General features: G+C 42.3%; 2 protein-coding genes, 1 non-coding gene and 1 pseudogene across 3 annotated transcripts; 2 read left to right on the top strand and 2 right to left on the bottom strand.

Annotated features, from left to right (window-relative positions):
• Positions 1 to 9,252: 9,252 nt before the first annotated feature.
• Positions 9,253 to 18,822, bottom strand: LOC114023606 (annotated as a pseudogene).
• Positions 13,161 to 38,790, top strand: SLC25A14 (solute carrier family 25 member 14). Its single transcript, XM_027836246.1, has 10 exons — positions 13,161 to 13,249; positions 22,442 to 22,532; positions 26,028 to 26,175; positions 29,840 to 29,934; positions 31,006 to 31,091; positions 33,365 to 33,460; positions 34,636 to 34,760; positions 35,548 to 35,683; positions 37,376 to 37,456; positions 38,344 to 38,790. The coding sequence occupies exons 2-10, from the start codon at positions 22,469 to 22,471 to the stop codon at positions 38,383 to 38,385; spliced, it is 873 nt and encodes a 290-aa protein (XP_027692047.1). The 5' UTR covers positions 13,161 to 13,249; positions 22,442 to 22,468; the 3' UTR covers positions 38,386 to 38,790.
• A 13,354-nt stretch (positions 38,791 to 52,144) lies between these two features.
• GPR119 (G protein-coupled receptor 119) lies at positions 52,145 to 54,138 on the bottom strand. The gene has a single exon (XM_027836281.1). The coding sequence runs from the start codon at positions 53,938 to 53,940 to the stop codon at positions 52,951 to 52,953; it is 990 nt and encodes a 329-aa protein (XP_027692082.1). The 5' UTR covers positions 53,941 to 54,138; the 3' UTR covers positions 52,145 to 52,950.
• Positions 54,139 to 68,751: 14,613 nt separating this feature from the next.
• On the top strand, positions 68,752 to 68,877 carry LOC114023643. The gene has a single exon (XR_003566821.1). It is a non-coding gene; the product is annotated as a U6atac minor spliceosomal RNA (small nuclear RNA).
• The last annotated feature ends 932 nt before the right edge of the window (positions 68,878 to 69,809 follow it).

Raw genomic sequence — 69,809 nt, 5'->3', positions numbered from 1 at the left:
ATCTATCTATCTATCTATCTATCTATCTATCTATCTATCTATCTATCTATCTATCTATCTATCTATCTGTCTGTCCATCCATTCATCTCTCTATCTAATAAAATCCCCAAGTATAAGGGCAGGAGTTTGAGTGGAGAGATGTACTGTGAACCAAATACTGAACCACTTGAAAAAGGAAGAAGAAGGACTTGGGGGCTGGTAGCTAATTGTCACTGGGATCTGGATAAAGGATGAGACATCTGGATGGAGTGGATTTCAAAGGAAAAGAGGGTACAGCCTGGTACATGGGAAAGAGAATTGGCACCTGGGTTTGACTCCTGTCTCTAATATATTACTTGTGTGACCTTGGGCAAGTCACTCAGCCTTCTAGGCCCCAGTTTCCTCCCCTGTAAAATGAGGGCATTGGAGGGCCTCTCCAGCTCTACATCTATGAGCTTATGACATTGTGATAGCAGTAGAGAAGGGATCTGGAAGTGGCATGGAGAGTATATTCACATATTTCTCTTCCTGGTCTAATGTGTCAAGGGACATGAGATAGAAGTTGCCTGCAGTACTGGAGAGAGTAATCAGGGAGATAGTGTCTTCTGATGTGTGTGTATGGGAGGGCGAAGGTGAAGAGTGAGCCAGGTCATCAGGAGTGCCAGAAGATGGAAGGTATATAGGAAGAAAGGGTCTAGTTGGTTCACAATAGAACAGGAGCATCCGAGGGCACATGGAAGGGGGAGGCATGGCTGGAGAGGGCTTGGGAGGGCATGGCTGGGGGGGGGTTGGGAGGGCAGAGCTGGATGGGCACTTGGGAGGGTGAGGAATGGTAGCAGGGGAGTTGGGTTTTTTTTTAAAATTTTTTGCTTAGGCAGTCAGTTTTAGCTCTATATCCCCAGGAGTAGGAGAGGAGGAAGTGTCCCATTCCACTCTTCCCCCGTTGATTTCCATGATGTTCACAGGTATCCCTCCTCCCCTGGCTCTCTTCAAATGTCACTCAGTCATCTTCCCTTAGTTTCTATTGATCCTCATTCTGCTCTCATTACTGAGCGCCAGGGTGACCTCTGCCCCTATCTCTGGACAAAAGTTAAGTTTCTTGCACATATTGTTCTTCTTCGTGTTTCGGTCTAGGTCCAGCTGTGCTTTTTGGCAGTAGCCATAATTCTTCCTTATTATCTCTCTTTTCTCCTCCTCCCTTTGCTAATCTAAGCCAGATAACCAGTCATCAGTTGTCAGGATGTAGACACATCTCCTAACAATCAAGATTTAGAGAAGGAACAGAACAGGTCTCTTGGCTTCCCTTAAGCTACCAGGTGCATTATCACACGTTGTGTCTTTGGACCTAAGCCAGTTCTGGTCCAGATTGCTCCAGTCCTCAGTCACTTTAACTCCTTGGTTGCTATAACAATCCAGGATATGTATGATCAGTAAAGGACTTGGGCTGTTCATGTTGTGAGAGGAAGAAATTAAAGATGGGTATGATGGTATCCAGAGAATGTTTGGTTTATATATATATAATATATATACATATACATATATATAAATTTTAACTACCATTGACAAGCAAAGAGATTCAAATATATAAAAAAGAGCTTGAGAAAAGAAAAGGCAGTGTTGTATAGTGGATAAAGTCAGTTAGAGAATCTACTATCTATCTATCTATCTATCTATCTATCTATCTATCTATCTATCTATCTGTCTGTCTGTCTATCTATCCGTCCATCCATCCATCCCTCTCTCTATCTAATAAATAAATATTTAATCAATTTATTAATACCTGGATTCAAATCCTGCTTCGATACTTACTCCCTATGTAATCATGGACAAGTCACTTTTTCTCTGGGCCTCAGTTTTCTCATATGTAAAATAAATAGGTTGGATTATATGGCCTCTGTGGTTCCTTCTTATGAATTTATGATCTGACACTTACTAGCTGTATGAACCTAGGATGGAAATCTCTGATCCTCCCTAAGATACCTCATCTCTCTGAGCCTCAGGAAATTCCTTTGGATTTATTTGCTAAGTCATAGGCCAGTTGGGATCTGCATTGGTGGAAGGATTTTCCACATGAAGAATTCCCTACCCTGACAGAATCACAGCTCTTTATAGCAGCTTCCTGTATAAGAGAATAGAAAAAGGAGCAGACAAGATGAAGCAAAGACTGAGAGATTGCACATGTGTCTGTAAACTTGTTTACTCATCAGCGTGGTACTGTGGAGTCAGAGAGCCCAGCTTCAAATCCTGTTGCTGTCTCTTCTTTCTTGTGAGAGTTTGGGCAAGTGACCAAACCTCTCTGAGGCCCAGTTCCTTCTGCAGATGACCCTTGGGGTCCCTCCCACCTCAAAGTCTATGATTCTTTGAACCTCATCCCAAAACATGTGCAGATATTCATTCTCCTTTGTCACTTTCTTTCCTGTGTCCGTAATGTGGTTTTGTTGCTGTAGTTTTGTTGCAGTTAGTATGTGTACATTGTTTTTCTGCCTCTGCTTTCCTTACTCTGCATTACTTCATGTCTTTAATATTTCTTTGAATTGTCCAAATTTATATTTTCTTGTAGTCAGTCGATGAGTGTCTGTTAAGCATTTACTCTGTGCCAGGCACTGCATTAAATGTTTGGGATACACAGGAAGACAAAAACAGTCCCTGTCCTCAAGGAGCTCCCAGTCTATAGGGGAGACAACATGCAAACAATTATGTCCGAACAAGATAGAGATATAGGATAAATAGAAGGTAATCAACAGAGGGAAGGCACTGGCATTAAGGGAGATGGCGAAAGATTTCTTGCAGAAAATGGAATTTTAGCTGAGACTTAAAGCAAGTCAGGGAAGCCAGGAGGAGGAGGAGCAGGCATGGGGGACAGCCAATGCAAAGGCTTGGAGATGGGAGATGGAGTGTTCGTGGAAATGCAACTAGGCCAATGTAGCTAATTCAAAGTGTCTTTATTGTTCATTTGTTTCAGTCATGTCCAACTCTTTGTGACCCCATTTGAGGTTTTCTTGGCAAAGATACTGGAGTGGTTTGCCATTTCCTTCTCCAGCTCATTTTACAGATGAGGAAACTGAGGCAAACAGGGTGAAGTGACTTGCCCAGGGTCACACAGCTAGTAAATGTCTGAGGCCAGATTTGAACTCAGGAAGATGAGTCTTCCCAATTCCCAGCCCAGGGCTCTATCTACTGTGCCACCTAGCTAGAGGGTATGGAGGAGAGTAAAGTAAAGAATACTGGAAAGGTAGAAAGGAGTCAGGTTCTCAAGGGCTTTGAATGCTAAACAGAGGATTTCATATTTGATCTGGGAAGCAATAGGGAGCCACTGTAGTTTGTTGAATAGGGAGGTGACATGATCAGACCTGTGATTTAGGAAGATCACTTTGGCAGCTTAGTAGAAGATAGATTGGAATTGAGAGAGAAAGCCATTGTAATAATCCTGGTATGAAGTGAGGAGGGCTTGTACCAGGGTAAGGGCAGTGTTAAAGGAGAGAAGGGGATATATATGAGATATTTGGAAGGCAGGATTAACTGGACTTGGCAAGAGATTGGATATGAGGGGTCAAAGTGACAATTTGAGGACGGCACTTAAATTACGTGCTAAAATTGTATCTTGTTCTGGTCCCCCTGACACCCCCTTCCTTCTAGTCTGTATAGTAAGCTTGTAAGTAGCAATAGCAGCAAGTGAGATTGCAAAGGGGAACCTAGAAGTCATGTACAAATTGTCCCAAAGATCAAAGGGGAATAATTTAACTTTTGTTAACTTTAAAGTTTTGCCAACAATTTTGAGATGATCGGATATGTTGATGAACTAACCTTAAGGAGGCACAGATAAGAGTCAGTCTGTTCCCTCCAAAACTCCCATAAAAATGAGACTTCAAACTCCTGCCCCCTGAACCCTCTTCTCTCTCTCCATCAGTTCCATTCTGCTAAGTACTTCCAACTCCAATTTGTGGTTACTTGAGTGATGATTTGTACCTCTCCCCCTCCTCATCCTCTTCCCACACTGTCCCCCTTTACCCATCTCCTGTTCCCACATAGTCCGCCTCTATACCCCCTTTCACTGTTTGTTCTGGACTTTCTCTGCTTGTTTGCCTCTGTACCCTCTGTGCCTTATCAAAGTGTAATTGCGGTCTCACTTCCGGCTGCCATTGTGATCTTTCCTGGCAAGTACCCAAAGAATTGGGTGTGCCTGCCCTATTTCATAATTTCATAAATTAATTATAAATTTAGGTTGTGAGCCTTGGTGACTGGGAGGATGGTGGTGCCCTGGACAAAACAATAGTGCTCCATTATATGCATACATCTTAAGTTGTTCATCCATTCACCAATCAGTGGGTACCTAGCTATTTTCTAAGTTTTTGCTATTATAAGTTGTGCTACTAAAAATATTATTGTACAGATAGATCCTTTTTCCTCTCTCAAGAACTTCCTTGGGTGATACAGTCCCAAGACCAATGGGTTTAAGGGTATATACATCTTTGTAACTTACTTAATGATTATTCCATATTGTTTTCCAAAAAGGTTGGACCAGCTCAAAACTCTATCAGCAGCATGGTAGTGTGTCTGTGTTTACCATAGCCATGGTAAATGGGAATTTTTTTTGTATTTTATTTTACCATTATTAAGGTGACAAGTATTAGGTATAATCTCAGAATTGTTTCAATTTGCATTTCTCTGATTTTCTATCAAACAGCAAACTCCTACTACATGCCAGACATTGTTTTGGGCACTAAGATACAAATACAAAGAATGAAAGAATCTGTACTTCAAGGAACTTATATTCTAATGGGGGAGACAAATATATATGACTATAGATAGAATAAATCTACAGAGAATAAATGCAAATGAATACAAGGTAGTTTGGGAAGGAGAAAAGAGAGAACTAGCTGATGAGTGGATCATGAAAGGCTTCATTTAGAAGACGGGGCTTGAACTTTATGTTGAAGGAAGAGAGGGATTCTATGAAATCTAGTTGAGGAAATGCATTCCAGGTATAGCAAATAGCCAGTGTAAAGGTTGGTGATGAGAGATGGAGTTCTGTGTGTGTGGAACAGAGAAAATTCCAATTTGGCTTGGTTGCAGAGTTCAGGAGCAGGAGTAATGTATGATGAGGCTGTAAATATAGTTTAGGGCCAGGTTTTGAAGGGCTTTAAAAGCTAAACAGAAGAGTTTGGATTTTATAAGAGAGGCAATAGTGAGCTACTTGAAGTTACTAACTAGAGGAATGAAGTGATTAGATCAGAGATGATATAGTTATTAGATATTTTGAAAAATTTTGTGTGGTTGGTGACAATTTTTTCTTCTTAGAAGTGTCTGTTTATATCATCTGTTTTCTTATGTAGTAGAGAAGGGCTTTTACTCTTACACATTTGTGTCAGTTTCTCATAAATTTTTGGATGTCAGACTTCTCAAAGGTGTTCGATGCAAAGGTTTTCCCCTCTAGTTTGTTTCTTGTGTGGTATGTGATGCTGGCCTGCTTCCATTTTTTACCCAACTGCTATCCAGTTTTCCCAATAATTTTTGTTTTCTTCCTTTTTTTTGTTTTTTTTTTTTTTGTTTTGTTTTAGGCAATTGAGGTTAAGTGACTTGCCCAGGGTCACACAGCTAGTAAGTGTCAAACATTTGGTCTGAGGCTGGATTTGAAGTCAGGTCCTCCTGACTTCAGGGCTGGTGAACTATCCACTGCACCACCTAGCTGCCCCTTCCCAATAATTTTTGTTGAATAATGAATATTTTCTCAGTGTTTTGTGATCCTATATTTATTAAAACTAGACTATTATATGCATGTGGTTCTAGCTCATGAAAATCTTTTTCTTTGACCAATTTTTCTATTTTGTATCCGGTTTTGATAAGTATTGCTTCAGAGTGTAATTTGTAATATGGGAGCACAAATCTCCCATTTTAGTTTTTTCCTTTAAATTATTACTTATTTATTTTTAACATTTAAAAAAATTTTGAGTTCCAAATTCTCTCCCTCCCTCCTGCCCCCAACCCACTGAGAAGGCAAGCAGTATGATTTCAATTCTACATATGAAATCATTCAAAACATTTCCATATTAGCTATATCAAAAAAAGAAAAATAGATAAAATTATACTTCAATTTGCACTCTGAGTTCATCAGTTCTCTCTCTGGAAATAGATAACATTTTTTCATCATGGATCCTTTGGAATTGTCTTGGATCATTGTATTGATCAGAGTAGCTTAGTCTTTTAGAGTTGATTATCATTACAACATTGTTGTATAACTGTATACAATGAACTCCTGGTTCTGCTCAATTCACTTTGAATCAGTTCATAAAGGTCTCCCATGTTTTTCTGAAACTATCCCGCTCATTATTTCTTATAGCACAATAATATTCCATCAAATCGTATACCACAACTTGTTCAGCCATTCCCCAATTGATGAACATCCCCTCCATTTCCAATTCTTTGCCACCACAAAAAGAATTGCTATAAATACTTTTGTACACATAAGTCCTTTTTCTTTTCCTTTGATCTTTTTGGGGTATGGATCTAGTAGTGGTATTGTTGGGTCAAAGGGTATGCACAGTTTTATAGCCCTTTGGGCATAGTTCCAAATTAATCTCAGGAATGGTTGAACCAGTTCACAATTTCACCCACAGTTTATTAGCATATTTATTTTCCCCTGTCCCCTCTAGCATTTGTCATTTCTGATAGGTATGAAGTTCAAGTGTTGCCTGCCATCTCCACCCTTATTTTCCCCTCCACTATAAAAGCTCTTCCTTATATACCTCTTTTATGAGAGATAATTTACCCCATTCTACCTCCCCCTTTCCCCTTCTCCCAGGGCATCCCTATTTTTCACCCCTTCATTTTTTTTTTCTGAGATCATCTCAATTAATAATAGACTCACACCCATGCCCTCTGTATATGCAGACTCCTTCTAACTCCCCTAATAATAATAAAGTTCTTAGGAGTTACATATATCATTGTCCCATGTAGGAATATAAAGAGTTTAACTTAATTAAGTTCCTTATGATTTCTCTTTCATATTTACCTTTTTATACTTCTCTTGAGTCTTGTGTTTGAATGTCATATTTTCTATTCAGCTCTGGTCTTTTCATCAGGAATACTTGAAAGTTTTCTATTTCATTAAATGTCCATTTTCCCCTGAAGGATTATACTCAGTTTTGCGGGGTAGTTGATTCTTGGTTGTAATACTGGCTACTATGCCTTCTGGAATATCATATTCCAAGCCCTTTGCTTCTTTAGTGTGGAAGCCATTAAATCTTGTGTGATCTTGATTGTGACTCCATGATATTTGAATTGTTTCTTTCTGGCTGTTTACAATATTTTTTCCTTTATTTGAGAGCTCTGGAATTTGGCTATGATATTCCTGGGAGTTTTCATTCTGAGATCTCTTTCAGGAGGTGATTGGTGGATTCTTTCAATTTCTATTTTAACCTCTGAATCTAAGATATTGGGACAGTTTTCCCTCATAATTTCTTGAAATATGATGTCTAAACTCTTTTTTTTGATCATGGCTTTCAGGCAGTCCAGTAATTCTTAAATTATCTCTATTTTCCAGGTCAATTGTTTTTCCAATGAGATAGTTTGTATTTTCTTCTGTTTTTTTTCATTCTTTTGATTTTGTTTCATTTTTTTTTCTCATAGAGTCATTAGCTTCCAGTTGCCTGATTCTAATTTTTAAGGATTTTCTTCAGTGAGTTTTTGCACCTCTTTTTCCATTTGGTCAATTCTGCTTTTTGAGGAGTTCTTTTCTTCAGCGAATTTTTGTTCCTCCTTTTCCATTAGGCCTATTCTGCTTTTTAAAGAGTTGTTTTCTTCAGTGAATTTTTGCATTTTTTTTTTTACCATTAGGCCAACAGTTTTTTAAGGTATTATTTTCATCACTATTTTTTGTGTGCCTCTTTTACCAAGCTGTTAATTCTCTTTTCATAATTTTTTTGCATTACTCTCATTTCTTTTCCCACTTTCCCGTCTACCACTCTTATCTCTTTCTTTAACTCTTCCAAGAATTCTTGTTGGGCTTGGGTCCAGTTGACATTTTTCTTTGAGACTTTGCTTGTAGATGTTTTCACATTGTCGTCTTCTCCAAATTTTATGTCTTGGTCTTCCCTGCCAAGCTAGTAGCTTTTTATGATCAAGTTCTTTTTTGTTGTTGTTTGCTCATTTTTCTAACCTATTTCTTGACTTTGAACTTTATGTTAAAGTTAGACTCTGCTCACCTGGGAGTGGGAAAGCAGTATGCCAAGCTTCAGCCTTTTTCATCCTGCTGTTTTCAGGGCTAGTTTTGGAAGTTTGCAAAGTTTCAGTGCTTCCAAGGTGATGTGATCTGGGGAGAGGTGCGGTCACACTATGGTCTGGGCTCTGGTCTTTACCCAAGAAGGGCCCCTGCTCCCCTGTGGCTATAAGCAATAATATGCCTCTTGACCCTGGAACTATGACCAGGTCCCCTTCTTCCTTGTGATGGACCACAAGTGTTCCTTTCTACCCTGGAAGTGTGACCCAGAACTGTATATGGGTAATAGAGTTGCCATCCAGCACCAGCTGCACCCAATGCCAGCAAAGGATCTCCTGCAATATCTTTCTAACCAGTTGTCTAATGCTTTTACTATCTCTGGGCTGAGAGCTCCTAAAGCTCCTGCTGCTGTCTCGGATGTCTCCAAGGCCCCCTGCTGATGCTGTTGCTGCATCCATTCTTGGCTGGCCCCCACCCCAGTGTCACAGACCTCTCCTGCTGACCTCCTAAGTTGTTTTAAGGTAGAAGAATGTTTCACCCTGATCTTTTGTTGGCTCTGCCACTCCAAGATTTGAGTTGAGGTGTTACTTTAAAATAGTTTAGAGGAGGGGCAGCTAGGTGGCACAGTGGAGAGAGCACCAGCCCTGGAGTCAGGAGGACCTGAGTTCAAATCTGCTCTCAGACCAGACACTTGACAGTTACTAGCTGTGTGACCCTGGGCAAGTCACGTAACCCTAATTGCCTCGCAAAAAAAAAAGTTGTTTGGAGGAACATATTGGGAGAAGTCATCTGGGTTCCTGCTTCTATTCTACCGTCTTGGCTCTGCTCCCAAGCTTCCCTTTTAAAAAAAATACATAATAGCTTGGGTTTATTTGGGATTGGGGCATTATGTTATTTTTCCTAGGAAAAGAGAGAAACATTCTCCATTTTAAACTCTAGGCATGGCCCAAATCTCCCTACTTTCCTTGTATACACAGTCTGGTTCTTCTTTTCCATTTCCAAATCTCTTCTTCTTTTTTTTTTTTTACCAGCTGGTAGATGTGATGTGAGTCCCATGCTCACTCTTGAATAACAAAGAGGTGCTAGTTGTATGTGTCTGGGTCTTGCTGGTGCTCCAAGAAAGCATAGAACTCCAACGTCCAGAGCTTGGAGCTGGCCATACTTTGGCCCTGCCATGGAAGGGTTGATGGAAACAGGATGGGCCTAGGAGACTCAAACCCTGGCAGAGGGAGAAAAGGCAGAGCCCTAGGTTTGTTGAAAGTTTTCACAACGTAGGAAGCTCTGGCTTGGCCTGGCATAGCTCCTTGACAAAAGCCTGAGATGCTGGGCAGACCAGTTCTGGGCAAAGACCATTTTATTGCGGAAAGTTGTAGCAAAGCTGATCTGAACAGATGACCTGATAGCCATATTTTGCAGGACTTTGTCCTTATTCCTCATCTGCCTGCTCCTTTAACTCGGTTTGGATTTCTTGGGTTTTGTGATAGACCAGCACCTAGATATGGCTAGATACCTGCTTCCTGGCTTGCATTTTCCCAGTCTGGAGCTTAGTGTAGCAAGCAATCAACTCACTCTGGCTATATATCTTGTCCTCATTGGATAAGATGATCTCGAGCCTACCACAGAGTGAGTAGATGTCAAGGGCCTCTTGGAAGCTCTGCTCAATGTCAGGGGTTCACCTGTCTGCTCCATCATTGTGGATGGGTTTGTACAAATCCTCATTGCCCTTGGGAAGGTGGGAGAGCTCCGCTTATTGGAAGTAATTGTGCCAACTAGGCTTTCCAAAAGTCTGCTTGGAGGACTATCAGATCTATCTCAGCACTGGGGGGGGGGCAGGGAAAGGAGTGGTGTGCTAAATTGATTCTGGGGGTCATTCTCAGATGTGCCAACTCTGCTCCAGCTCTCCAGAAAGGCTGTAGAGAATTGACAAGGGAAACCAAATTGAGATGCCAGAACTGCCAGATCTCCACTCTTGATGCAATATTCTCTGCTAAAGGGAGACTTGGCCTTGGGAAAAGTAGGCTGGGGGCAGCAAAGCTCGTCTCCTAAGGGTATAGTGATGGGGAGACTGGATTCTCAGAATATAGCTCACGATTTGCCATGCACATGGGCCCCAGTTTGGGGGTGGGGGAAAAAGCAGGAGGCTGGGAGGGACAGAGGAAAGAATTTTCCCAGGACCAAATTGACATGAAAACACAAGATTAATATTCTTAGAGGGATAAGTCAACTGGAAAAGAGGAAGGGGAACTCAGAGAAATGAAAGAGGAAGAAAAGAGCGTTCAAGGAATAGAAATGGGAAGAAGAAAGGGGAAAGAGAAGAGAGAAGGAAAGTATGAAGTAGGGAAAAGGGAAGGACAGGGTGAAGGAGGCAAAGGAAAGAGATAAAAGGAAAAGAAAGGGTAAAGAAGGGAAGAGGAGAGAAAAGGGAAAGATGGAATCAAGAAGGGAAAGAGAGAAAAAGAGAAAAGACCAAGAAAGGAAGAGGGAAGGGCAGGATAAAAGGAAAAAGAGGAGAAGAAAAAGGAAGAAGAAAGAAAAAAGAAAAAAGAAAAAGTAAAATGAAGGGTGAGGAGTAAGAAGAGGAAAAGAGCTAGAATGAGCTAAGGAGGGTGAGGAACCGAAGGAGAGGGAAAAGAGAGGGGAAAAGGAGGGAGAAATAAGGAGAGGGAAGAGGGAGAGGGGAAGTACACCTTCCTTCTTTGTTTTTCATAATTTCCCCTGATAGTCTTGACCTTTTGTACTTCCATATTAACATTATTGCAATTCAATACAACATGCTGGGGTTTTTTTTTTTTTTTCGTATTGAGGAAAGCAGTTGGCTGCTTTAATTTATTTAAAAAATTTTTTTTGTTACATTTTGAGTTCCGAACAGTCTCCCTCCCTCCCCACACCAAACTAGAGAAGGCCACCATTTGACACAGATAAACACACACATGTGTGTGTATATACATATGCATATATGTAAAACTATACTATGCATACTTCTATTTATCATTTCTTTCTCTGGAGGTGGATAGCATCTTCTTTTATAGGTCCTTTGTAGTTTATTTGAGTATTTATAATACTCAGAATAACTTAGTCATTCACAGTTATTCTCCAAACAATATTGCTGTTAGTGTATACAACATTTTCTTGGTTCTGCTCATTTCTCTCTTCATTATTTCATGCAAGTTTTTCCATGTTTTTCTAAAATCAACCTGCTCATCATTTCTTACAGCACAGTAGTATTCCATCACAATCATAGAACACAACTTGTTTAGCCATTCCCCAATTGATGGGCATCCCCTCAATTTCCAGTTCTTTGCCAACAATATGCTGGTAGTCATCTGATGATAGTTTCTAGAGGTAGAAGGGACAACAGAGAATGTCTAGTCCAACCTCTCCATTTTTTTTAGATGGTGCAACTCAGGTTCAGACTGGATCTCTTCACCATGGTATAGTGTCTTGTACATTTCTGTTACATTATTGGTTTTGTTGGCATATAATTGTATGTATTATTTTCCAATAATTTCCTTTGTTCCTTTGTTCATTGTGATTTTCTCTTTCCCATTTTTTATTTTGGTAATTTTGTTTTCTTTTCTTTCCTTTTTGATTGTTAGCTAATGGTTTATTCATTTTATTGGTCATTTGGAAGAAAGGCACATAGAAATGAAAAGATGGAGAGAAGGGGCCACTGGAACTATTGGTGGGCTCCTCATTTATTCATTCACTGAACGAATATTTACTAAGCCAATGTTCTCAATGCTGAAGGAGATACAAAGATAAAATCATGGTTCCTTTCCCTCAAGACACTCCCAATCTAGTAAGGGTGGAAGACCCTAATTTTTTAAAAGGTACATAATTGCATGAGAGAAGAACAAATAAATTCTTCAGAGAGCTCTGAGGAAGGTGAGATAGATAATCATTCACTGTGCCCAGAGACTGCAGGGCCATTATTTCTTTGCATATCATTTTTGAAAAATGGGGCTTAAGGATGAATCTGGTTTTCCTCCAATGTCTTTTCCTCTTCATTCCCTAACCTTTCAATCCCCTAATCCTTTGTGCCTACCTAGAGTGGAAATTCCCAGAGAACAAAACCTGGGATGTGGTGTTGGGGGAGTTTCTGTGTGTAATGCTACATGGTAAGACAATGGGATAAGTGTAGAGTTGCCAGGACATTTTACAGATGAGGAAACTGAAGCCTAGGGAGGTGAGATGACAGAATTATAAGATAAATAGATCTGGAGGGCAGGGCGGGGAAAGGACCTTAGAGGTTGTCCAGTCCAGTCTCCTCATTTTACAAAGGAGGAAGCTGAGGCCCTGAGAGGGGAAATGATATGTCCAAGGGTAACTGAGGGGTGGCAGTAGTCAGTATTTGAACCCAAGTCTTCGGATGCTGCTTCTCAGTTCCCACAATTCCCAGCTGTTGCATCACCTGGGCTAAATGCCCTCCCCTTTGTGAGCCCCAGTTTTCTCCTGCGCAAAATAGGGATGACCATGTTTGTCCCCTGTCACTCTCAGGTGGTTGTGACGAAACGGTAAACCTCCGAGGACGACAGAAATAGGAATGAGTTCTATGATTTCATTCCGCTTGGAACCAGTCCACTGGGGCCTCCCCGGCAGGTACACAAGCTCCACCTGGGCTCCTTCCCGCACCCCTCCCCCAAACGCCCACCCCCTTTTTCTGGCCCCCTCCCTTGCCGACTCAGGTTCAGCAACCCCCGGGGTCGGCAGATGCACAGGGACGTGACGTCAAGTGACGTAATATGATTTGACGTGACGTTACCCTCTTCCTCGCTGAAGTGAGCCCCTCCCTCCGTAGAAGCCAGGCTGCTCCGCCTCCGTCCCGCCTTTCCTTGCTCGGCTTCGGCGGCTCACGGGATTTTGGGTGAACCAGTCACTGATGGGGGACCCCCCCCCCCCCGGCCACCGTTGCCTCGGCAACAGCTTGGCCACTTCCGTCGGGTGCTCCACTCCGCTTCCGGGTCGGCGTTGCGGTGTCTTCGCCGCCCGTAAGAATCGAGCGTCCCGTCACCCGCCCCGTCTCCGGTCCCGTCGTGGACTGACAAACCCGAGCCGGTGAGTGGCCGCCCCCCGCGGGCCCGGGCCGTCCGCGCATCCGTCCGCCCTGGGCTCGGTCCCGTTTCTGCTCCCACCAGCACTTCACTCCGCGGGGCCTGGCCGCCAGCTGGGCGCCTCCCCTCCCCGCCCGGTCCCTCCCCCTCCCTGCCGGCCCGTCGGGCCCTTGCACGTGTCCGCGGAGCTGGCCAGCACGGCTGCTCCTGCTGCCCGTCCTGGGGGTAGTGCCCTTTCTTCCCGGCCCCAGTCCACGTGCCGGTCTGGGCTGACACGGAGGCCGAGGGCGAAGCGAGCGAGCGAGCAGGCGCCTGCCTAGTGGGGACGCGGCTAGGATGAGCTCACATCTCACCTACCCTTTCCTTGAAACAAGGCTTCGAGGAAGCCAGTGCGGGGATTATTCTGCTCGTTTGGTAGAGGAAACTGAGGCTCCAAGAGAGGGAGTGACAAGTGCCCAAGGTCACCAAAGCTAGGCCATAGCATAGCCACGACTAGAACTCAGGTCTTTTGCCTTCCATTTCAATGACCGTCACTGGTATGATTTAGACAGCACTGCTGTCTAAAGCTTCCCCCAGCCCCCGAATCTCGAATTCATTAATCTGTCACCAATATTGAAATTCCCACATTAGCCATTCCTTTGGATTAACGCATTCAAGAGTCCCATTACTGTGAACATGTTACCCGAGAGGGGTAATATATTCTAAAAAAAACTATCCTTTAAGATGATTCTGCTCTCCTCCAACAGAGCCCTCCTTTGTAACAAAGGAAGAGGGGAAGGGAACAAGCATTTTTAAAGCTCATACTGTATGCCAAGCCCTTTACAGATATTCTCATTTGATCCTCACAGCAACCCTGTGAAGTAGGTGCTATTAGGATCCCCATTTTTACAGTTGGGGAAACAAGGCTGGGAAACGTAAGTGCCTTGCCCAGGGTCATGGAGATTGTAAATGTCTGAGGCTGGATTTGAACTCAGGTCTTCCTGACTCCAGGCCCAGTACTCTATCCACAGTGCCACCTACCTTCCTAATTCAGCTAGGATGCTATTCACCTCCTGATGGAGAGATGATGGATTCAGACTGCACATTGAGATGTATTTTTTTTTTGGAAATGGCCAATATGGGAGTTTGCTCAACCAAATATGTTTGTAACAAGGGCTTTATTTCTTACTTTCTCAATTGAGGGTGGGTGAGAGAGAAAGAAAGCTGATTTCTGTTAATTTAATAAAAAAAATTCAGTTAAGCAAAACAGTGTAATTAACATTGACTGTATTTAATAATGGCTAGCATTTCTATAGGGCCCACTATATGCCAGGCACTGTGCTGAGCACTTTAGAATCATCTCATTTGATCCTCAGAACAACCCTGGGAGGTGCTATTGTTATCCTCATTTTACAGGTAAGAAAATTGAGGCAGACAGGTTAGGTAACTTGCTCAGGATCACACAACTAGTGTCAAATTCCACTGCATCGCCCAGTTGCCAGCATATGCCTCATACCATTCCAGTAGCCCATTTCCTCTCTCTCAGGAAGGCATGCTTCTCCTGTAAAGTCATGAGAGGTCATTGCATGGATCAGAGGTCTCATGTCTTTCAATGTTGTTCTTCACATTATTGTGGTCATTGTGTAAATTGTTCTCCTGGATCTGCTTACTACTTTGTATCATTTTCATAGAAGTTGTGCAAAATTTCCCTGAATTCTTCATATTTGTCATTTTTTACAGCACAGAAATCCTTGACTGTCACACATCGTTTAGCCTTTCACCGATTAATGGGCATCCATTTTGCTCCCAGATCTTAGCTACCACTGAAAATCACGCAGTGCTTATTTGGAGGGAACCTTTCACTCTTTCTCTTTGACCCCTTTGGAGTATATTCCTGGTAGTTTATTCTTGTTGATAATAATTTATCAGGTTAGGTAACAATTGAAATGTGATCATAAGTACCCTTTTCTGTTAGTGGCACCCTTGCTGTTCCTTCTTCCTCATCCTAGGATTATAGATTTCAAGGTGGCAGATTAGAGATCTTCTAATCCAATCACTTCACTTTACTCAGAAACTCAGGCCCAGGGAAGTAGTGACTTGTCCAAGGTCATACAAGTAGTAAATGGCAGAATCAGAACCTCCATGGTTAGGGATTAGGTCCTGAAGTTGAGGAAGGATATTGATAAGAATGGTTTTCTGGGAAATTTTCCTGAGCAGGTGCTTATAGCCATTGTTTTGGCCATTGTTAACTACAGGTAGCCTGAAAATCTGTGCAGTTTTAAGCTTTAATAACTTTTAAGAAACCCTGTATTTATCTATAACAAAATATCTTTCAAGGGTATTTCTCCATCGCTGTCCTTTGATAAGTTCTTCAAAAAGAATAAAGACAGACGTTACTTTGGCTTGAGTTCAGATTTTCATTTGCGTGAAGGACAAAGGCAATTGGTTTAATTTGGTTAGCCAAGTTTTGCCTACTGTTTGGTTCAGATTTACTGTCTTCCCCCACCTACCGTTACCATTAACATGCTTCCAATCTGGGAGACTTTGTGTTTTCCTTTGAGCACGATGCCTCAGGAGCTTCAGTAGCCTAAGCCTTCAAGGTTAGGCCTTCGCAGTTCTGGATTTCTCAAAGAATTCAGAGATTAGGATATGTAGGATCTGAGGTCTTCCATTCTACAAGGTTAGTCAGCCCAAGGGGAAGTCTCAAGGATGAAATAATAATAGCCAAAAAGACACTCCAATGAGGAAGAAAGGTAGGGAGTTGTCTAAAGAGACCAATGTAGATGTAGGGAGAATATTTTTACTCCTTTGGATGAATAGAAGATGAATACAAAAGGGTTGAATTATGCTGAAAGAGTACCGTCAGGAATGCTCCAGCTCAGGAGTGGTCCAGTCAGTGGGACGAGCACTGGATTTTAGTCAGAGGATCTCCATTGGAATCCTGTTGCTGTCACTTGGGCAAGTCACTTAACCTTTCTCAGGGCATCTGTTTCTTTGTCTATGAAATGAAGGGGTTGGAATACATTATCTCTAAAGTTCTTTTCAACTCTAAATGAATTGAAATGAAGTTTGGATTCAGTTAAAGGGCTGCACTCGAGAACCTAGAGGGTCACATGTGGCCTTGAGGCTGCAGGTTCCCCACCCCTGAGTTTATGCTCTGTGCCTTTGTTTTTTCATGTCCTACTTTCTTTGAAATGCTTCACAATGTCTTACAACCCCACTGTTTGATTATTCTCTTCAAGGTTAACAACAGTCTCTCTTACCTGCTGAATTTAAAGGTCTTCTCAGTTGTCGTGTTTCCTCACCTCTCTGCAGCTTTTAACACTGTTTCCTCCCCCAACTCTCCCCAGTGGTACTATCCTCTCTTGGCTTGGGTGGCACCACTTTCTCTTGGTTCTCTTCCTGCCTGTCTTACTGTTCCTTCACAGTCTCCTTTGCTTGATCATCATTTGTCTTCTGTCCACTAAGTGTATGTATTCCCCAGTGTTCTCTTCTGGGCTCACTTCTCTTCTCTCTACATTTTCTTTTCTTGATTTCATCCGTTCCCATGAGATCAATAAACATTTCTATGCAGGTGAATCCCAAATTTCTATATCTAGCCTTATTTCTCTCCTGAACTCAGTCTTGTATCAATAACTGCCTGCCAGACATCTCCACCTAGATATCCTATCGGTACCTCAAACTCAGCATATCCAGAACACACCTCATCTCCCTGCCCCGCCCCCTTAAACTTGCCTTCCTTCCACACTATTCTTTAGAAGGTACCAGTATCCTAGTCACTCAGGTTCAGAACCTTGGAATCATCCTTGACTCTTCCTTCTCTCTCACTTTCCTCCTCCCCCATATCCATTTGTTTGCCAGGTCATGTCAATTCTACCTCCACAGCACGTCCTACACTGGTCTTATCTCTGTTCCCATGACCACTACTCAAATTCAGATCCTCATTGCATTTTACCTGGATTACTGCCTTTTAATTAGTATCTCTGCTTCTAGCCTTTCCCCTCTTTGATCCACCCTCCTCAAGCTGCTAAATTATTATTCCTAAAACACAGATCTAATTGTGTTATTCCCCAGCTCAGAAATTTTCAGTGGCTTCCTCTTGCCTCTGGGATAAAACACAACCTCCTCAGCCTTTTACAATCTGGCTCCCACCTACCTTTCCAAACCTATTTTCTGTACTTTCTTTTGTTCTTTGTAAACGTTTTGTTGATAGTCTTTTTCAAAAACAAAAAAAATGCTGCCTGATGACTCCTTCTCTCTTATGGCAGTCGAGCAAAACAAATCAATTAATTAGTCATGTCTAAAGACGTATGCCTTATTCTAGACTCATTGTTCCCCATCTCTCAACTGAGAGGTGGGAGGCTTGCTTTACTGACTGGCAGTTTTCTGAAGTCCTGATTGGTTGGTAATTGCAGTGATTACTGTTCTGAAGTCTTTTGTTGTTGTTTTTCTTCATTTTATTACATATGATTGTAGTCATTGTGTAAGTGGTTCTCCTGGTCCTTTGTACTTCACTTCCCAGCCAAACTGGCCTACTAACTATTCCCCTAACAACTCCATAGCCTAGGCTTTACCCAATGCCTGAAATATACTCCCTCCTTGCTGCCATGTTTTAAAGTCCCTATCTTCCTTCAAGGCTCAGCTTAAGTGCCACCTCCTAACCATTCCTGATCTCCCCCTCTCCAGATGTTGTGACTCTTCCCCTCATTAAATTATCTTTTATTTACTTAGCTGTGTACATGTTGTATCTCCCAAACAGAATTGTAAGCTCTTTGAGATGAGGGACAGTTTTCTTTTTGCCTTTATCCCTAGTGCCTTTCACAGGGCCTTACACATTAAAAAAATTAAATTAATTAAAATTTAAAAGCATTAATTTTAAAATTAATTTTAAAATTGATTGAAAAAATGTTTAGGTTGAATTGAATGGCTCCTTTAGTCTAGGAACCCCAGAGTCATCTTTGACTCTTCCCTTTTCTTTATCCTTATATGTATGGTTTGCCAAGTCTTGTTTATTTTCCTTTAAAATGGCTGTTGGGTTTGGCCCTTCCTTTCTCTTTTTGTTGCCATAAACCAAGTCCAAATTCTCGTCAATTCAAGCCTTGATTACTATAACAATAGGAGGAAGTGTGTCTTGTTATTGCTGTTTTTTTGTCTGGACTTGGGTTTATGTTAGCATAGAAAATCCCTAATCCCTGGTCAGGAAGCTGCTGTACTAGTGCAGATCTGCAACTGTTCTTAGTTTCTTGAGACCCAGAGATGTTGTGACTGTCACAGTCACACAATCAGTATATGTCTGAGGCAAGTCTTGAATCCAGGGCTCTCTGACTCTGAGGTTGATCCTCTATCCACTATGCCATGCTGCCCCTCTTTTATTACTGTATGGTGTCTATACAACTATATCTATATCTATATCTATATCTATATACTATCTATATAACTATGACATATATAATAACTATGTCTAAGCCATTCTCCATTCTCTCTTGAATGCTGGTCTATCATTTTTACACGCTACAGCTAAACTCTTCCGGAAGCCCCACTTTGTTTCATTCTTCTGCTATAGACCCTGTGTTATCTTCCTAATGCTTACCACATCATGGTCAAGTTATTCTGCTGGGTATTCCAGGAGGACAAGGCCCCCACCTTACCTGTTCAGCTCTATTTACCCTTATGCCCTGTCAGATTGCTCCAGGCAGTTTCATCTCCTTATTGTATTAGGCATTTACTGTGCTCATTCCCGTGCTCTGGACTTTTGCTCAGAAACTCTAGATCCTCCCCAGTTAGATTTTTAAAATAGGTGTGGTAGACTTCTATTAAAAGAGCATTCAATTCAACAATCCTTAAGCACCTCCTGTGTATAGGGTGCCATGCCAGGTGCTTGGGCTACAAAGGCAAAAATGAAATGATCTCTTGGGGGGGGGGGATTACATTCTACAAAAGGTACACAAGTAAGTAAATTAAGGTACTGAAAAATTGAGGGCCTCTGGGAAAAATAAGATAGCTGTCTCAAGCATTTTCTGAAGGAGATTGTCTGGTGGGATTTCTTTCACTGTCCCCTGTGAGTGGAGAGGATATTTTGTACTTCTGTCTTGAGGAGACAACAGCCTCTCAGCTGAGTCATTGTAGGGAGTGTGGTGCTCCCACAGTGTGTAGATCATAGAACATTAGGACTAAGTAAGACTTGACTGATAAACAAATGAAGGTCTAGGAAGGCCATGCTGACTTTTGCAAGGTTCCACAGCCAATATGCAGCAGAGTTGGGCTCTTCTGACTCCCACTGCAGTGTTTGTTCTTCTGTATCAGGCTGTTATATCTAGTACTATTATTTGTATTACAAACTCATTACTAATGGCATTTTCATCAGTGTGTGGGGATGTAGCCAAAGAGGTTATTGTGTGACCAACAGCCCTTTCTACAGAAGCCTCCTTGCCCTGCCTGTTGCTACTGTGGCTTTTACAGCATCCTTGTCCCTCAAAGGCTGATCCGTGCCAAGTAGGCCCATAGCTGTGCTGCATATTTTTTAAAAGAAGCCTTCATACTACTATAATGTAGGCCTCTTTCTTGGCCTCTAGCCAATTGTCACCTGCCTGTGGGGAAGATTCCTTTGCCTTGCTTGGTTGCAGACAATTCTCTGTGTAAAAACCCAGTCTCTCTCTGGAGAGACTGGGAAATATAGGGATCAGCTTCAGGTTTGAGGTCATTGGCGCGTGTCAATGTTTAAGAGAGCATCAAACCGTTTCTATGAAATAGTTTTTAAAAATGAAAGATCCTCTTCCCCTCCCCCCCAAAAAAAGAAAGAGCTGAAACAGAAAGAATGAAGAGGGACAAAGGAAGCAACAGAGAATCAAATGTAGAATGTCAAAAGGGAGGAGTTGTAGATAAAGTCAAGAAATAGAGAGGAACCAGACCAAAAAAGAGAAGAGAATGTCCTGGGGTGTGTTAGTCCAGATAAAAGAAAAAGCAGATGTCTTATGTTACAAGCCAAAGAGGAGATAACGTTGTTTTCCTCCCCTATTGTTGCTCTCATTCCTCCTGTGACTGGATGGTGGGAGGAAGACTTTGAAAAGATAATAGTTTCATCTTACAACTGGAGGGTAGAAATAGGAAGGACCAGGCAGAAGGACTGCAGTCCCAAAACTTGGAGCCTGCTGGAGAAGGTAGACATCAGGAAGGAAGACTTCTATTACTTGAAAGCCCCTCACAGCAGTGGTATAAGTTAATGCTTTCAACCTGAATGCAATTGACGGAATAACAGGAATGGTATTTGTGAGTTACTTCAGCTCTAAGGTCCAGCTTTTAAGTCTCTCATACCACAATCGAGTTTAGGTTAGACTTCTGTGTGTGGGTCTGCCGCGGGCGAAAAGAGGAGGGTACTGCTGAGGAAGCCAGAGAGGTTGGGGGGGGGGTCAGTAAGGGAAAGTTGGGCTTTCTAAAAATGGAATTATTTATTGAAAACTTCATGTTGGTTCTCAACATAAATAACTAAATGTGTTTATGTACAACTAGCTTAATTTGAATGCATAAAATGGCTTAAGTCTGCAGTCACTCACTTTTCCTAATATGGATATAATGTAGATGCTTTTCTAGTTTTTCTTTTTTAAAATTTGCATTATATTTCATAAAGGTATTTCCAGATTTCTTTATAGTTCTCAAAATTGTATTATAGCATTCTGTAGTGTTAATGTGCTGTAATTTATTTAACCACCACCCAATTCTTTGATGTTTGGATTATTTCTGGTTTTTTGCAATTACATATAATGCTGCTGTGAAAATCATGAAAGTCTTTGAATAGAGAGCTGTTTTTTCTCCCTAAAATACCTTCAGGATATCTTCCCAACATTACTATATACTTATAATACCAGTTGGTTTTCTCCTCGAAATTCTACAGATGTTTAATACCACCAGCACTGGATGCATGTACCTGCTTCTCTCTAATCTTCCTCTGCCCCCTCCCCCAGCATTGTTTTGTTGCTCTTAATTATTTTTCCAATTTGATAGGTGAGAGATGGTACCTCAAAGTTGGTTTAATTTGCATTTCATTGATTATTAGCAAAGTTGAGCATTGTTTCAAGTGGTTGTTAACAATTTGATTCCTCTTTAAAATTGCCTATTTGTAGATTTTGATCAGGGACTGGGAGTTATCTTTTTGAATTTTTAACAGTTCCTAATGCATTTTAGATGTTGTTTTCTTTGACATGTTTGCTGTAATTTTTTTTTAATCTGTTTTTTTCTCTTTTTTATTTCATTTTTTTTTGTTGTGAAGGACTTTTAAAACATTTTGATAGTCAAACCCATTTACTTTGTTCTTAATTTCTTCTGTTTGTTGAATAGAAAAAAAATTCACCTCCCTGCCACAATTGGGACAAATACATAATTTATTTTTTTTCTAATATCCTTTTTATGTTTGTCTCTCCAGCTGGAATTCCCTGAGGGATATGGTGGAAGATACGGGTTGGGGCTTGGTTTTTAATGGCAGAGATCTTTCTTTTTCTTCTTGGACGCTTGCAGATGAAGACTCTCCAGTGGCTGAGATGCTACCTGGTGACCCATTTCATGTCATTACTGGTTTGTTTGTTTTTTTCCAATTACATGTAACATTCATTTAAAATTTTTTGCGTTCCAAATTTCTCTCCTTCCTTTCCTCCCCTCCCCCCTCTCTGAGATGGTGAGCAATTTGATACAGGTTATACATGTGCAATCATACAAAACATATTTCTATATTAGTCACGTTGTACAAGAAGACACTGCAGAAAAAAACATGCTAAAAATATAGAAAGTGAAAAATAGTATGCTTTGATCTGCGTTCGGACTCCATCAGTTCTTTCTCTGGATGTGGATTTTTATTATGAGTTCTTTGGGATTGTCTTGGATCATTGTATTGCTGAGAATAGTTAAGTTATTCACAGTGGATCATCATACAATATTGCTGTTACTGTGTACAATGTTCTTCTGGGTCTGCTCACTTTGCTGTGCATCAGTTCATATAAATCTTTCCAGGTTTTTCCGAAGTCATCCTGCTTGTCATTTCTTATACGTTACTGGTTTATTATGAGGCTAATTTTGCCTGGACCTGTTTCATTGACTAGTTCTGATAAATTTTGATGAACGAATGTTTAACTTGTTTTTTTTTCATATATCGCTGTTATTTCCCAGTGTACTATCTGCTTTCTCTCCTGTCCCCCCTCTTCTTCACCCTCTTATGTTTATTTCTTTACAGCAACCAGAGACCACTCTAAGTCATGAGATGTCTGGGCTGAATTGGAAACCCTTTGTCTATGGCGGCCTTGCCTCTATTGTCGCAGAGTTTGGTAAGGATCTTGTGAAAGTTTTGGAATCTGTTTTCCTGGTAGCGGTTGGTTCTAGACTTTTGTTAATAAGCTTAGGCCAAAGGAAACAAATATAGTAGCTCATTTGTATCAGAAATAGTTGTCTTAAAACCATCTTCTTTAATATTTCAAGGATTGTTTCAGTGTGAACACTCCTATCCAAGCAGATCCTAACACCTTTCTGACCTCAAACATGTTTTTCAAAAGTAGCTGAGGTCAAAAAAATATATCCCCCTTCAGCCAACCTGTTGATGAGCCTCAGTGAACTTTGTTGGGTTGGTCCTCAGATGTTTAACTGACTGTATAGAGCTTTTCTGTCTTTGGCTGCAAAGTATATAATCAATCTGATTTCCAGATTGATCATCTGCTGATGTCCATATGTAGAGTCGTCTTTTGAGTTGTTGAAAAAGAGTGTTTGCTGTGGCCAGTGAGTTATCTTGACAAAACTTTTATCAGTCTCTGCCCTGCTTCATTTTGTGCTCCAAGGCCCAACTTGCTTGTTATTCCAATTATCTTTTGATTTCCTTTCTTAGCATTCCAATCCCCTCTGATGAATGTGACATCTTTTGGTGTTATTTCTAGAAGATGCTGTAAGTCTTCATGGAACTGATCAACTTTGGCCTCTTTGGCATCAGTGGTCAGAGCATGGATTTGTATTACTGTGATGTTGAATGATTTGCCTTGGATTCGAACAGAGGTCATTCGCTCCTTTTTGAGATTATACCCCAGTACTGCTTTTCTCACCCTTTTATTGACTATGAGGGCTACTCCATTTCTTCTAAGGGATTCTTGTGTACTACAAATAGTGTGATTAGAGGTCATCCTCAGGCTTTGTACAAGTAAGCTTTGAGGGAGAAAAGTACAACATATCATGACAGTAGGTGTTCTTCTTAGGCACCCATAGTAATGGGACGCTAAATAAGGTGACAGTAGCACATCGTCAACACTGTCATCACAGTCAGTCCCTCATCTGTTGGTGCTTTGTGGCATATAAATATACTTTAGTTGGTCCTTATACCAATAGAGAGACAGCAAGGGGTGATGGAGATTCAGCCTCAGAGCCAGGGAGACCTTCAAAGCAGGGTTCAAGTCCTGCCTCAGACACACCCCAGCTGTGTGTGCAACACTCTGGGCAAGTCACCGAACCTCTCAGTGCCCCAGGCAACTCTCTATAACTCTCAGTTACAGATCCAAATGGGTAGAGGGAGTCTTTTCATCTGGAGCTACTGCGTTGATAAAATCATGGGCTCGGACAGAGAGCCAGCAACCTTGTGAGAGGTATGAGGGCAAGTCCTATTATCTCCACTTGATTGAGGAAGAAATAGAGGCCTAGAGAGATAAGGTCATATATCAACTAAATATCAGAGATGAGACTTAAAACCCAGAGCTTCTTATTCAAAATCTCAATCTCTTTCCAGTACACCATGTTGCCTCTCTTAAGCCATACACTGATAGAGTTTATGTTTAATTGTAGGCAGATGAAGTTATGAAAAACCAGATTTAACAGAGCCATTTCTGACCTTTGAGCTTTCTGACAATGAATTGTAATAGTCATCCAGGGAAAGTGATAGAAATGAAAATGGAGAGCTGGATAAGATAGGTAGATTCAGTTGGATTCCGTATCAACTTTCTTATTAGATTTTAGGCTTCTAGATTGAGGAGAGTGGTACATTTTCTCATCTCTTCTCTTGTGCTTCTTATTACATAGTTTTTTTTTTTCTTTTTTGGTACTTGGACCACCAAAGACCATCATCTTGGGAACTTAGAATCCTTGAGATAGTACTTGATTCAATTTAACCCATTTCATTTATAATAACCCCTTCCATGATTTTACAGCAATGAAAAAGGGGTGTAACTAAACAATACTTATTTTTCCAGGTCTCTTTTGGGATGAGTTCTACACTGCCAGAGAGACCAAATTCAGTGAAGCCAAACAGAGCTTTCTTTCAGTTTGGCCCCAACCTGCCTTTCCAACTTTGTCACCTACTGCCTCATGTTCTTCAGTCTAGCCAAACAGGACCACTTGTTGTTACGCCAACATGGCCATGCATTTTTACCTTGTCATCTAAACTGTTCCTTATCCTTGCAATGCCTCTCTTCCTTATTGATATCCTGTCTGTCCTTCAAGAATCAGATCAAATGCTACCTTTTGGGCTCTTTCTTTTTTGATTTGGTCCTCTGTCTCTCCTTCTTTCTCTCCCCACCTCCCAACCTGGAAGTGATTTCTCCCTAATTTGATCCCATAGTCCTTTAGTCTCCTTTCATACTTTTCTATTCTAAGTTGTGTTATATATTTTCTTTTTTTCATATTAGATTATAAATTCTTTGATGGACTTTGCCTTGCTTTTTATGTTTGTAGCTTCCCTTAGAATTTTCAAAACAATCTAAAAGAAAATAATCTCTAAGGTCCACTCTAGCTCTAAATTCTGTGGAAAATAATTGACATTCTTTTTTTTCTAAATAGATTTTATTGGTATCTTTTTTGTTTTTTGTATCACCAACATTTCCCTTGTGTCTCTGCCCCTCCCTCCTTGAGAGCCAGCCTTATAATGAAGAATTTGTTTTAAAGAGGAATAAGAGAAAAAAAATTTAACAAAACCAATCAACATATTTCAACCCCTGAGCTTATATGCATTGCTCTATACCTGGGGACCTCCATCTCTGTAAAGGAACAGAAGTTGGTAATTCACTTGTTCTTAACTGAAAAACTAGTTGGACTGTTCATCTGAGAACAGCAGAAAACAATTGCCTGGCAATCTGTACTTCTTCTATAAGTCTGCAATAATGAAAAAAGAGTTTGAGTTTAACAAAACAGATAATTCCCAGACCTCTCTTAGTATTAGTTCTGCACTTATTTATGGGACTTTTGGAGCATTTTATGGGACAAAAACTCAGTCCTAATAGTACACTATAAAAAAATCGCCCAGAAAACATTTTGGTTGTTGATTAAATTTTATAGAATTAACAATGAATTAAAACCTTGTCATAAAATATCTTGCTATACCATAAGTTTAATAGTATTAATGCTAGAAGTCATCTAGCAATATGGTAATGTGTGATTATAATAATGTAATAGCTTATATTCCAATAGTACTTTAAGGTTTACAAAGTACTTTGCATATATTATCTCATGAAAGTACTTTTCACAAAAAGGCCTGGTCCTCTGACAGCTCTCTATTGCAGTATAGAATCATAGCACCATAGAGCTGGAAGGGAAAGACCATCTTGTCTAACTCTTACATTTTAGAGATGGAGAACCTGAGGCCCAGAGAAGAGCAGTCATTTGCCCAAGATCACACAGCTAGTCAGCATGCGAGTTAAAACTATGATCTACTGACTCCTAGTCCAGTTTTGTACTATTGGTTATATCTAATCTTTTTTTTTTTAAATTGTCATCTATTTAGACTCAATTCTTGTGCTCAGATTTGCCCCTGGTACTCTTTGTAAATATCTCTGAATGGACGTTTCCCTCCCTAGGAACCTTTCCAGTGGATCTTACCAAAACACGCCTTCAGGTTCAAGGCCAAGCCATCGATGCTCGCTTTAAAGAGATAAAATATAAAGGAATGTTCCATGCCTTATTCCGGATCTATAAAGAAGAAGGTATCCTAGCCCTGTATTCTGGGTAAGACTAGGTTTCTCTTTTTTTTGATAGGTAGAATTTTCAAAGAAGCCACAGAATTCTAAATATATGGTTGTATACTCTTCATGTTAACCAATATGTCATCCAGTTTATACTTTATCGACTTGCCAAGCCTTGAGTCTGGCCTTCTATGTTATGTTGTCCATAACTGATGGATTCCCAAATAGATATGATATCCTAGAACTGGTTTTTTCTCATCTTCATAAAGGTTAGTTATAGCCATCATAAGTAGCCATAATTAAGTAGCCATAATTAACCATATGTCAAGGTTTGTGGTTCTGTAATATTTACTGCCTTCCTTGCTGGATTGAAAGATTTGGAATTCCCCTTTAAAGAAAGGATATTCTAGCTGTTGGCGTATGAAATGGAAAGCACAGAAAGTGAGAGTGATGTGGAAAGAGTGTCAGATTGGGGGGCAGAAGCCTGGCTGTCACTTACTGCCTCCTTCACCTTGAGCAAATCACTCTCCTGGACTCGGTGCCCTCATCTGTGAAAATGAGGACATTGCACTAGATGACCTCTAAGGTCTCTTCCAGTTCTGACACTCTGTGATCAAGTGGATAATTTGAAGGTAGGCCTCCAGAAAGTCTGATTATCTGGGGCCTCTCCTAAAGTATTTACACTACAATATGGTGTATTAGAGCCATCTGTATTTCTGTTTTATACCTTCTTTAAAATGAGTTCCATGACGGCAGGGACTAAGTTTTACCCATAAACTTTATATCTTTCTCAATGCTAGTACAGTGCTTGCCATACAGTAGGTGCCTAATTACTGTTTGTTGAATTGAATGGAAATTAACCTTATCAAGCTTAGCCAAACTTTATTTGGACAGCAAAACTGTAGGAAAAATAAAATTGTAATGCATTCTGAAATGAACTGGTAATGATTCAACAATAACCCATGTCATTATGTTCCTTATGACCAACATGGATAACCAAAACATTTCTTGCTTTTGTCAGCTTCTGCAATCTCATTCCACAAACACAGTTTCATTGCCTGGTATACAGACTGTGCTTGGTACTAGGGAGATAAAGTCCAAACCAAAGATCCACTGTTTCTAAAGAGCCTCCATTCTACTGAGAAACTACAGCGAGTATATAGATAAATGAATAGAGCCTTGGTAGAGGAGGGAGTAGCTATGTTTACTCTTTCTTGTGGGGTGGGCCGTGGGGGTATCAGGGAAGGCTTCATGTAGGGGCCTAGGAGCTGTGCTGGGCCTAGAAGGAGATACAGATTCTTAGAGGAGCAGCTGGGGAAGGAGAATATTCAAGGCATGGGGGACGGCTCACATGAATTCACAGAGGAAGGAGATTGATTGTCAAGTGTGAAGAATAGCTAATAAGCCAATTTGTTTAGAAAGTAAAGTACTTGAGGGGAAATGACATGTAATAAGGTTAGAAAGGTAGGTTGGAACCAGATGGAGGACAGCCTCAAATTCCAGGCTGAGGAGTTTGTATTTTTTTTTGACTAGGCAGTGGGGTTAAGTGACTTGCCCAGGGTCACACAGCTAGTAAGTGTCAAGTGTCTGAGGCCAGATTTGAACTCAAGTCCTCCTGACTCCAGGGCCAGTGCTCTTATCCACTGCACCACCAAGCTGCCCTGTGTATTTTTTTTTTTTTAGAAACAATGGGGAGCCACTGATAACTTTTGAGCAGAGGAATAACTTGTGAAACCTGTGCCTTTGGAAGATTATTTGGGCAGTTTCATGGAGGATGGATTGGAGAGGAGAGAAGCTAGAAGCAGTGATCCTGATTAGGAGTCTGAACTAGCACATTGGCTGCGTGAGAGAAAAAGGGGGCCGAATGTGAGAGGTATCACTGGTAGGGTAGGGGCTGTGAGGGAGGGGGAGGAGGCAATGCTGACTCTGAGGTTAGGAATCTAGGTAACTGGAGCCATCCAGATCATGGTGTCCTCAGCAGAGATAGGGAGGTTTACAGGGGGCCCTGTTTTGTGTGTTAGATGTGCTGATAGAGCACCAGCTGACACCTGTCTGACAGCCCTTGGTAATGAGGGGACTGGAATTGAGGTGAGAGATTCCGGATGGAGTTGGGAGTTATCTTCTTAGAGATAAGCCATCTGGTGGGAGCTGCTGAGATTACCGAGGGAGAGAGCGTAGCCAGAGAAGGGAGACGAGGATAGAGCTTTGGAGGACACGTACACTTAGGGGATAGGAGATGGATGTAGAGCCAAGAGGGAAGTCTAAAGGCGACTAGTCAGATAGGTAGGCAGATAGCGTCATGGAGGCCAAGAGAGAGGGGAGTGTTTAGGATGATAAGACAGTCAGCAGTGTTAGAAATTGTATCGAGGTCAGAGAGGATGAGACCTGAGGAAAAAGCTATTAGATTTAGTAGTTATGAGATGAGCAGTGGGGTCAGAAGCTAGATTTCAAGGGGTTGAGAATCGGGGCTTGGCAGTGCAAGGGAAGAGAGACGCAGGGTGATAGTTAGAGGGGGTGAGTGAGTCAAGTGTAGCTTTAAGGAAAGAGAAGACCTGGATATGTTTGTGGCCAGTGGAGAACTGGGCTGCAGCTCTCCCCATTGGAGAAATCTTCGGAAACAGATCAGACGAAATTCCTTGGGTTCCTGAGCAGCGTTTTAAAGGGGTAAGATCTTTTACAGGGGCGGGGAACCTGGGGCCTTGAGGCCACATGTGGCCCTGTAGGTCCTCAAATGCGGCCCTTTGACTGAATCCAAACTTCACTATCCAAAACTTCCAAAAGGCCACACCCAAGGACCTAGAAGGCCACCTGTGGCCTCGAGGCCCCAACCCTGTTTTAGGAGCTTAGGTCTAGAACTAAAGGTTCTTAACCTTCTTTTTGTCATGGACCCATTTGGGATTCTGCCTGGTTAAGCTCTTCTCAGAATGCATATGATAAAATACATAGGATTACAAAGGAATCCAATTATACTGGGAAAAACAGTTATCAGAGTATTAAAGAACCATTCACAGACCCCATGTTAAGAGCCCCTGCTCTGGTATTTCTTGAAGGTTTATTCGCTACTGATTATGAAGTAGAGAATTAAAAAAAAAATTCTCATTCTTTTACATCCACATCACTGCCTCTCCAAAGCCTTCTTGGATTTCCCATTACATACTAAATGAAAAGCAGGCTTTTGAGCCTGGCATTGAAAAGGACCCAGCTTCTCAGCCTTATCCTACTCTACTCCATCACGGAATCAACGCCAAACAAGACTACAAGGGAAGCCATTCCCTGAATATGTCCCATGCTCCCCAGCTCTTTGCCTCTGATCCTGTTCATGTTCTTCTTCCTCACTTCTGTTGACATCTTAGCTATCCCTGGCTAAAGTGCTGCCTTCCCAGCCAAGTCTTCCTTGATTTTCCTTCCCAGCTGGCAGTGCTTTCTCCATCCTCTGATCTCATAGTGCTGTATCTTCCAATTTTGTAGTTATTTTCTAATTTGTGTTATATTTATTTGAATACACGTTTTCTGCCCCCACTAGATTGTAAGCTTCTCTGGGGCCTAGACCATGTCTGTGTGTCCCCCAGCAGCTGGCATAGGGCTGTTCATACATGCTTGATAAGTGTAGACTGAATGAAGTGCCTGAGATCTAAAGAAAACCTGTGTGATGCTAGACAACTCATTTGCAGATGTTCACTCATGTCCTTGCCTCTTCTCTTTTGCAGAATTGCTCCTGCTATACTAAGACAGGCATCCTATGGCACCATCAAGATCGGCATCTATCAAAGCTTGAAGCGTTTGTTTGTAGATCGTTTAGAAGGTCAGTGTGGGCAGTTTTCTTGGGGGTGTTATTTGAGTGGGTTATTGGAACCCCCTGTTCCCAAGAGCTGAAGCCAGGCCACAGCATGACAGATGACAGCTCACCTTGTGTGCCTGGAGGGGAAGTGTTCTCACTTAGCCCGACTGTCCCTGGGGAGCTGACTTCTGCACACTGTGTCATTGTCCTTCAGGTTTGCCCCTTCTTTTCCTGGCCCTGCCAGAGGGCACGTGGTAGAATCCTATTGCTCAGCAAATGAATAAGGTAATCCTCTCGGAGCAGTCCAGTTGCCTCTTTTGTTCTCTTCTCCACCTGATTTCAGAAGATTATTTTGCTGGGTTTGGTCTTCAGAGTCCTCCCTAACGTGGCCCGCCCTTCTGCCTTCCCAGTTATCTTACAACTTATTCTTCATCACACATACTCTTTGATCCAGTGACACTAGCCTCCTGGCTGTTCCATGAACAAAACACTCTGTGTCTCAGCTCTGGATGTTATCCCTGGCTTTCCGTCACACCTGGCAAGTTTTCCCTCCCTGGCTTCCTTTAAGTCCCAACTAAAATCCCACCTTCTACCGGAAACCTTTCCTAGCCCCTCTTAATTCTTTCTTCATTATTTCCTATTTTTCCTGGATATAGCTTGTTTGCACACATTTTTTTGTTTGTTATCTCCCCCATTAGAATGTGAGTTCCTTGAGGGTAGGGACTGTCTTTTGCCTCTTTTTGTGTGCCCAGTGCTTAGCACAGTGCCAGGCACATTGGAGGCACTTAATAAATGTTTAGTGATTGATTGATTGATTGATAGTTCCCTACCTTTGCAAAAAAGAAGAGGGAGGTGCATTTTCTCATTTCTTCTTTGTAGCCAAGCTTGCTACCGGGACTTTGAAGAACTTAAAGAATCTTGGACCTAACGTAGCATCTTAAATCTCTGGATTTCTTTGTCAAAAGATCGGCAGTTTTACTTTAAAGCACTCTCTGCTGGTCCCATGGCTTTCTTCCTCCACTGTCCTAGCACTATGTTCCGGGATTCTGGCATGAACTCACAGTGAGTGATCTCCCATCCTCTTTTTCTTTCCAGATGAAACCCTTCTAATTAATATGATCTGTGGGGTGGTGTCTGGAGTGATATCGTCCACTATAGCCAACCCCATGGATGTGTTAAAGGTGAGTGTGTGGTATCTCGGGCTGATTGGAACATGTGGTTTTATTCTTGACTTGGGGCTTGGTGAAATGCCAAGGTGGCTGGCCCCATTGGGGAAGGAAGAAGTCTCCCTCCAAGTTTGTCAAGTCTGAGAAGCAGCAGAGCTATTTAAAACCCAGGGAAGGGGTGGTCACATTCACTCAAGAATTCAGGCTCACAAAGGGTTAGGCCAGAGATGGCTGAGAATATCGCTCAGGACGTTTTAACCTCCTTTATGTATCTTGGATCCCTTGGACAGCAGTCTCAGGAAGTCTAGGGATTGGACCCTTTCTCAGAGTCATGGTTTTAAATCATTGGAGGAAGAGCTGAATTTCAGCTAAATAACAGGGAAAATAAAGATGATATTTTTTTCTGTCTAAGTTCACAGACTCCCTGAAATATATATATATATATGAACCTCTAAGTTAACTCCTGATATAGGGAAAAGAACCCTAGACTCATAGTCAGGAGCCATGAGATCTAGTTTGGGGTTTGACCTTTATTGGCTGTGTGGCCATGGGTAAGTCATTTCTCTTTCCTGAGCCTCAGTTTCCTCATCTGTAAAATGGGAAAAATAACTTGCACCCCCCCCTCCCCTCACAAGAGTGTTGGGAGAAAAGCATTTAATGTTCTTTATAAATGGGAGCAATTTTTGTTACTAATTCTTTTTTTTGTGAGGCAATTGGGGTTAAATGACTTGCCCAGAGTCACCCAGTTAGTAAGTGCCAAGTATCTGAGGCCGGATTTGAACTCAGGTCCTCCTGACTCCAGGGTCAGTGCTCTATTCACCGTGCCACCTAGCTACCCCTTGTTACTAATTTTTAAAAGGGATTTGCCATGCTGCTAATACTAGGAGGACCAGGAGTCAAAGAATACTGGAATGTTAGAGCATAAAGGGATTTTAGTGTACCGAGGAGGAAACTGAGGCCCAGAGAGATTGTGGCTCATTGAAGGTTGCACAACTCATTAAGTAGCAGAGGTGACACTTGAGGCCAAGGTCTTTTGACTCCAAGTCCAGGGTTCTTTGGGCTAACATGGGCTTTCATAATAGAGATCATCTAGTCCAATCTCTGCCTTTGGCAGCAATGTGAAATATTATTCTTTGAAACATTGTGACATAATGGGTAGGGAGCTGCCCTTGGCATCAGGAAGCCTTAGGTTCAAGTCTCACCTCTGACACATGTTGGCTCTGTGACCCTGGACAAGTCACTTCCCCTCCTCATTGCCCCAGGCATCTCTCAAAAACTCAAAGTTGCAGAGTACTTACCAACCTTCATTGGTGGAGGGAGTTTCCTCACCCTGGAGTTCCCTACATCAGTGACATCATTGTGTAGCCCCTCTCCCTGCTCCCTGATTTATATTTAGGTAGACTTTCTACCACTGATGGGAAATCAAAATAGATAAATAACCTGAACTAATGAGAAGGTGAAATGGAATTTCCTTCATGAAGCCTTTCCTGGCCTGTCTTCTGTTTCTCCCCACCCCTAAGTTGAAAATGGTCTTTTTTCCTGTGTACTTTGTGGGACAAAATGTTAGATTTCCTTTCTACACTTGGTATTTTCTTTTAGTTCTTGGGGTTCTCAGACCCACGAGCATATGTTGTTTCTGGGTACCATCTCTGGGTCTGTGAATACTCTGTCCACTGTTAGCGATCCAGGTTCATGCCCACTTTCTTGTTCTGTGAGTATCTCAACTGTAGCTCTCAATATGGCTTCCACAGAACTGGAGGCCCTTCTCCAGCCCAGGGGGTCTAGGAAGTCTTAAAAAAAAAATCTTGATAATAATTTGAACGTAACTGAATTCCTTTGTAAATACTATGGAATGCATTTTATACATAAAAAATCATTCTTCTGAGAAGGGGAGCACAGGCTTCCTCTGACTGCCAAGGGGATCCAGGACACAGCCCTCTGGGGCGTCACTGGAGCACCTTGATCCCTCTCTGTCACTTTGTGAGCAGCGCATCTCCTTTTGGGGATTTAAATGTGTTCTTTTCATTTCCTTATTCTACTCTCTAGCCCCGGGTCCCTCAGAATTATTTTCCTCTTCCAGTAATGGCAGAATTTGCTTGTGAGGAATGTGAGGCAGGAAAAACCAACCTTCCTCACCCTTTCCTCCTGTCCCTTCGTGAAATCTGACATGTTTATTTTATCATGATGGTCAATGATTTTCATTCAAGCCTTGTTTTATTTTCTTAACCACAAAGTTCCTTTTAAGTTCTCTCTGGTCAACGTGAGACATTTGCCTTTTCTTGTCTTAGATTCGAATGCAAGCTCAAGGAAGCTTATTCCAAGGGGGCATGATTGGCAGTTTCATTGATATATACCAGCAGGAAGGCACAAGAGGCCTGTGGAGGGTGAGCACGGCTTTTCTGGGCGTTATTCTGTGTGAATGCGAGTGGGAATTGGTTTTTAGAAATAGATCCTACAGTTGTTAATAGTTATAATTTCTTGGGCGATTCAAGAAATTCAGTAACAAGCCCTTTACTTTTATGGTATCAAATTGCTTATGAAAGGGCAACACTTTGCAAGTAGTCTTAACTATAATATTTATTGGGAGTTTATTACATCTAGTTTTGCTCATAGACTTAAAAAACTCTCAAACAAGAAAGGAGGCCTCGAGGCTGCAGGTTCCCCAGCCCTGGTCTAGTTTAACCTTATTTGACAGAGGAGGAAACTGAGGTCCAGAGGAGGGGAAGTGACTTCCCCAAGATCATATGGTAGGTCTCCTGACTTGTGGTGCAGTGGGCTGCCTCTCTTGTTTAATTTTGATCCATTATACTAGTATGTGACTATGGATTTAGTTCCTTGATCACTCTTTTCCATGCTACTGAAAAGCGATTTATGTCCAAGAACTATGGGATGCTTGTAAATAAAGACAAATGAGACTCATCTTCACAAGCCTGCTGTGCAGCAGGTAGATAGGCAGAGAGAGAGAGTGAAAGAAGGAAAGTAGAAATCCTTCTACACAGTTCTAAATAAAAAGATGGGCTTGTCACTTGTTAATGACAGCCAGTGGCCATTCTGATTTGCCTCTCTGGAGCAACAAAAGAAACCCTTCAGCCTAGTTCCTCAAAGCAAGGGAGAGCCAAAGAGCAGAGGAGTAGCGGGAGGTGTGAGATTCGGGGGGCTTAAGCCCCTGCTCTACCATTAATTGGGGCCCAGTGAGACTCTGAGGTGGTGCTAGCTGGGAAGGAAGCCTGGCTCCCGTGCAGAGCACCAAGGCGGGGCCTAACTGCATGGCCTCGTTGCCCATCTGCTTTCTGCCTTCTGCCTTTGCTGCCTTTCCAGCATCCATCCTTCCTGACTGTACTAGGCTTGGTTGGAAGAGCCTTGGGATGAGCTTTCTTCCTCATTGGCTGGTCTTGCTGCATATGTTTTGTTTTGTTTTGTTTTAGCGGAAGGACTGAACTAGGGATGCTGATATCCTAGCGCTAGAGGCCTCATTTCTGACTGGGTTGTTTTGGCCCTTCTCAGCCCCATCCCAGTAGCTGTGCTTTGCCCTGCGTTCACTGACACTTGTGTTTGGCAGGGTGTGGTCCCGACGGCTCAGCGTGCTGCCATCGTTGTGGGAGTCGAGCTGCCGGTCTATGATATTACCAAAAAGCACTTAATAATGTCAGGGCTGCTGGGAGACACAATCTTTACCCACTTCGTGTAAGTATGCCACTCAGCTCCCACTCTTTGTACTCTGGATCTTGAGTGCTGAGGCCTCATTCACTGCATTCCTGCCACGAAATCAGTCACTGGCGCTTGTGGCCAACTTTGAGGAAGACCTTTGTCTCTCCCATTACCCAAGCCCCAGGCCTCCTGAGAAGTGTTCCCCTCCGGGATTCCAGAGGGTGTGGGCAGCACCCGGTAACCTGGTACAGCAGCAAACCAAATGCCTAGAGGTTTGACACCTGTTTGCACAGAGCCTCCTAGTGAAGCCGCACATCTGCAAACTGCTTTGGCCTAACATTCATTTAAAAAGTAAACTTTGCTCCGCAGGAGTCAGGAAAAAGCTGAAATTCAATAGAGCACATGGATTGGAGCCATAGATCCTGCCTGAGCACTGGGGATTTTTCCTTCTCCCTTGGATTTTCTTGCTTATTCCTGTAGTCAGTCTGATAGTCTGCTATCCAAGTGCATTGTGCTTCTGAAGCTATGGTTTGAAAAGCATTGGTAACTAATGGATGGTGTATGATGCTTCCTGCTCAGATAGCTTATCTCAGCTCATAACCTGCCTTCCCAAGCAGCAGGCTCAGTCTGTGTTAACAACTTGCAACTTGGTTAGAGTCTTCTCTCTGAATAATACCACAAGGGCCAATCTTTCTGCCTCCTTAAATAGGTCCAAAGGAGAAAGCACCCAGTTCTTGCCAAAGGGTTGGCCTTTTTAGGAGTAGGGAGTCATGGGGTAGGCTTGGGCCTACTGAGCTCTTCTCTGAACAGTTTGTGTCTTCAGTTCTAGCTTTTCCTGTGGCTTGGCTGGAGCTCTTGCTTCTAACCCAGTTGATGTGGTGCGTACCCGCATGATGAACCAGCGGGCCATTGTGGGCAACATGGAACTGTACAAGGGCACTTTGGATGGCCTGCTGAAGGTATGGAGCATTCAGATGGGATAAGAGAGCTTCTAAGTGCCATCTTAAAAGATGACTTTAGAGCTCCTTGTTTAGCTGGCTGAAATGTTGCTTCCCAGCCTTATAGTTTTGCCAGGGGTGGAGTGGGAGTGGGTTGGGTTGTCTTGTCTTCAGGCCCACCTGTTCTTGCAGAAATCTTTGATGTCATCTGTCTATCAATACAAACCAGGCTTGAAAGTAGCTATGATTTTTGGTATAACCACTGAAAACAAAGTAAGCTCAAAAGATGTGATTGTTTCTCTGTTGCTAATGATGAAGATGAATCTGGGCCTGAGTTTGAGAAAGGTAAGGGAGGTAGATCAGTTTGGGTGGTTGGAGCTCCAGAGCCTGGTTTGGTTTGTTTCTTGCTTTGGGAAATATTGCTTTGACCAGTTTATTTGGAAAAGGTGGGAATGTGTGTGTGTGTGTGGGGGGGGAAGTTCTCTCTGAAATTTGGCACCTTTTCCCACATCATTTTACTCTCTTCTCTCCATCCTCATTTTTTATTAACTTTGTTTTCTTTCTGGTTATGTCTAAGTGAGTCTAAAAATACACAGGGACACCAGAGTCAACCCTGGGACAAGTTCTTACATATAAATGTCTTTAAATAACAATCTCCCCCAAGTATATTAAAAAGAAAAAGATCTGATATGCAAAAATATCACTACGTACTTTTAAGGAACACATGTAATGAATAAATCCAGGGATGCTTTTGTATATACAAAGTTGAAAATCGTTTCCCAAACATGTTACTTGTGGGTATCACTTTTTTTTAAATTCCAAATTTCCCTTTCCATCAATATGTGCTGCCAGCCTGGGCAACGTTACCTTCCTGCAGAGAGGTATTGGCCAAATGAAATGATCTACTGACATTTAGCAACTGTCACATCATAGCTCTGCTTCTTGCACTGCTTGAGATCTTGGACCCACCTACTCTGTTCCTTGGGCACTGGCTTCTAGCTGTCCAGGTCTACCATTGCAGTTAGTAAGTGTCAAGTTTCTGAGGCCGGATTTGAACTCAGGTCCTCCTGACTTCAGGGCCGTTGCTCTATCTACTGTGCCACCTAGCTGCCCCTTTGGGTTTCATTTGGGCTGCCTTTCATCCTTTTCTGGAACCCAGGCTCAAAAGAATGACCTGGGTGCTATAATTGTTACCTGGTGAACAAGTTCTCAATGCCTTGGGTAAGGGAGTGTACCCAGGGCACTCATAGTATCTCTTCTCTAGGCAGTTGCCAAATAGCCACTAGGTGGAGCTCATTCCAGCTGTGTTCCCAGAAATCAAGTTACTTCCTGAGTCGTTTCATCTGCAGGGGCCCAGAGAATTGGTCGGGAAGGGTATTTTTCTCCAGTGCTTCCAATGTCTTTTGCAGAATAGAGTGGGGCATATTTAATACACACATGAACATGCAGGGCCCATCCTAAAAAAAAATTCCAAACTATTAAAAAGTTTTAGGTAAAAAGTGAAAAATGATCATTGTTCAGGACAGGGTGTTTGGAGAGGCTATTTCTAGAAGGCACATATGTGTTTAGAAACCAGATCATTCTAGCATTGTTGAGGACTTAGGCTGCTTTGGGAAGGTAGCCATAATCCCTGTGGGGAGGAGGGTGGGATTGTCTGAAATGAAGACCAAGGCAAAATAAATACACACTGGGTTTTGATTTCTGTCTCCTCAGACTTGGAAGAGTGAAGGCTTCTTTGCCCTGTATAAGGGATTTTGGCCAAACTGGCTCCGCCTGGGTCCCTGGAACATTATTGTATCCTTTGGAACTTGAGAAGGAAAGCAGGTGCTGTAAACTACCAGGTAACTCTAGACAGAGGGCAAAAATTCATGATTGTTGGGAGCTTTAGGTGGTAAGAAACTCAAGGGCACAAATGGTAGCAGAAATGAACAAAGGGTTAAAACAAAATTCATGTCCTGAGTGGGACAGGGTCAGATATTGAAATAGCTGATTGGATGAGGCTGGGCTGGGGAGCCACAGACCTCTCTCTCTGGAGGCTGATGCAAACCAGAGGGTTTGGAATAGATGGGCAAAAGGTGGTTGGTTTGGGTTTGTTTCTTTTTTAGAGACTGTTCTTGACTTGTGGTTGTGACATGGCTCTGAGCCAGAGGACATAGCACATTGGGGTGGTTTTGCTGTCATCCCTCTCCCCTATACAAAATAGGACCAAAATGGCTGCAGACAAAGGGGACATCAGGAAGGTGCCCAATGGAGTAGGTATCCAGAGCAGAGTAGCATCAGCATGGAGGACTCTCTATGATAATCACCATTTATTGAGCATCGGTGTGCTCATTGGAAGATTACCAGAAAGCTCATTCCCTACTTGTTTGGAGCCTAGCTCTAATTGGAGGGATGGTAGTGGGAAGATGGGAGAGTCTTTTTCTTCTCACAACTCCTATACTATACTTGTTAAGTTTGCTTGCCTTTTTAAAAAAAATAGCCTCTATAGTCATCATACATGTCCTCCCTTTGTGCCTAGAGTAGTGTTAGGCACATGGTTGGGTAATGGGTATATTTTCCAGGTCCTTTTTGAATGAGTGCAGCTTACATGAGTGGTCACTAAGTAGCTGAGGGCTAAGGGGACTTGTTTGGCTGTGATTGAGTGACCCAATCTTGTGTCTCTTCCGTAACTCGGTCTTCAGTTTTTTATTACCTATGAGCAGCTTAAGAGGCTTACCTTCTAAAGGCAAGTGATGCTGTTCACAGTAGTTCAGATGTGTGTCAGCCCAGCGCTGCCAACCCCACCACCATTTTCTCCTGCTCCCTGTGTCTTGGCGCACTTTTGACAAGAACCTATGTATCTGCTGAACACGTGGTTCCCGAGGGCATCCTGGCTGAAGAGGACCTGGTGCAAAGGATTTGGAGTTGTGTTGTGTGTTTGTGTTTTCATGTGGTTGACTTTTCCATAAAGTGAAGTGTCAAAAGTGAGACTCTCTGGCCCGAGACTGGTATCTTCTGTGAAGATGGATGCTAACAGGGGATTTCAAAATTGACCTTCCTCTCAAGTTGGGGTAGAGCAGAAGGCAGAGGCCAGGGCAGTTCCTGCTGTTGTAGTCTTGCAGACCTTGTTTCTCATTAAAGTATTTATTGACAGGATTGCTTGGGTATTGTCATTATTTCCTCTTTGCTCCTCGAATAGCACATACTCCAGAAGGGATGGAGATAACCGTGGGGAAGGGAGGGCAGGAGGAGAGGGATATCTCCCTAATTATCTTAAAGCAGTCACATTTAAGGTTAGACCTTGGATACTGTGCTTTCTAGGTGCCTTTCATTGATGACAAAATTCTCAGTTTGTATAGAAGATGTAGTATTTCCTATTACTGGGTGGAAGGATTTGTATGCAGGGACGATAACCATGTGATCAATTAGCAGCCCACAAGTCATTTGACCTCTGTTAGCTTTGGTTTCCTCCTCTGGAAGATGGGGCTAATTCCTGCCCTGTCTGCCTTCCAAAGGTATCCTGAGGCTCCCATGAGAGAGTAGATGGGAAAGCATTTTCTGAACTGTGGTTCTTTGTGTAGTTCTCCCTTCAAATCCTGGCTCCTTTTGCCTTAATGGAGAGGCAGGGAGCTGAGGGGGTGGGGGAAAGGAAAAAAGACTTGAGTTAGAGTCGGGAGACCCTACTTTCTACCACAGCTCCTTGCTTACAAGCTGTACCATCATGGTAAATGGCTCTTCCTTTAATGTAGAAAGCCATTAGTATTAGCCATCTCTCCAGAGGTCAGGGTCTTCCTATGTTTTGGCTTTTCTCCCTCCAGATTCTACTACCCATCCTCTTCTTTCTTCCTGTTTATTTAGGAAATATGATCATCACTGGAATAGATCATTTTTGGTGGCTGAGATTTTGTCTAACAGATATCCTCATTTACAAGCTGGTTTTCATCTGTCCCTCTGATTTATGATCCCCTCAAATGGAATCTTCTGAGTTGGCCCATGGCAATTCTGGCTCTGCTGTCGGCTACCCGCTATCACCTTTGCCCCTCTCAGGTCCTCATTTTCCTTGGACTTGGCATTATCTAAGGGCACTTGCAGTCCTAGCTGTCAGCCCCTGCCCTCTGATCCTATTTTCCTCATTCCCCCAGGTGATTTAGTGGTAGTAGTGCCCTTTTTCTTCCATGTAGTAAAACAGATGCAGAAGACTTAGGAAGTAAAAGCACATTGTGAACTGATGCATGAAGGCTAGTAATAGTTAAAACTTTTATACCTGTGCCATACGCACAATGTGTAAGGTCCATTCCTAAACCCCGTGTATACACAGTGAGTGCTTTCTAATTAGAAAATGCTTTCCTCTGTGCTATTTCATTTGATGCCCACAGCAGCCTACAGAGGGAGACATTATTCATGCCTCTTTTACTGATGAGGAGATGGAAGCCTTAGAGAGGTGAAGTGATTTGTCCAGAGGACCACAGCCAGTGAGTTGTCAGGGCTTTGATTCAAATTCAAATTTTGTGGATGCCCCGCCCCCCTCCAAGACCAGTACTGTCTCTATTGTATCACACTTCTCCCTACACAAGTAACACAGCACTGGGTCAGTGATGTGGGGATTTTCAAAATTGTCCAGTCTGCAAGAAAAACCACTGAGGCAGAGCTGTGAGCCAAGGATCCATGGTCTCCCCTAATGAGGTGGGCCTCAGAATCTTCCTCATGATCTGAGGTGACCTGTGTCTTAGTGTGTGCGCTTGATATAAATGTGAGAGACAGGGCTGATACAGAACTGGATTTATTGTAAGAAATGCAAATGTGACCCAATATTGGGATGGGAAATCCCAGTTTTAGGATCAGCCACCAAGCTGGGATAGCTATCCCTGGAAATGGCCTCCAGGACCTCTGCCTGGTCATCCCATTGGCACTCCAAACTGAACATGCCGAAAACCCAATTCACCATCTTTCCCCCTGAACTTGTTCATCATTCTGACTTCACCATTTCTGTGTGGTACCACCATTCACCAATTCTTCTATTTTCATAACTTTGGGATTATCTTTGATTTTTTCCCCTCTCTTTTGTCTTTGATATTTCATATTCAGCCTCTCTTCTATTTCCACTGCCACCACTTTAGTAGGGGCTCTCACTACCATCCGCCTAGACTGTCGCCATTGTTTCATATTAGGTCTTCCCACCTCCGTTGTCTATGCCTTCTAGTTGATCCTTCAATTGCCAGAAAAATCTCTTATTTATGAATGTGTAGGTCTGTCATATCACTCCTGCTCAAAAATCTTTACTGGCGCCGTATTGTCTCCTGCCAGGGATATGATCTGTGATTTCACTGATCTAGGGAGCTCCTGGATGAAGACACTTCCCTCTATCAATTCTGAGTGACATCATCTCTGCAATAGTCTTAGAGTGTTGCCCAGGGCACTGAGAGATTAACTGGCCTTGCCTAGGATCATATAGTGCATGTCAGGAGGATGACTTAACCTCGGGTCTTCCTGACTACAGGCCTAGCTCTCTATCCACTAATATTTTATTTTCCCCCGAATTACATGTCTCTGCTCATCATTTAAAGCCCAATTAAAATGTCACCTTTAAAAGGCTAGCTCCCCTGATGGATAACTTTTCTACCTGAGACCTCACGTAGCACTTGCACCTCCATAATGTATTTATCATGTAATATCATATGATAGAGTTTTCTATATCTCTGGGACTCTTTTTAAATTTTTATTTATTTATTTTATTTCATTTTTTTTTAGTATTTATTTTTGTTTTATTTTTAACATGAAGGAGTTGTGCCAGATGCCTTCTAAATCCCTCTCAGCTCAAAATCCTTATATGCATTTATATCTTAGCCCCCAGGAGTCAGAAACCCTATACAAATTTGAACTATTTGGCCTTGGGCCTTCCCTTCTCTGGGTCTCAGTTTCCTCCTCTGTAAAATGAGGGATTAGCCCTAGATGGCCTCTGAGGTCATTTTCGTCCACACATCTTTGAGCTTTTGACACTGGGATTGATGAAGGCTGCTCCTTTGTCTTACCTAAGCTTTGTATTTCTTCCAGTACATATATATGTGTGTGTGTGTGTGTGTGTGTGTGTGTGTGTATTTATATATATGTGTATATATATATATATATGTATGTGTGTGTGTATATATATGTGTGTATATATGTGTATATGTATGTATGTATATATATATATATATATATACACACACACACACACACACATATGCATATATACTTGACTGTATTTTAGCAAGAAGAAGGAGCTTGCCAGAGGTCCTGTATGTAGTAAGTAGGAGAGCCTGGATTCAAACCTATGTGATGTCTTGGGCATGTACCCTCCCTGGACCTCAACTACTGTGTTCTGTAAGCCTGTCTATAGATTTAAAAAAAAAACAGGAAGAATTTCGTGCACGCAAGGCAGAAATTGAAGATACCTAGCAGCTGCTTGAGACGTTTCCAGGACTCCTAATGAGAGGGCTCTTCTAGCCTGGTGCTGATCTTGGTCCCAACAGCTTGTAAATCCCTGGAACATATGGCCAGATAGCAGCGTGTTAAACTCATGTGCAGTTTACACTATGGCATTCGATCCATTAGGCGAAGTGAGTCTTTCCCCCTTCAGCAAGGATGTGAGCCTGTGGTTTCCTGACTAGCTGTCAGGCTGTCTGCAAAGACACTTTCAGATGGCCCAAGCTGTCTTACAAATGAGGAACATTGCCTAGCTGAAGGAGCCTAGCGGGGATTCTGTGGAAATGAGCACTGGACCCGAAGTCAGAAAGCCTGGGCTCAGATCCTGACTCTGGACCAGTCTGGACAAACCTTTTCTGTGCTTCAGCTTCCCCATTGTAAAATGAACTAGATGATCTCCAAGGTCTCTGCCATTTCTGATTCTCTGGCAGAATAAGCATTGCGTTGGTAACTGAGGGCCTGGAGTTTTGACTTTGCTACTGCAGGGAACTGTAAGAGAAAGTTCAGCTCTGGAGGGGAATCTTACGGGCCCCTTCTCAGAATCATGGTTTTAAATGCTTAAGACACATTGGATTACAAAGAAAACCAAAGGTGAGAGAAAAGAAAGATTTTTGACACGTACAAGTTCAGATACCCTGAAACCTATACACGGACTCCCCAGGTTAAGAACCCTTTCCTTTTATAGATAAGGCCCAGAAAAGGAAAGGAATTTGCTCAAGGTCACACAGCTAATAAATAGAGAGGAAAAACTTGAACTCAGGTCTTCTGACTCCAAATTCAACATGCTTTCAATTACAACATAGTGTCATGACCTTAGGTGAAGTTTTTTCTCTCTGGGCTTTAGTTTCCCAATTTGAGCCTTAGTTTTGTCCTTGTAAAATGAGGGGATTGAACCAGAATGCAGTGAAGCACACTGGAAGGAAGGAAATGAGCATTTATTAGGCACCTACTTAGTATGTGCCAGGCCCTGTGCTAAGTGCTTTACAAACACGATCTCATTCAATCCTCACAACAGTTCTTTGAGATAGGTGCTATTATGATCCCCATTTTACAGTTGAGGAAATTGAGGCAGATAGGGGTGAAGTGACTTGTCCAAGTTCCCCCGGTGAGTGAGTATCTAAGGGTGGATTTAAACTGTAGGTGCAGCACTGCTCCACTTTCAAATAATATTTAAAAAAAAAAGCAGCAGGTGCCTGTGGCTGAGATCCATTAGTGAGTGGCGAGCTACAGAATGATTGATGTTGCCAGGGCAACTCCACAGGGGATGAAGGTACTTTATCCCAGCCCTTGACCCCTAGAACCCAGGACAGAAAGGCAAGGCTTCTTGTCCTCTGCAGATGAAATTGTGGCTTCTTCTCTGGGGCTTTATACTTCCCTCACACAAATGCACGCATGCATGCATACATGCTTGCGTACATGTACACAGACCACATCCATGTACAGTGGTCTTGGAATGAGCCTTGTTGCTCTTGACCTTTTCTGGGGGGGGGGAGAACAGTGGATGGCTGAAAAGTTGGAGTTTTTCCATCATCTTTAAGGAGCACCAGCTAGGGTGTGGTATCCTTGGCTTGGCTTAACAACTGTCATCATCCTCTTATTCTCTCTAGCTACTGTGGCCTTGGCCCAATTTACCATTTGGATGGGCCACTTTTATGTTCTGACCGTTCTGTAATAAAAATCTTTTCCTTTGGGTAAAAAAAAAACAACCCCCCAAACTTTCCAGTTGGTGGTTGCTATCAGGTGTAAGCCAGGATAGGGGCTTATAAATATTTGCAAGAATCGGAGGAGGGGCAGCTAGGTGGCGCAGTGGATAGAGTACCAACTTTGGAGTCAGGAGGACCTAAGTTCAAATCTGGCCTCAGACACTTGGCACTTATTACCTTTGTGATGGTGGGTAAGTCAGTTAACCCTGATTGCCCCATCAAAAAAAAAATCATTGAAGAACAAACAGATTTATCATAGTTCTTGCATTGTATAACTTCCTGTTATCTGCCTTCTGGCCTACCAGACCCAATAAATAAATCTCAAATATTGAGATACAAGGTTAAGCAAGGTTATGTCATCTACTGTATTCACATTTGCTGTGATGGATGAAAGCAAGGGTGCAACCTATGATAAACATGGGCGTTATGGTGTCAGTCAACTGAAGTTTGCCAGCTATAGCTAAATAGCATGCTGGACACCACTATGGGCCTCTAAGAGTCTTAAACTCCTACTGGGTAGGTGAAGATACAACCTACAAATTCTTTGAGATTATTTTTATTGACCCATTCCATAAAGCTATTAGTGAAAACCCTGATACTCAGTGGATCACCAAACTAGTATACAAACACAGTGAGATGTGCAGACTCATGTCTGTTCTCAGGAAAAGCCAGGGTCTTGGAAAGGGTTACAATTTCCATCATACTGTTAGTGGATCTTGTCATGCTGCTTGCAGAAGGCACAGTAACATCCAGTTGCATCGTTACTACTGTTGTTTAGTCCTTTCAGTTGAGTCTGACTCTTCATGACCCCATTTGGGGTTTTCTTGGCAAAGATACTGGAGTGGTTTGCCATTTCCTTCTCCAGTTATTACCACTAATGCATATTAGTTTGTAGACTTACTGTTTAATAAACAAAATTTAGGATAGTGAAAAAAATGTGCCTCCAGGCACTGTTCCTCATGTTCATTTCTCACTTCTGCCTCGTGTTTAGGATGAGAATGTGATGGTCATGACCCTAAAGCTTCATTCCTATTTTACTGGATTCTAGACTAAGCAGGAAGTTTACCTCCACTTCTGCCCACACATCAGACCATTCCCCCCTTGAACCTGTCAGTGTAGATAACTCCCTCACTTGGACACCAGTAGCATCTTATTTCACTGAACTATTGTGATTTTTTTTTTGTTTTTTGTTTCTTTTTTTTTGTTTTTTGTTTCTTTTTTTTTGTTTGTTTGTTTGGATTTGAACTCAGGTCCTCCTGACTTTAGGGCTGGTGCTCTATCCACTGTGCCACCTAGCTGCCCCTCCCGGAACTACTGTAAAATCCTAGGGCCTACAAGTAGAAAGGACTTTGGAGATTATGTAACTCAGTCCCTTCATTTTACTGAGGGTGAAACTAAGGCCTGTGTGTTTGTCTCAGTATTTGGGCATGCAGGTGGCACAGCAATGGATAGAGTGCTGGGCCTGAAGTCAGGAAGACTAATCTTCCTAAGTTCAAATCTGGTCTCAGATGCTTCCTGGCTATATGGCCCTGGGCCAGTTACTTAACTCGGTTTACCTCAGTTTCCTCATCTGTAAAAAATGAGCTGGAGAAGGAAATAGCAAACCACGCCAGTACCTATGCCAAGAAGACCCAGATGGGGTCACGGAGAGTTGGACACGACTGAAACAACTGAACAACAACAACAAAATTTGTCTCAGTCTGGTCCGTACATTTTAGGCTCTTAAAAGTTTCAAGGGGAAGTTTCACGCCTGAGGAAGCAACCTAAATCCTGTATCCCACAGATACTCAGAAATAGCAGCTTCATCATTCTGCTGAAACTTCTCTGCAATGTTACCAATGATCTCCTAGTTGCCAAATCCAGTGCCTTATCTCAGTCCTCATTCCTCTTGACCATTCTGCAGCCTTTGACACTGTCGTTCCTGGTTCTCCTCCCTCTCCTGTTGCTCTTTCTAGATGTATCTTCATCCGGATCATGCACACTAAATGTGCATGTCCCAAGGGGACTCTGTCCTGGGCCCTCTTCTCCCTCTATACTACTTCAATTGGTAATCTTGTTATTTCCCATGGATTTAATTATCATCGCCAAGCTGATGATTTTCAAATGTATTTAACCAGCCTTAGTCTCTCTGCCGACCTCTAATCTCCCGTCTCCAATTGCTTTTCAGACATCTCAATCTAGGTGTGCTGTATGTATCGTAAAATGTCCATCACTGAACCAATTATCTTTCCCCCTAAACCCTACTCCCTTCCAAACTTCCCCCACATTGTGAAGAGCACCAACCATCTTCCCAGTCCCCTAGGCTCACAACCCAAGTGTCATTCATTTTTTTTTGTGGTTGCTTTTTGGTGAGGCAACTGGAGTTAAATGACTTGCCCAGGGTCACACAGATAGAAAGTATCCATCTAGCTTCCCTGCGAGTGTCATTCTTGACTCTTCACTGTCTCCTTCCTCATCTCCATCTACTGGCTTCCCTGGCTTCCTTCAAGTCACAACCAAAATTCCGTTTTCTATAGGAAGTTTTTCCTAACCCCTTTTGAATTTGGCACCTTCCCTATTTTAATTATTTCCTATTTATCTTGTATATAGCTTGTTTGTACGTATTTGTTTGCTTGTCTTCCCCATTAGATTTTGAGCTCCTTAAGGGTGGGGACTGTCTTTTGCCTTTTTGTATCCTTAGCACTTAGCACAGTGCTTTGTGTATAGTAGGTACCTAATACCTGTTTATTAACTGACTGCCTGATTTATTGTAAGAAGGCTTGTTGTTTTTGTTGTTCAGTCCTTTTTTGGTCATGTCCAACTCCTGGTGATCCCATTTGTGGTTTTCTTGGCAAAGATACTGGAGTGGTTTGCCATTTCCTCCTCCAGCTCATTTTACAGATGAGTTAACTGAGGCAACCAGGGTGAAGTGACTTGCCCAGGGTCACACAGCTAGTGTTTGAAGTCAGATTTGAACTCAGGAAGAGGAGTCTTCCTGACTTCAGGCCCAGCGCTCTGTGCACTGCGGCGCCACCTAGCTGCCCCAAGAAGGCTAATACTTTGCTATTATTTGACAAGCCCACAGAATCTCTCAGTTGGATGGGATCTCAGAAGGCCTTCTAGTTTAAACTAGACCTGAACAAGAATCCCCTCTAAACCATATTGAAAAGTGCCCACCCATCCATTCCTTGAATGAACAATTAATAATACAAACAATAAATCTTTAATAAATATATTAAATATAAAACAAATATAGAAACAAATAAATACATCAATAACTAGTGAGGGGAGAAGGAGCCTGCTGTCCGCTTCTCCTTTTAGCCAGTTGTAATTGTTAGGGAGTTTTCCTTTTTCTATCAAGCTTATGTGTGCCTCTTCTCCAACCCTTTTAGCCAGTTGTAATTGTTAGGGAGTTTTCCCTTTTCTATCAAGCTTGTATGTGCCTCTTCTCCAACCATTCAACTTTCACATGTTGTTTCCTTGTTCTGTCCTCTGACACTAAGCAGAACCAGTACATTCCTTCTTTTACACAATAGCCATTCAAATACTTGAAGACAGCTATTGTGTTTTCCCTAAGGCTTCTCCAGGCTAAACATTACCAGTTCCTTTAACTCAGACCTGCACAGCATTTGGCCCGTGGATCTGCTTGCGGCCACCAAAGGATTTCAGGCGGCCTACAAAAAATGTAGAGGATATAAAAGAAAGTAAAGATGTAATGAGTGCTTTGTCCATGCCCTGTTTCACCTGCCTTTCACCAGTCACTATTGTGCTTGTGCATGTAACTTGGTGGGTGGGTTACCACTGCATACTCTCTCCTGTTTGTCACATGACCTGAGGTAACCAACCATTTCTGTTCCGAAAGGAGCAAGAGTCTCTTTTCACTGTTTTCAGTCATTACTAAATGTAAACAGTAAGAAAACCTAAAAAATTTATTAAAACTTGTACTGCTTAGCGAAGTAAAATTTTAAAACATTAATGTGATTTCATGATAAAAATCTTAAATAATAAGCATAATTAATTGCTATTAATTGAAATTTCCCTTTTTAAAAATATGATTTATTTGCAAAATAGTTTAATCACCAATTATACCTTTACTTGGAAAGTGAGCCGCTAAAAACCTATCTGTGGCCCGAAGAAGTTTAGCCTATTTTAATTTTGGCCCCTACCTACTGCTAAGTCGTGCAGGTTTGTGTTAAGTGATTCTCATGATGTGACCTGGAAGCCTTTTGCTGTTGTGGGCGCCTTCACCTGAATTTTCTTCAGCTTCTCAGTGTCCTTGCTAAAATATGGTGACAAGCCTTGAACTCCGTCCTCTACTTTTATTATCTGACCAAAGTAGAGCAGAGTGGGACAATCATCTCCCTCATTTTGGATGCCTCTCCACCCAGCCTGGGATCATACTAGCCCTTTGGGGTACCATAACATACAGTTGATTCATATTGAGTTTGCAGTGCCCTAAAGTCCCTAGTCCTTTTTCAGACCAAGGGCTCTCTCTGGCTAGCCATGCCGCCTCCACCATCTTGTACTTGGGAGGTAGATTTTTGGAAACCCATGCATTTATCCCTATTCAATTATATCTTACTAGATTTGGCCTGGTGTTCTAACCTGTTGAGATCTTATTTGCACTTGAACCATCATCTAAAGAATTAGCTGTCTACCACTTTCAGCTTTCCTATCTGCAAATTTGAAGAGCATGTCCAGAAGACTAAGAGTTTATATTCCTTCAAGGTTGCTTCCTTTTTGTTTTTGAGGCGATGTGGGTAATGGGTAGAGTTCTGGTTTGGGAGTCTCAAGACCCTTCCAGTTCTGGTAATTCTACTTACCAGTTTTGTGACTTTGGGCATGTAACTTCATTTCATCTTTTTGGGACTCAGCTTCCTCATCTGGAAAATGGGCATAATAATCCTAGCTTAATCTATTTCCTAGATAGGATGTCAGGATCACTTTGTAAACAGGAATGTGTTTTGTTACCATAAAGCATTTAAATTGTTATTAAACCTTATCTTGCTATTTGTTGTTGATAACTTATGTAAACTTCATTGTTTAATAATAATAGCTAGCATCAATAGAGCATTTTAAGGTTTGCAAAGTATTGATCATATGTTATTTCATTTGATCCTTGAAACAGCTCCGTGAGGTGTGTACTGTTATTATTTCCATTTTACAGAGGAAGAGATTAAGGCTGAGAAAGGTTAGGCAGGATTCAAACTCAGGCCTTCTTGTCTCCAAGACTAGCAATGTAGCCATCATGACTCCTAGCTGCCTTTTTAGATACAGAAGAGTCAGCAGAGTGTAGTAGATAGAGTAGGTGTGGGGAACCTTCAGCCTCAAGGCCATATGTGGCCCTCTAGGTCCTCAAATGTGGCCCTCTGACTGAATCCAAACTTCACAGACCAAATCCCCTTGAATTCAGTTGAAAGGCCACACCCGAGGACCTAGAAGGCCACATGTGGCCTTGAGGCCGAAGGTTCCCCACCCCTGGGATAGAGTATTAGACTTGGTTTTAGGAAAAGTCAGGTTCAGACCCCACCTTAGACACTTATCAGCTGTGTGACCCTGGGCAAGTCCTTTAACCTCTCTGAGGCTCACTTCCCTTTTCTGTAAAAAGAGGGGTGCCTATGTCAGACAGTTGTGGCAATGAAGTGAGATCATAGATACGAAGTGCCATGGAAATCTTGTGGGGCTCTGTAAATGTCAGCTATTATTATTATTATTGTTATTACTGTAGCAGACTCATGTTTCTCCTAGGAGGTCACAGACTATTTTTTTAAGGCATTTTGAACTGGCTTTTTTTTTTTTTAATGTGGTTTCTTTGTAAGTTCTTTTGGTGACTGTACATTGAGTGCCTGATAAAATCTAAGTGTTCACCCTCCAGGGCCTTCCCTTCATCTGTGAAAGAAAGGCATTAGATCTCCTTGGCTGAATCTGTACCTCAGCTCTTAGCGGCTTATTAAACACAATGTTCCTAATGATGGTGTCTTCAGGCCAGGTGTACAATTATAGCACACCCCCCCCCCCCCCGCAACTTCCCCCTCACCCCCACCCCCAGTGCAGTTTTCCAGCCACCCTTTATGTTCAAGGGCCACTTATTTTTAATAGCCAGGAGGTGGGGGGGCATGGGGACTCAGGCTTTCAAGTAGAATTTTCCAGTTTGTCCTGATGGCCCCTAATATTTAAATTTATAGTACCACAGAATTTAGAGCTGGAAGGGAGTCTTAGAGATTGTCAAATCTACCCCCAGCCTCCTCATTTTATAGATGTTTATAAGACTGAGGCCCAGAGAGGGGAAGTCATTTGCCCAAGGGCAGATTTGAATCCAGGTCTTTCGACTACAAAGCCTATGCCCCTTCTGCTGTAGCACTCCCTGAATTTGGGCACCTGATTGTTTTATTCTGGAAGATGTGAAGCAGGGAAGCTGTAGAGTATTATCTGATCTCCCCAGCTGACCATGAACACCATTCTGTAGATGGCATCTGGCAGGCCCAACTGACTCAGCATGTACTCCTATAGCTGCTAAACACACTGCTCTTCCCTCCTCATGATGGTCAAACATGGTTGTTTACCAGTTGTGGGAATGTATAGGGTATGGTCTAGTGTTTTCTTCAAGAAAATCTCAAGGATTTTCTTCTTCTAAGTTGTTATATTAAGCAAAACATACAGCTCTGGAAGGTTCTGTCAAAGGGAATTATTTGATCCATTTTGGGCCAATAAGGCATTAGGATATCTAGGGTAAGGAGAGTTTGGTGTTTTTGGGGTTTTTTTTTTTTTTTTAGCAGTGGGAAGATGACTGAAAACATGTGGGTCATCCTGGGAGAGCCAGAATGAAGGGGTCTGATCAAAGTCTTGGAGAACCAGGAAATAGCGGATGAGCCTCCAGGGCAGGTTATAGGTCTGGTTTGGGGGAAATTGAATCCTGGTGAAGAGCAGAATGAGAGGCAGGGAGGTGTGTGTGTGTGTGTGTGTGTGTGTGTGTGTGTGTGTGCACACATGTCCTTGTAATGTCATAGAATTATAGGAATCATCTAGATGCATATCTGATCTTTGAGATTTAAAGCTTTGAAAATATCTAAATCAACCCTTCATTTAAAAAATGAGGAAACGGAGACCGTGATTAGGTGAATTGCCCAAGATCTCGCAGTTAGTAAGGAGCAGAGCTGGCATTTATCTGGGTTGTTCGATTATTTTTGGATGAGGTCACCACAGCCCAGAGCCCTCTGGTACCTTGCTGATTTAGTCATCAGATCAGGTGTGGTTTGCCCTTATCAAAGGAGATTTGACTCTGAAGCCTAATTCAACAAAAAGGGATTACTCTTCACTGTGGTAAAATACCTCTAAAGCTTGCTTTCCCTTGCGCTCTGTCTAGCTTATTTGCTCAGCTGCCTTGCTGGGAGACAGCTCAGTTTAAGGACTTGGGATGTATTGGTTTGGGTCCCACTAGAGGAGAATTCGACAGTGAAATGTAAACTGCTGTTGGTGATTGCTGACTTTGACAATTCCGTCCTTTAGGAATTTGTTGTAGGAGAAGACTGGGGCGGGGTAAGAGGTTAGTCATATATTTTGGGCTGGGGTGTGAGTTGAATTCATGGGTCACCCCTGCCTCAGTCCTCCCCCATCCCAACCCCCACAGATCCACATTTCCTCACTGACTAGTCTTCGAATTGCCTCCAGGTCAATGGCCTGTTCATGGACCTGTGCAAAATGGTTAGCTTTGGGGCTGGTGGAAGAGATTGAAGGGAAAGTGAGGGGTTCCCTCACTTTCATTCCCTCTGCCCTGCCAGTTTGGGGATTTGTTGTTTAACCACTCCTTCCTCATCCTCTCCTCTTGTCCTGCCTCTTTATTGGGGAGGGATCTGATGATGAAATTGGGGTTCAAGCACAGGCACCCAAGCACCCCATCAGAAGGGCTTGCAGGGTCAGGCAGTGGGACAGGGGTGGGGAACCTCTTTTTGCCCTTCTTGTGTTTCTGTATACAGGAGAAACTCAGGAGTAATGTAAACTTCTCAAGTGCCAAGTGCTTCTGTATTTCCCAGGCAGCAAGGTACCCCCTACCCCTACCCTGTTCTCCACAGGGTGCCTCACGGCAGCAGGAGTAGTTGGGGGAGATGTATGTTGGAGGAGGCGCAGGAGCCTGGTCTAGCCTCAGAGGGAGGCGATTGCTGGAGAAGAGGTTGGGGTGAACACAGATGTCGGACTCTGGGGAGGCCAGGTTAGGCGGTACCATGTGGTTCTAAGGTGTGGATTGCAGTGGTGACGCTATGACAGCAAAGCCCTCTAACCTCCCCTCTTTTTTCTGTCTCCCCACACTCCCAGTACCCTGGGCTTTGAGTCTTAAGGCTCCTAGAGGCATTACTGCATTGAAGGTAACAAGCATTTATTGAGGACCCACCAGCTACATATCGCTGATGTGGGTGGGAAGCAGGCAGGAAACATCTCAGGTACCTGCTCCTTAGTCACAGAGGAAAGAGACAGAAATGGGAAAGGGGACAAACGCTTGGGGGAATCAAGTTTGCCCCAAGGAGACACTTTTCTGAATACCACGAGGTTGGGCACAGTACTTGGGAGAAACCTGGGGATAGGTTGCTGGTACAAATATTCTTATACAAATACAAATCCACAATATGAAAATATCAATTGGGAAGATAAACCCAGGGTGATCCTTGTTCCATACAAGGATCCTTTGAAGTAACATTTGATTTATACCCAACTTTCCAGGGGCACAGAATGATCAGACACTCTCCCTAGACAGGAGGAGAAACTGACTTATCCCAACTGATGGCTTAGGGGACAGGAGGCTTTTTTTCCCAATGGGGGGATTTGGAGGGGCAGAGGTCGGGGGACCCTGCCTCAGCTAGACTGAAGATACTGACAGTGGGGTTTCTTTCCCCGGCTTGAGTGGATATAGCTTCTGGCCTTTCCAGTTCAAGGGCCAGGGGAGGAGGGAAGGAAGAGTGTTTTACAGAATCACAGGAGGTTAGACCTGGAGAGGGACCTTAAGACGTACAGGGAGTCATAGGATGTCAAAGGTGGAAGGAGCCCAAGAAATCATCTGCCGTGTTCTCAGAGGGGGGAAGGGGACCTGCTTGAGGGCACAGAGTGAGGAAATGGCAGAGCCAGAACTTGACCCCAGGGATATTTGCAAGCTTCTCTGCCCTTACCGTCTCAGCCCTACAGGTGGGCATGGGAGATGGTGACGATATGGCAGGAACTTTCCCTGGGTTCCCCTGGACCAGGATCCTGGGGGAAGATGAGGAAGAAAAGCAGAACAAATTTCTTTTTCATTCCCACAGCCATCTGGTAGAGCTGTGTCCTCACGTCTTTCTGCCAGTAGGCATAGATGAGCGGATTGAGGAGAGAGTTGCCCACACCAAGCAGCCACAGGTACTTGTAGAGCTGGCATTCCTGGCAGACAGCCTGCACAATTCCAGTGACGAGGAACGGGGCCCAGGACAGTGTGAAGCTCCCAATGAGTACAGCCACAGTTCGGAGGGCCTTGAGGTCCCCAGCAACCCTGGGGGAAGGACAATGGCCTTCTGGGGCTCCTGCATGCTCTATCTTGCGGATCTGCTCGGTGTGCAGGGAGGCAATCTTGAACATGTCACAGTAGAAGAAGACAAAGAGCAGCAGGGCCGGGAAGAACCCCCCACAGGACAGCGTCAGGATGAAACGGGGATGGAACACGGCAAAGAAGCTGCAAGGGCCTTGGTATGTGCCCTGCTGGAAGAAGGGCACCCACACTGGGAGGAAGCCAATGATGTAGGACACCAACCAGAGCCCAGCCACGCAGGTCCCAGCCAGCGGCCCGCTCATGATCCGGAAGTAGCGGAAGGGCCTCTTGATGGCCAGGTACCTGTCAAAGGCAATCAGCATCACGGTGAGGACTGAGGCTGCCGAGGAAGAGGTGACGAAGGCCATACGAAGGCTGCACAGGGCCCTCTGTGTTGAATGGGGTGGACCGGAGAGCTGGTCATTGATGAGGCCGGAGATGGACACGCCGATGAGGGTGTCAGCCACAGCCAGATTCAAGGTGAAGCAGAGGCTTATGCTGTCAGTCTTATGGATCAGCAGAAACACTGCCACAGCCACCAGTGCGTTGGTTGCGATGATGAGGCAGGCCAAGGTAGCAAGGATCACCCCAAAAGAAAAGGTGGAATCCATGGCTTCTGGTCACAAAGGGAGACTCACTCTCTGCTCTGGTGTCTTAGGATGCAGTGAGGGAAAGCCCCATGCCCTTGTGAGCCAACAGATCGCAAGAACTTCTCAGACCCACTCTCTGCTCCTCATTAAGGATCTTCTCACTGAGTTTTTCTTTTTCTACGGGGCTGGGTCACTGGCAGTTTCAGTCCTCTGACTCCCGCCTCCTCTGCTCTCTGAGGGCAACGATCTCAGTGCAGACTGGTCCTCCTCCCCCTACTCCCGCCCCCCACCTGGGCAAGTCCCTCCCCCTCCCATAACCAAGTTACTAGACAATTCCGAAGTACCTGGCACACACTGTCTCACTCTGACTCCCTGTCATCATTACTGCTTCAAGGGATGGGGCCGTTTGTCAAGTCTTGTGTCTGTTTGGAGATGCAATTGACTCTAATCAGGCTCGTTCCTCCTCCATAACATGAACTAAACTTCCGCTTCTTTTCTTCCCAAACCTCAAGTATTAGCAAAATAATTCTTCTTGGTTGCTATTATTAGCACCTTTCATCTAGCAATCAGGCGAGATGATCAGAAACAGCTGTATGGAGAAAGAGTCGTAGGCACACATGAGCTGCTTTCAGGGTCCAAGGTAATTTTCACAAGTACAATAGTTCAGTTGGAAGATTGGGTGACTTAAGTCACCCAGGAAAAAAGGACTAGATTCAAATCCTCGTTTCAGCATTTCTTAGCTTTGTGGCTCACACCCATTGAATTTGAGCCTCTCACTCCCCCTCCTTCCCCCAGCCTCATTTTCTTCATCCGTAATGGGGCGGAGGGAGGGATGATCCTTGAGTTACACAGTGAACCGGATTATTGTGAGCCACGAATGAGATCCTAGCTGTGAAGTGTGCTCTAACAGGACACAAGGGTACTACAGATGGACATATGGCCACGCTGGCGTGGCTGTTCCCATTTTTATTCCCTGTGCAGGTATAGATTGCAGTCCCTCCACAGCTTTTAACCCAATGTGATTGTTGTCCATTTCTTTTGGTAATTCCTCCAAGGAAGATCTGACTGTTTTGTGGGTACCAGGGCAGCATTTGGGCTAGCCATCTCTTATTCTTCCCTCTCACTATGTGACGAACCCATCTCCTCATTTGGTCACACATATGCATGTTCCCACTGAGATCTTTTATGCCATATACTATTAAGTGCTCTAGAAATACAGGCTCTGCTACCTACTAGCTGTATGACCTTGGTCAAGTCACTTTAGTTCTCTTAGCCACAATCTCCTCCTCTATAAAGCCAAGGGTTTGGACTAGATTGTTCCTAGTAGCTCCGGCCATCTATACCCCATATTGGAAAGTCCTTCTCAGCTCTGAATTTTGGGTCGTGTGAGGCAGGAAGTGGTGTCAAACTGAAGTAGAAATAGAGACCATTAAATGATACATAAGGACCTCTGAAGGCCTCACGCACACATTTATATATATATACATTTTTTTTTTGGGTAGCACAGCAACACATTAAAATCATATAGGAACTACATTTTAATCTGGTTCTGCCACACTCAAGAGTGTTGTGGTCCACAGGCTATGTGTTTGATGCCTCTGCTTTCAGGGATGACGATGACGATGAAGATGACAATGACAACACTTTTCTTCGGGTTGATTTCTTTGCATTCATTTTCCTGTTTCCCTTTTTCTTATGTTGTGGAACTCAGCCTCATTCTCTTCCCCCAAGGCTCTATCTAAGCACTTACAAGAAGGGGTTGCTATACTTGTCTTTCCAGATCTCCAAGGTCTGTGGATTAAGATGCGTGAGAGAAAGTAGACTCTTCTCTACTACTTGGAGGCAGCATTTCAGAGATGGGAGCTTAGCTAATCAGTGTCACTGAGAACAGTGAAATGGGTTCGGAGGAAAATACATGCTAATCATAATTCCCATTTCTCTAAGGCTCCGTGGTTACAAAGCACTTTACAACCGTTGTCTTGCTTGGGCCTCCCAACAGCCACGTCAGGATCCATTTCATGTTCTTCACCCCATTTTACAGACGAGGAAACTGAGGCTTGGAGAGGAGGCATAACTTGCTCAGGGTTGCACAGCTCAGCATGTGGATTTCATCCTATTTTAAAGTCACAGACCCATTTGCACAGATCCATTAGAATTAACCTTTCACCTGCTACTCTCTTTCTTCTTAGATACCAAGAAGGGAGAGAGAGGAAGAGCTGTTAGAAGCTTGTTTGCACAGTCTAGGGGGAAGCACAAACAGGATAGGGGATTAAGTGAGGAAGTGGAGAGCCATGGGCAGAGACATTTTCTGGTCTGTTTGGACAGTCTGTTGACGCACTGCAAAATAGCAAAAAGGTTCTTTCATCAGTCTACGTTTCAGAGTGGCAATTTTGAGAACAACTCGTATTCTTTCAGGTGCCTATTAGTGACTCTGGATTAGGAGGATTGCACTCAATCTGATTTCACACTTACAGTTACAGACAATGGCAATATAGTGGACAGAACTTTGATTCTGATCCTGATTCTACTACTGACTAGCAGCATGACCTTGGGCAAGTCACTTCTTGTCTCTGAGTCTCTATTTCCTCGACTGTAAAATGGGAATACACTTGCACTATCTCAGAAGGGCATTAAGGGGAAAGTGGCCTGAAACATGCTCCTCCATCCCCAATCTGTTGAATCCTTTCCTTTCTTCAAGGTCCATCTCTGGTGCTACTCCCTCCATGAAGCCTTCTCCCATAACCCTTTGCTCCCAAGGGCCCTCAAAGAGCCAGAGAGGCTGGGCCACTGTCATCTTTGGTGGACTTGTATCTATGATTAAAACCCATTAAGATATAGGACAACACAAGACAGGGTCTAGAGCAGGCCTGTACAACATATGGCCCCCAGGCCACTTGCCACCGGTCAAAGGATTTTAGGTGGCCCAGCGAAAAATGTAGGGTTGCCACTGTGCACTCTCCTGTTTGTCACGTGAACCTCGGCAATCAACCATCAGGCTGTCTCTAGTCTAACCTATCTGCAACCCTGATGAAGTTTACAAGTTGTGCAGGTCTGGGCTAGATGAAAGTGTGTGGTTTGGAGACTAGCACATCCAAGTACCCATTGTAGGAACTCACATTGCTTAGTCCCATTCTGGGACTTTCTGAGGGGAATCCTCAACCCTGACTTCATCTCTGGTCACATTGGTGCTAGCTTTTCCAGAGTGTCTTCCTTTTCTATTTCCCATGGACTTTTGGCTGACTTTAATAGTTATGGAGTGGAAGAAGTAACTTACTATATAATTTCTCGGATTTATTGACTATTATTTGAACTGATGTGAATTTCAGGGCTTTGTTGGAATAAGTATGGGAGAGTTTGCCTCCAGTTCAGGCAGCCATCTTGACCAGAAGTCCAATTCCTCCATTTAGAGTGGAGAAAATAGGCCTAGAGAGTGGAAGGGAATTGTATGAGACCACTGAGCTAGCCTACCTTAATAACCCACATTAGTAACCTTGGTCCTCTGCCTCCAAGTACAATCCTCTTTGGAAACCTTCCTCTCCAGCTGAATCTGCTTCCCTGTTTCCTCAGGCTTTTCTCTTCCTTTTCTGAAACAACAATGGGGGTGATTTGACAATGTCTTCATTTTGCAAAGCCTCCTATTATTAGTGTGGGCTGTGGAAGGAAGGGAGTAGATCTAAGGACTCGTTCATGACCTCCTAAGGTCCTTTGAAACAATTAGAGAATAAGACAGTTTATAATCAAGTGTGCCCAATACTGGGATGGGGGCAGGGGAGAAGGTACAAAAATAAACAGAAGGTAGTATGGCCTTGGTGGGAGGACATCTGGGTTCAAATCTCAGCTCTGCTACTTCCTACCTGTGTGACATTGGGTAGTCACTTCTCCTCTCTGGGCCTCAGTTTCCTCTGCTGTAAAATGAGATGACCTTTAAAGTCCTTTCTAGCTCCACATCTATGGAGTGAGGTTTTCGACTGTGTGTGTGTGTGTGTGCTCTGTTTGGACAAGGCTATTTCCTCTTCCAGCAGCTCTTTACACTCTCCATTTTCATTCTGTGGAGCCTACGTCTTTTGGCAGCAACCTTTTTGGCATCTCCTAAAACCAATATGGCCCTGGACAGGTCAGGATTCTGCCTTGGCCTTAGCCTTGACTTTGATGAGAGTGTGAATGAATAAATAATCAGTGGAGAAGATTCTTAATCTTTTTTTTTTTGGCAGTTGGGGTTAAGTGACTTGCCCAGGGTCACACAGCTAGTAAGTGTCAAGTGTTTGGTCTGAGGCTGGATTTGAACTCAGGACCTCCTGACTTCAGAGCTGGTGCTCTATCCACTGCACCATGTAGCTGCCCCTAAGATTCTTAATCTTTAGAGCAAAGCTACTGTCTTTTTTTTTCCAAAAGTTTTATTGTATTCTTTGTTTTTGGCACAATAGTCATTTCTCTTCAACTTCCCCTGGCCCTCACTGACCTCTTTCCCCTAAGGAAGGAAAATACTGAAGCCAAGCTGACCAGCAGTGTATATAGTATATACGTTATTCCACGCTTGTACACTCACCCGCTCTACTGAGTGGAGGAAGATGTGTTTGCTTATGAATCTTCTCCTACTAAGATGAGTCATTAGAATCAGTCAGGAGTCCTCTCCCCCTCTCCACTACCCCCTCCCTCCCCGGGCAGGGCAGGGGGAGGGTTGTTGTTATCTTTTACATTATTGGTTCATTATGCTTATTGTTCATTCTGCTTCCTTCTAGCCCTACTTCTGAGGAGCTGAACCTAGCCTGTGATTCCACTCCTTACTCTCTCTTCCATCCAAGGAACACAGCGAAACTTTCCATATAGATATCATCTTTGCTCTTCAGCAAACAGCTGTGTCAAGCTAGAAGTCAAATCTAGCTACATCTTTGCCTCTGACCCCTTATTAGCATCAGACCCACCTCACTCACCCTGATTCTGCAACTAAGGGCTAAGAGGAGATTGGCAAACAGAGCCCTCTTTGAATTTTCTGGGTATGCAACAGCTGCTACCAGGCTTTTTTCATAAGTAAGTGGATGGGGTAGGTGTTCAAATCCCAAATGAACTCAATACCCACATCTTGTTTACTTTTATATCCCTAGGCTTCCAGGAGTTCAGCACCTTTCTAATCCTATTCATTCACTCACTTAATCTGCAAGCATTTATTAAGCCCTACTATGTGCCAGAGAGAGGCTACTTGTTGGAGAGTATAGAGGGAGTCAGGAAAATTTGGATTCAAGCCCTGTCTCTGACACATTCTGGCTGTGTGACCCTGGGTAAATTACCTAACCTCTCAGTGCTCTAGGCAAGGCCTTAAGACTGTGAGTTGTAGAGAAGGTATCCAGCTTCATTGATAGAGGGAAATTTCTTTCTTGGAAGTTCCCTCTACCAATGAAATCACAGTTCTGTCTCTATCCCTCTCAATATGCCAGGTACCATAGTACCACCGAGTCAACTAAGTCCCAGACTGGGCATGTATATTGTATCAGTCAGGCAGCCTGGCCTCTGGGAAGAAGCAGCAGGGTGCCCTGGAAAGAGCCCTAGCTTTGGAGGCACAAGGCCTACTTACTAGCCGTGGGACTGTGGATAAGTCACTTAGCACTGTAGAAACTCATATATTTCTATAGGGCTTTTGCTGTTGTTGTTGAGTTGTTTCAGTCACAACTCTTTGTGACCCCATTTGGGGTTTTTTTGACAGAGGTACTGGAATGGTTCCTTCTCCAGCTCATTTTACAGCCGAGGAAACTGAGGCAAACAGGGTGAAGTGACTTGCCCAGGGTCACACAGCTAGTAAGGGTCTGAGGCCGCATTTGAACTCAGAAAGAGGAGTCTTCCTGACTCCAGGGCTGGTGCACTGCAGCACCACCTAGCTGCTCTTCTCTAGGGCTTTGTGGTTTTCAAAGCCCTTTCGTCATAAGTCCTTGGTTTTTTCTGTACAGTACAGGTTGGAACAGAGGGTGACCTCCGAGTTTCCTCACAACTCAAAGTCTTTTGAGTCCATGAATCATGGAAGGTAGTTAGGACAAGTATTATCCCCATTTTGCAGGGGAGGAAACCGAGACTCAGAGAGGGAAAGTAACTTGTTAATAGTCATACATACAGCTAATAGGTTAGCCTGGATTCATACCCTGTGTGCTTTCTATTATATCGCTTCTTTCAGAGCCTTACTTTCATCCTTTGCAAAATGGAAACAATCATCCTTGTGCTACCTACCTCATCAGATCATTGTGAGGCTCTGATGAGATTTTACGAACTCTGCTACGTCATATATGTATATAAAAGGGCTTTTAAAATGTCATTTGGGGGCAGCTAGGTGGCGAGGTAGATAGAGCTCCGGCCTTAGAGTCAGGAGAACCTGAGTTCAAATCTGGCCTCAGACACTTGAAACTTACTAGCTGTGTGACCTTGGGCAAGCCACTTAACCCTGATTGTCTCACCAAAATAAAAAAAAATTAAAAAAATATCATTTGTTACTCTGTGGCTTTGAGAACTGCTGTGGCTGAAAATGCTGTCACCCTGAGGCCAACCAGCTAATGAGCCTCTTCAGCTTAGCCAGGTTAGTGACCAAACAATAGACACAATGTACCTTGGTACAGCTTGCAGAGTTTATGCATCACTAGTATGGTGTTTAAGAACTCAGAGTCCCCTTCATGTCATGATGAGGCATTAGAATAGGGTGGCAGAGACCAACTTGTCTTACAGCAGGACAGCGGAAACAGTGCCTAATTTGGAGTAGGGAAGAAAGCGCTGAGTTTAAGCCTACTTACTACTTGGATGACCTTGGGCAAGTCCCTTCCCCTCCCTGGGCCTCAGTTTCCTTCTCTGTAAAATGAGAGGAATGAACTAGATGGCCTCTGAGGGTCTTTCTGGCTCTAGTTCTAGGAGCCTATGGGGGATCTTGGACAAGCCCCCTCCCCCTTCTTGGCTTCAGTTTTCCCCTTTGTAAAATGAGGGAGTTGGACTAAGTAGCCTCTGAGGGCCCCTCTAGCTCTAGCTTGAGAGTCCCTCTGGTTCACTCCATAACTGAGCAGACGCTTCTTCTACATCATTGACAAGTGGTCATTCAGCGCTCTACTTGTGGGGAGCTCTCATGGTTAGCAAGTTAGCCCAAATTGTTTTTGCAACTCTTACCCATTCGCTCCTAGTGCTGCCCTCCAGAGGCCCCTCCACAGGCAGCCTCTCAGATCCTTGAAGAGAGCTCTAGTGTTCCTCCTGTGCACACTGAATACCTCTCCAAGGGCCCTCCTTCAGCCTCCTATCTCACGTTCTAGTCTACCCCCCCATTCTAGTAGCTCTCTTCTGGTGTGCTTCAGCTCCTTTATGACCTCCCAGCGCTCCAGAGGTGGCCAGACCAGAGTGGGGGGAGCAGGACTAGGGCCTCCCTGACTACTGTGCCCCCACACACAGGTCAAGGTAGTGTTCAGTTGTTCGGGCTGCCATTTTATACTGTTGATTCATGTTAGCTGTGCAGTTGGCTGAAATCTCCAGATCTGTCTTAAAAAAACGAAAACAAAGAATGAAGCTAGCCTCTGAACTTGGCACAATATGATTCCATTCCATTTATATATTATAATTAGTACCAATATTCCTCTGGTAATGTTGCATGGCTGTGCATCATGGAACACTGTGGTCTCTGAAGATTTGAAATTGATGATCTCCCAAAGGGCAGTGGGGAAGCATATGGTGGGTGCATGTGAGCAAGCCACAAAGCATAAAGAAGGGAAGTATCAGGAGAAATGGTGTGAATGATGTTATAAAGAAAAAAGAAGATGACCTTGTCAAATAGTGAGAGTGAGGGATAAATGAAGGTCAGCCTGGATGCCGCACTGGTATCACCATGTCAAGAAAAAACAAGGAAAGCCCTCACTACATTGGATGGACCCATTGGTATGAACTTGTGAAAGGAAAGATATGAATAAGGAATGCATAGGATGGACACTTATGGGTGGGTTGTGGTCTGCATTATGGGAAAGAATTTTACCCAATTTGGTGAGATTGAAGTTCCGTTGGAGTATTTGAGTGTGAGATTTACAAAGCACTATCCCCTTCCCCCCAAAAAATACCTCTGGGTGACACTGGTACTACAAGTATTATCGCACTCATTTTTAATGTGAGAAACTGAAGCTCAGACAGATTAAGTAACTGGTCCATGGTCACATAGCTGGTAAGTGATGGAGCCAGGAGCTGAACCCAGTTCTCTTTTATGCATCTGCTCAGAGTCTTTGTATAATGATTAATTCACTAAATCATTATTGATTAGACAAATGCAAATTAAAACAACTTTGAAATACTACCTCAAACTTATCAGATTGGCTAAAATGATAGAAGGGGAAAATGACAAATGTTGGAGGGGATGTAGAGATATTGGGACATTAATACACTGTTAGTGGAACTGTGAACTGATCCAACTATTATGGAGAGCAATTTGGAATTATGGCCAAAGAGTTATAAAACTTTGTATACCCTTTGATTCAGCAATACCACTCACTATTAAGTCTGTTTCCCAAGGTGATCAGGGAAAAAGGAAAAGAACCTATATGTTCTAAAATGTTTATAGTAGCTCTCTTTGTGGTAGCAAAGAACTGGAAATTGAGGGGATGCCCGTCAATTAGAGAATGGCTGAACAAGATGTGGTATATGATTATGAGATGGAATACTACTGTGCTGTGAGAAATGATGAGCTGGTTTATTTTAGAAAACCATGGGAAAACTTATATGAAATAATGAAGAGTGAAGTGGGCAGAACCAAGAGAACATATTGTTTGAAGAATAATCATGAACAAACATGCTATTCTGAGTATTATAAATATTCAAATCAACTGTGAAGGACCTATGAAGTAAGATGCTATCCATCTCCAGAGAAAGAACTGATAAATAGGAGTACACATAATATGGTTTTACATATATTTATAAATCTGTGTCAAATGGTGGCCTTTTCTAGTGTAGCAAAGTGTAAAAATAAATAAAATTAATTTTAAAAACTAAAACAAAAACAGAAACCCTTTCACACTTATGAAAGGTTTTCTGGACACATTTTGTCTTTTATACCATTCATTTCTCTATATTCTCCCCCCCCCCCCCATTCTCTTGTAAGGAAGAAAAAACAGTAAGAGACTTCATCCTATTTCATATGCAGCATTCCACACTGATAGTTTATTGAGAGGAAAGGAAGTTAGTGTGTTTCATCATGTGGTCCCTAAGACCAAGTTTGGTAGTTGCAATTAATATTATCAATTCAGCCATCTTCTAGTGCCATTTTCATGTGCATTATTGTAGTCATTTTGCTTATTGTTCTCTTGGTTTTACTCATTTAACTCTGTATCAGTTCATACAAGTCTTCCCATGTTTCTCTGAAATATACATCCTCCCTTACAGTACCCAGATATCTTCTTTCCTTCCTTCTTCTGCCTCTTTTTCTTTCTTTCTTTTCTCTCTCCCTTCCTATTTTTTAAATATTTAATTTTTTCTGATTACATGTACATTTTTTTAAAATTTGTTTTTTTTAAATTTTGAGTTTCAAATTATGTCCCTCCCTTCCCTCACCACTCATTGAGAAGGTAAGCAATTTGATATAGGTTATACATGCGCAGTCATGCAAAATATATTTCCATATTAGTCATGTTGTAAAAGTAAACTCAGACACCCCCCCAAAAAAACCAAACAAACATGAAAACTAAAGAAAGTTTAAGAAGTATGCTTCAATCTGCATTCAGACTCCATCAGTTCTTTGTCTGGAGATGGAAAGCATTTTTCATCATGAGTCCTTTGGAATTGTTTTAGATCATTGTATTGCTAAGTCATTCACAGCTGATCATTGTACAATATTGCTGTTACTGTGTATGATATTGTTCTGGTTCTGCTCACTTCATTTTGCTTCAGTTCATGTAAGTCTTCCCAGCTTTTTCTGAAAGCATCCTGCTTGTCATTTCTTTTTTTTTAAAATTAATTTATTTTGAATTATCAACAATCACTTCCATAAGCTTTTGACTTTTAAATTTTTCTGCCCCTCCCTCCCCAAGATAGTTCACAATCTGATATAGGTTATACATATACATTCCTATTAAACATATTTTCACATTAATGATGTTGTAAGTAAGAATTAGAACCGATAGGAGGAACCACCAGAAAGAAGAAACAAAACACAACAGAAGAAAAAAAAATAGCAAATAGTATGCTTCGATCTGCATTCAAACTCCAGAATTCTTTTTTCTTTGTGGATAGCATTTTCTATCATGAGGCCTTTGGATATGTCTTAGATCTTTGTATTGTTGAGAAGGGTTAAGTCTATCAATATTAGTCATTGCACAAAGTGGCTGTTACTGTGTATAATGTTCTCCTGGTTCTGCTCACTTCACTCAGCATCAGACTATACAAGTCTTTCCAGGTTTTCTCTGAAGTCAGCCTGTTCATCATTACTTATAGCACGATAGTATTCCATTACATTCACATACCACACACTTGTTCAGCCATTCCCCAATTGATGGGCATCCTCTCAATTTCCAACTCCTTGCCACCACAAAAAGAGCTGCTATAAATAATTTTGTACATGTGGGTCCTTTTCCCATTTGTATGATCTCTCTGGGACATAGCCCTAGAAGTGCTATTGCTGGGTCAAAGGGTATGCACATTTTTATAGCCCTTTGAGCATAGTTCCAAATTGCTCTCCAGAATGGTTGGATCATTTCACAACTCCACCAACGATGCATTAGTGTTCCAATTTTCTCACATCTTCTCCAACATGTATCACTTTCCTGTTTTGTCATGTTGGCCAATCTGATAGGTGTGGTGTGGTACCTCAGAGTTGTTTTGATTTGCATTTCTCTAATCAATAGTGATTTAGAACATTTTTTTCATATGACTATAGATGACTTTAATTTCTTCATCTGAGAACTGCCTGTTCATATCTTTTGTCCATTTATCAATTGGTGAACTGCTTGTCATTTCTTATAGCACAATAGTATTTTACCACAATCATATACCACAATTTGTTCAGCCATTCCCCAATTTATGGGTATCCCCTCAATTTCTAGTTCTTTGTTACCACAAAAAGAGCTGCTATAAATATTTTTGTAAATATAGGTCCTTTTCTTTTTATTTAATCTCTTTGGGATACAGATCTAGCAGTGGTATTGCTGGGTCAAAGGGTATGCACAAATTTATAGCCCTTTGGGCATAGTTCCAAATTGCTCTTCAGAATGGTTGGATTAGTTCACAACTCCACCAACAATGCATTAGTGTCCCAATTTTCCCATATCCCCCCCCAACATTTGTCATTTTCCTTTTTTATAATATTAGCATGATACCTCATTTGTATTTCTCTAATCAATAGAGATTTAGAGCATTTTTTTTTCATATAGATAGCTTTGGTTTCTTCTTCTGTAAACTGCCTGCTCATATCCTTTGATCATTTGTCAACTGGGGAATGACTTGTATTCTTATAAATTTGACTCAGTTCTCTATATATTTGGGAAATGAGGCCTTTACCAGAGAAGTTTGCTGTAAAATTCCCCCCCCCCCAGTTTTCTGTTTTCCTTCTAATCTTGCCTGCATTGGTTTTGTGTATGCAAAACCTTTTTAATTTAATGTAATGAAAATTGTCTATTTTGTATCCCATAATGCTCTCTATCTCTTCTTTGGTCACAGATTCTTCTCCTGTCCATCGATCTGACAGGTAATCTAGTCCATGCTCCCTTAATTTGCTTATAGTATCACCCTTTATGTCTAAATCACGAACCCATTTTGACCTTATCTTGGTATATGATGTGAGATGTTGGTATATATGTAGTTTCTGCCAGACTTCTTTTCAGTTTTCCCAGTAGTTTTTGTCAAATAGTAAGTTCTTATCCCCAAAACTTGTATCTTTGAGTTTATCAAATACTAGATTACTATGGTCATTTACTGCTGTGTATTATGTACCTAATCTATTCCACTGATCATCATTCTATTTCTTAGACAGTACCAAATCGTTTTGATGATTACTACTCTGTAATACAGTTTGAGATCTGATATGGCTAAGCTACCTTCCTTTGCATCTTTTTTTTCACTGATATCCTTAATATTCTTGAACTTTTGTTCTTCCAGATGAATTTTGTTATTATTTTTTCTAGTTCTATAAAATAATTTTTGGTAGTTTGATTGGTATGGCATTGAATAAGTAAATTAATTTAGGTAGAATTGTCATTTTTCTTATGTTGGCTCAACCTGCCCATGAGCATGTAATTTTTTCCAGTTGTTCAGATCTGACTTTATTTGTATGAAAAGTGTTTTATAATTTTGTTCATATAGTTCCAGGGTTTGTCTTGGCATGTTTACTCCCAAGTATTTTATATTGTCTACAATTAATTTAAATGGAACTTCTCTTTCTATCTCTTGCTGCTGGACTTTGTTGGTTATACATATATATATATGAATATATATATATATATATATATGAAAGTTGATGATTTATGTGGATTTATTTTATAGCCTGAAACCTTGCTAAAGTTGTTAATTAGTTCAACTACTTTTTTTAGTTGGTTCTCTAGAATTCTGCAAGTATATCATAATATCACCTACAAAAAGTGATAGTTTTATTTCCTCGTTGTCTATTTGAATTCCTTCCGTTTCTTTTTCTTCTCTTATTGCTATAGCTAGCATTTCTAAAACAATATTGAATAACAGTAGTGATAATGGGCATCTTTGCTACTATTGTTTTATAAAATTATTTTTTATCAGTGCCTTTGTTTTCACATAATTTCCAAACATATCTGCCACAATCCTAACATAGCATTGAAACTTCCCTTGCAACAAAGAAAAACAGTTCACCAAAAACAACTGATATGGTAACCTCCATCTGATAGTGTAGAGCCCCAGTCTCTGTGCCCAGAGGAAGGAAGTCTATTTCATCATCTTTTCTCTGGAAATGCCATAGTTAGGTTTTGCTTTAGTGTTCTTTTCATTTACATTCTTGTAGACATTATGTATACCATTTGCCTGATTCTGCTTATTTTGTATACATCAGTGCATTAAAGTCTTCCCATGTTTTTCTGAAATCCTCCTATTCATCATTTTTTACTGTTCCATGATATTCCATTACATTACTACATGAGAGGTAGTACATCATAGTGGATAGTGAGCCTTCCAGGAAGACCTGGATTCAAGTCCTGCCTTGACACATACTGCTTGTGTGATCTTAGGTAAGTCACTTTACCTCTCAGTGCCCTAGGCAAATATCTTAGACTAGAAGTTATAGAGGAATTGCTGATCTGCATTTGTTGGGAGGAGTTTCCTCACCTGGGAGTTCTCTGTATCAATTAAATCACAGATCCAGTCCCAGACCCTTGCCCTACATTCAGTTACCACAGTTTGTTTAGCCATTTCCCAGATAATAGAGACTTACTTCTTTTACTGTACTATTTGCTGTACTATACTGTACTATATTTTTGTATATTTAAGGCCTTTCTTTATGTTTTTTACTTCCTAGGTGGCATATGCCTCATGTTGGAATTGCTGGGTCAAAGGGTATTCCCTCAGATCTCTTTCACATCAATTATTGTCCAGGCACCCTTCTTTCCATTCATTATGCCATCTCCCTAGTTCAGGCCCTCATCACCTTTCATCCACTGTGATAGCCTTTCCCAATTGATCTCTCAATTCCAGTCTTTCCCCTTTCTAATATACAATACTCCATTCCATACTGTGGCCCAAAGTATTGTTGTTCAGTTGTGTCTGACTCTTTGTGATGTTGTTGAATTGAATTCATGTGTGTGAATTGAATATAACTGAATTCATTTGCTTTTTGATAGGTCGACTTGAATCTGTTCTATCTTTCCATGAAAGCAAGGACTTCTTCCTTAAGAAATTTTTGTTGTACAGTAATAAATAACTATAGTAATCTGCTGTTTGATAAACCCAAAGAATTCAGCTTCTGGGATAAGAACTAACTATTTGACAAAAACTGCTAGGAAAACTGGAAAATAGTATGGCAAGAAACTGTGCATAGACCAACATCTCACACCTTATACCAAGATAAGGTCAAAATGGGTACATGGTTTAGATATGAAGGGTGATAGTATAAGCAAATTAGGAGAGTTACCTGTCAAATCTATGGAGAAGGGAAGAATTTATGACCAAAGAGATAGAAAACATTATGAAATGCAAAATGAATAATTTTGATCACATTAAACTAAAAAGGTTTTGCACAAACAAAACCAACGCAACCAAGATTAGAAGGAAAGCAGAAAGCTAGGAAACAATTTTACAGCAAACCTCTCTGATAAAAGCCTCATTTCTCAAATATATAGAGAACTGAGTCAAATTTATAAGAATACAAGTAATTCCCCAATTGACAAATGGTCAAAGGATATGAGCAGGCAGTTTTCAGAAGAAGAAATCAAAGCCATCTATAGTCATATGGAAAAATGCTCTAAATCTCTATTGATTAGAGAAATGCAAGTTAGGTACCACTTCACACCTATCAGCTTGACTAATAGGATAGAAAAGGAAAATGATAAATGTTGGGGGGATATGGGAAAATTGGGACATTAATGCATTGTTGGTGGAGTTGTGAACTGATCCAACCATTCTGGAGAACAATTTGGAACTATGCTCAAAGGGCTATAAAACTGGGCATACCTTTTGATCCAGCCATACCACTACTAGGTCTGTATCCCAAAGAGATTATAAAAAAGGGGAAAGGTACTGCAGTAGACAGAGGACCAGCCCTAGAGTCAGGAGCACCTGAGTTCAAATCTGGCCTCAGACATTTGACACTTACTAGCTGTGTGACCCTGGGCAAGTCACTTAACCCCATTGCCTAGTTCCCCCCGCCCAAAAAGGAAAAAAATTAAATTTGTATTGTATGAAAGGAGAGAAGGTTAGCACTCCCCTTGATAAGGATGGAAGAGGTCCTAGTGGCCTTTACAACACATACACAGTTAAGGCATTGCTACCCATTCTGGGGCATCTAAGCATGTTTTGGGGCCACTAGATGGCACAGTGGATAGAGCACCAGCCCTGAAGTCAGGAGGACCTTAGTTCAAATCCGGCCTCAGACCAAACAATTGATGCTAGCTGTGTGACCCTGGGCAAGTCACTTAACCCCAATTGCCTAAAAAAAAGGGGGGGGAAAGGACCCACATGTACAAAAATATTTATAGCAGCTCTTTTTGTGGTGGCAAAGAATTGGAAATTAACGGGATGCCCATCATTTGAGGAATGGCTGAACAAATTGTGGTATGTGAATATAATGGAATACTATTGTGCTGTAAGAAATGATGAGTAGGTGGATTTCGGAAAAACCTGGAAAGACTTACATGAACTGAAGCTGAGTGAAGTGAGCAGAACTAGGAGAACGTTATACACAATAACAGCCACATTGTACAATGATCAACTATGATAGACTTAGCTCTTTTCAGCAATGCAGTGATCTAAGAGAATCCCAAAAGACTCATGATGGAAAACGCTATCCACATCCAGAGAAAGAACTGTGGAGTCTGAATGCAGATCAAAGCATATTACTTTCATGGCTTTTTTTCCTTTCTTGTGGTTTTCCTCTTTTGTTCTGATTCTTCTTTCACAACATGACTAATGTAAAAATGTGTTTAATATGATTGTACATGTATAACCTATATCAGATTGCTTGCTGTCTTGGGAAGGTAGGAGGAGAGGGCAGGAGGGAAAATAATTTAGAACTGAAAATCTTATAAAAATGGATGTTGAAAACTATCTTTACATGTAATTGGAAAAAAACAAAATACTATTAATTGGGGGGGGGAAGAAATTTTTGTTGAATTAAATTAAATTAATTCTTTTGTGTTTTTCTATAATTCCTGCAAGTACAGAGCTTTGTATAGAGTGGAAGTTCAGGAAATGTTAACTGAGATTAAGAATAAACTTATGTTCAGTGCATT

This window comes from Vombatus ursinus, unplaced genomic scaffold (assembly GCF_900497805.2).
Source record: "Vombatus ursinus unplaced genomic scaffold, bare-nosed wombat genome assembly UNPS02004437.1, whole genome shotgun sequence".
In the NCBI taxonomy this organism is placed as follows: domain Eukaryota; kingdom Metazoa; phylum Chordata; class Mammalia; order Diprotodontia; family Vombatidae; genus Vombatus; species Vombatus ursinus.
This window is presented reverse-complemented; position numbering and strand designations above follow the sequence as displayed.

Bases quoted from the DNA above. Each gene is read 5' to 3' on its own strand.
- GPR119 (XM_027836281.1), bottom strand. From the start codon at position 53,940: ATGGATTCCACCTTTTCTTTTGGGGTGATCCTTGCTACCTTGGCCTGC.
- SLC25A14 (XM_027836246.1), top strand. From the start codon at position 22,469: ATGTCTGGGCTGAATTGGAAACCCTTTGTCTATGGCGGCCTTGCCTCT. The intron at 33,461-34,635 runs GTGAGCACGGCT...TGTGTTTGGCAG, and splicing joins GCACAAGAGGCCTGTGGAGG to GGTGTGGTCCCGACGGCTCA. The intron at 35,684-37,375 runs GTATGGAGCATT...CTGTCTCCTCAG, and splicing joins CTTTGGATGGCCTGCTGAAG to ACTTGGAAGAGTGAAGGCTT.